Genomic DNA, 72,089 nt, shown 5'->3' with positions numbered 1-72,089 from the left:
GTACCAAACAGAGTGGTGATGGCAGTCTTGGGGATGTCATCTGGGTTCATAGGCACCTGATAATACCCCTTCAGGAGGTTGAACGTAGAAAAAACCTTCGCATTGTGCAAGTAGGAGGTCACGTCGGCGATGTTTGGGAGGGGGTAGTGATCCGGTTCTGTTTGCATGTTCAGGCGCCTGTAATCCCCGCACGGACGGAGGGAGCCGTCTTTCTTCAGAACGATGTGTAAGGGTAACGACCATGGGCTGGAGGCCTTTAGCAAAGGCCCATTTCCTCCATTTCGGCGAACGTCTGTTTGGCGGCTGCCAATCGTTCCGGTGCCAGACGTCTGAATTTTGCGAAGACTGGGGGTCCCGTCGTCTTGATATGGTGATAAATACCGTGCTTGGAAGGAAGCATGGGCGTTTGGTGAAGTTCTGGACAGAAAACTTCCGGGTACGACGTGAGGAGGTGGGCGTAGGCATCCGTGGGTGCGCTAATGTGGAGAGCGAGGTTAGAGGGGGCGGGTTGAAGTGGCGTCGACAAGTACGAATCTGCGTTGACCAATCGTCAGTGGCGACATCGACCAGAAGGTGGAAATGAGAGAGGAAATCCGCACCAAGGATTGGCAATGTGACGTCAGCAACGAGAAACTTCCAATTGAATTTACCGTTTCCGAACGATAATGTGAGGTTCTCGTAACCGTAGGTGGGTATCGCAGATCTGTTGGCAGCTACCAAGCGGACGTCGGCAGACGTAGACAGACTACGTCGTGTCTTGAAGAGTTTCCTTGGCAAAAGAGAACGACAAGCACCCGTGTCTACCAAAAATCGCACGCCCGTTCCTGCATCATGTAAAAAGAAAAGATTAGAAACATGGGAGGCCACCGCCATGAGCGATGGCCTACTTACACATTTTTTGGCCACTGACAATCCTCGGTACATTTCTTCGTGGTTGCCCCGAATCTGAAGTGGTAGTAGCAAAACTGCGGCGGATAGGAGGTAGTAAGTGGCTGTAGAAGTCGTTTGTTGGGGGCGAGCGATTAGTGGGTGGTGGGCGGTTTTGTCGCTGCTTCGGCACGTCACGGGGTAGGCGTGTATGTCCTACGGCATTCATGTCAGCTTCGGTTGATGTTGAATAGGCATCCTCTTCGTCAGGAGTGGAGGCGTTGATGGAGGTCTGGAAGTGGCTGTCCATAAGGGCGTTGGCTTTGGTCATCAAGTCCTTTATGGATAAACTATCGACATCGGGTATGGCAGCGCGTATAGGTCCGGGTTAACGGCGTATCCAAAGGGCACGAAGTAGGTTCACCTCACGAGGAGAGCCGTCTGCAGCAGGTTGAAGGCGAGCGATACTGGTCATTCCCCTGAGGGCAAGCGAAGCCCTTTGGTCCCCCAACGGTTGTTGCGAGAGCGGAAAAAGCTTTGCTATACGGGCGGCTGGCGACGGCGAGTACTGCTGCAGAATGTATGTTTTGAGGGCGTCATACGCTATTGGGGTGTCTCCTTGTTCACAAAGCCAGTCGGATATTTCCGGGAAGGTGTCCTCGGCTATCGCCCCGAGAACATAATCTGCTTTGATGGTTGAGCGAGTCACGCCCTTGATGCGAAACTGGACTTCTGCGCGCTGAAACCAAGCAAACGCCTCTCCGCTGGCGAACGATGAAAGTTTCAATGGAGCAGCCGCAGCGCCAACTTCTGTTGAGTCCGTCATAGTACCAACGATGGAGGGGTGAGGGGGGTGGGTGTGGAAGGTGGTGGGAGCCAGCTGACTTCTGGGGTCACCAATGTGACGTGGTGAGAGAAGGTTGTGAACTCAAAGGCAAGTTGGAAACAACTGTGTTAGTTTATTAAAGAACACTCCTTTAAATACAAAATCTCAAAGCAACAAGAATTTTCATGTTCAAATATTGACACTGTTACAGAGGAGAAAAGCAGACATGATTTTTCAGGTTCTTTTTAGTGCGAGGCGAGAGGAAGATACAAGCATATATATACAAAATGAATTATGTACGATCGTGTGACACACGGTTGGTACATGGCTCCCCCCCTAAAAATAACATATTGTACATGTTAAATAGGGCGCCCTGATCTAGAGAGGCGAACTGTAGGCGGGTTATCTGGCAGAAGATAAGCAGGTTTTAGATAATCAATGGAGACCCAGTCTTCTTTGCCACGAATGTTTAGTAGGAATGCTTTCGGACTGCGGCGGATCATAAGGAAAAGGCCCGTGTAAGGGGGCGTTAGCGGTGGCTTGCTAGTGTCGTTGCGCAGGAAGACGTGCGTTGCAGAGTGCAAATCTGTTGGTATGTGATGCTTTGCTGGGGGCTTGTAAGTCTGGCGGCATGGAGTAAATTTTCCCACGACGTAACGTATGCGCTGGAGATCGTCGGAGGATGTTGTAGAAGGAAAAAATTCGGCAGGGACGACCAACGGGTCGGCATACACCATTTCAGCTGCCGAGACGTCGAGGGCATCTTTAGGAGTGGTCCTTAGTCCCAGGAGGACCCAGGGAAGCTGAGTAAACCAGTTGGAATCCTTGCAGCGGGACATCAAAGCTGCTTTGAAGGTGCGATGAAAACGTTCAACCATTCCATTGGCAGCGGGGTTGTAGGCCGTTGTCTGATGTAGGGTGATGCCCAGGAGATTCACTATTGATGTCCACAATTGAGAGGTGAAAGTGGTTCCCCTGTCGGAAGTAATATGCTCAGGGATACCAAATCTTGCAATCCATCCAGAGAGTAAGGCAGATGTACATGAGGCGGACATTGCAGTTTCCATGGGAATGGCTTCAGGCCAACGAGTGGAGCGGTCGATGACGTAAACAGGTAACGATGTCCTTGTGATGTGAGTAGGGGGCCTACAACGTCGACGTGAATGTGTGCGAAACGACGCTGAGGTTGAGGAAAGGTGCACTCCTGAATCCGTGTGTCGATGTACAGTTGGCTTCAAATAATCTGGTACACAGTACTACAGACTATCTATGGTGATGTGTATCGGAATTCTTGGAGGCAACTGTACTTTGGAAGTTTGGCAAGAAGTGAAGGCGCGGACCCAATCCTTAGCATCCTTAGAAATGCCGTGCCAAATGAACTTTGCCTTCAGCAGCTGTGCAGTAGAACGGCACGAGGGATGTGAAAGGCCGTGAATGAAATCAAACACCTGTCGGCGCATGGGAGCAGGAATCCAAGGTCGCGGTCTACCAGTACTGATGTCACAGAGGAGGGTGGTGTTGGAGTCTTCGAGGGGGAAGTCTTCCCAACGGAGGGACGTGCAGGATGTCCTACATGCTTGATACTCTGGATCCTGTCGTTGGGCTTCAGCTAGGGCGTTGTAATCCAATCCCAGTTTAACGGCAGCCAACGTGTTTCTTGACAGGGCATCGGCAACGGGATTAATTTTCCCAGGGACGTATTGGAGGGTGCAATTGTATTCAGCCATGGCGGAGAGATGTCGGCGTTGCCGGGCTGACCAGGCATCAGACTGTCGAGTAAGGGCGTGCACCAGAGGCATGTGGTCTGTGCGAATGACGAAGGGCGTACCTTCTAAGAAATGGCGAAAGTGACGGACAGCCAAGTACACCGCCACCAATTCTCGATCGAAGGTAGAATAAATCGATTCTGCCTTGGACAGTTTTCTGCTGAAGAAGGCCAATGGGCGGGGCGAGCCGTTGACCACCTGCTCGAGTATTGCACCAATAGCGACGTCGCTGGTATCGGTGGAGAAAAGGAGAGGGGCATGTGGGATAGGAAAAGGGAGAGCCGCAGCAGTTGATAGGGCCTTCTTTGCATTGCAGAAGGCTGCTTCTTGAAGGGGACCCCACTTCAGGTCCTTTGGCTTGCCCTTGAGGGAGGCGTAGAGGGGAGCAAGAGTGGCGGCAATGGCTGGCAGAAAACGGTGATAATAGTGGATCATGCCCAAGAACTCCTGCAGAGCTTTGACGGTCGAGGGCGCGGGGAAGTTCTGAACGGCTGCTACCTTCTCAGGGAGGGGATGGACTCCTTCAGGAGTGATGCGGTGCCCTAAGAACGACACTTCGTTGGCGCCAAAGGTACACTTGTCGTACCGGACTACAAGGCCGTTTTGTTGCAGGCGGTCGAGCACGATGCGCAGGTGACGGAGGTGTTCCTCTTTTGAGGAAGAGAACACAAGTATGTCGTCCACATAACATACACAGAAAGGGAGGTCCCCTAAGATGCCCTCCATGAGACGTTGAAACATGGCCCCAGCATTACGAAGACCAAAACAGGAGTAATTGAAGGTGTATGTACCAAACGGAGTGGTGATGGCAATCTTGGGGATGTCATCTGGGTTCATAGGCACCTGATAATACCCCTTCAGGAGATCGAGCGTAGAGAAAACCTTCGCATTGTGCAGGTAGGAGGTCACGTCGGCGATGTTTGGGAGGGGGTAGTGATCCGGTTCTGTTTGCATGTTCAGGCGCCTGTAATCCCCGCACGAACGGAGGGAGCCGTCTTTCTCCAGAATGATGTGTAAGGGTAACGACAATGGGCTGGAGGCCTTTTGGCAAAGGCCCATTTCCTCCATTTCGGCAAACATCTGTTTGGCGGCTGCCAATCGTTCCGGTGCCAGACGTCTGAATTTTGCGAAGACTGGGGGTCCCGTCGTCTTGATATGGTGATAAATTCCGTGCTTGGCAGGAAGCGTGGGCGTTTGGCAAAGTTCTGGACGGAAGACTTCGGGTACGACGTGAGGAGGTGGGCGTAGGCATCCGTGGGTGCGCTAATGTGGAGAGCGAGGTTAGAGGGGGCGGGTTGAAGAGGCGTCGACAAGTACGAGTCTGCATTGACCAATCGTTGGTGGGCGACTTCAACCAGAAGGTGAAAATGAGAGAGGAAATCCGCACCAAGGATTGGCAATGTGACGTCAGCAACGAGAAACTTCCAATTGAATTTACCGTTTCCGATCGATAATATGAGGTTCTCGTAACCGTAGGTGGGTATCGCAGATCTGTTGGCAGCTACCAAGCGGACATCGGCAGATGTAGACAGACTACGTCGTGTCTTGAAGAGTTTCCTTGGCAAAAGAGAACGACAAGCACCCGTGTCTACCAAAAATCGCACGCCCGTTCCTGCATCATGTAAAAAGAAAAGATTAGAAACATGGGAGGCCACCGCCACGAGCGATGGCCTACTTACACGTTTTTTGGCCACTGACAATCCTCGGCACATTTCTTCGTGGTTGCCCCGAATCTGAAGTGGTAGTAGCAAAACTGCGGTGGATAGGAGGTAGTAAGTGGCTGTAGAAGTCGTTTGTTGGGGCGCGAGCGATTGGTGGGTGGTGGGCGGTTTTGTCGCTGCTTCGGCACGTCACGGGGTAGGCGTGTATGTCCTACGGCATTCATGTCAGCTTCGGTTGATGTTGAATAGGCATCCTCTTCGTCAGGAGTGGAGGCGTTGATGGAGGTCTGGAAGTGGCTGTCCATAAGGGCGTTGGCTTTGGTCATCAAGTCCTTTATGGATAAACTATCGACATCGGGTATGGCAGCGCGTATAGGTCCGGGTAAACGGCGTATCCAAAGGGCACAAAGTAGGTTCACCTCACGAGGAGAGCCGTCTGCAGCAGGTTGAAGGCCAGCGATACTGGTCATTCCCCTGAGGGCAAGCGAAGCCCTTTGGTCCCCCAACGGTTGTTGCGAGAGCTGAAAAAGCTTTGTAATACGGGTGGCTGGCGACGGCGAGTACTGCTGCAGAAGGTATGTTTTGAGGGCGTCATACGCTATTGTGGTGTCTCCTTGTTCACAAAGCCAGTCGGATATTTCCGGGAAGGTGTCCTCGGCTATCACTCTGAGAACATAATCTGCTTTGGTGGTTGAGCGAGTCACGCCCTTGATGCGAAACTGGACTTCTGTGCGCTGAAACCAAGCAAACGCCTCTCCGCTGGCGAACGATGAAAGTTTCAATGGAGCAGCCGCAGCGATGGAGGGGTGAGGGGGGTGGGTGTGGAAGGTGGTGGGAGCCAGCTGACTTCTGGGGTCACCAATGTGACGTGGTGAGAGAAGGTTGTGAACTCAAAGGCAAGTTGGAAACAACTGAGTTAGTTTATTAAAGAACACTCCTTTAAATACAAAATCTCAAAGCAACAAGAATTTTCATGTTCAAATATTGACACTGTTACAGAGGAGAAAGGCAGACATGATTTTTCAGGTTCCTTTTAATGGGAGGGGAGAGGAAGATACAAGCATAATATATACAAAATGAATTATGTACGATCGTGTGACACACGGTTGGTACATTCTACTGATTCAACTACAAGATTAGGGAGATCATTCCTAAACTTGGTCACAGCTGGGATAAAACTTCTAGACTACTGTGTAGTATTGAGCCTCATGATGGGGAAGGCCTAACTATCAGAATTAAATACATGCCTAGTATTACGAATAGAATGGAACTGTCAGGAAAGATGTGAATACAAGGATGGTCAGAATTATGAAAACTCTTATGCAACATGCATAATGAACTAATTGAACGACGGTGCCAAAGATTAATATCTAGATCGGGAATAAGAAATTTAATAGACCGTGAGTTCCTGTCCAACAAATTAAGAGGAGAATCAGCAGCTGAAGACCAGACAGGAGAATAATACTCGAAACAAGGTAGAATGAAAGAATTAAAACACTTCTTCAGAATAGATTGATCGCTGTAAATCTTAAGACTTTCTCAATAAGCCAATTTTTTGTGCAATTGATGAAGACACAGACGCAATGTAATTCTCAAAAGTAAATTTACTGTCGAGAATCACACCTAAAATTTTAAAAGTCGTACAAAGTTAAAGAAAGATTATCAATGCTGAGATCCGGATGTTGAGGAGCCACTGTCCTTGATCTACTTACAATCATACTTTGAGTTCTGTTAGAATTCAACTTCATACCCCATAATTTGCACCATTCACTAATTTTAGCTAGATCTCTATTAAGGGATTCAGCAACCCCAGATCTACATTCAGGAGATGGAATTGATGCAAAGAAAATAACATCATCTGCAAATGCAACAAGCTTGTTTTCTAGGCCAAACCACATGTCATGTGGATATACTGTAGTATGAAAAGTAATGGGCCAAGAACACTACCCTGTGAAACACTAGATATCGCATTCCTATACTCACTATGGTGCCCATCAACAACTCCTCTTTGAGATCTATTACCTAAAAATTCAACGATAATGCTAAGAAACGACCCACCCATTCCCAACTTTTTGAGTTTGAAAACAAGGGCCTCATGATTAACACGGTCAAAGGCAGGACTAAAATAAAGGCCAATCGTACGAACTTCCTGACCACAATCGAGGGATTTCTGTACAGCATTGCAGATTGTAAGAAGGGCATCACATGCTCCAAGGCCTTTACGAAAACCAAATTGCAAACTATGGAATAGATGATTACCTTCACAAACCTATTAAGACGTTTTGCCAAAAGACGTTCAAAAACTTTAGATAATATGTGAGTAATGGAAATTGGACAATAATCAATTGGACTTGAGCTACCACAAACACATTTACATATGAAGTAACATTACCAATTCCCAAACAAGTGCTGGAAGCTCCTCTTCTTGCTAATTTGCGCAAAATAACAGAACTTTGAAGCTAAGAAACCTGCTCTCTTTATTAAAAACAAAGGAAAAATACCATTTGAGTCTACACCTCCATAAGCATCAAGGCTCATCAAAAGAGCTTTAATTTCACGAGATTGAAAAGCTAAACTAGTCAGTTTAGCCTCAGGAAAACAGGAATGAGAAAGTTCGAGTTTCTCATTACTCTGTTTACTGCCAAACACATCAGCCAAAAGGGTTGCCTTTTCCTTTGGACAGTGAGTGACTGAGCCACCTGGTTTAAGTAAAGGAGGAACTGTTGCATCTACAACAAATAGTGCAGATTTAAGGGTAGACCACCATTTATGTTCCTGAGTTGTACCAGAAAGGGTTTCTTTTATGGTTAGATTGTATTCCGTTTCAGTTGAAGCATAAATTCTGAGCAAAAGCTCTAAGCTGAGTGTAGTTATTCCAGGTCAAATTTGATCTGTTACCCTCCCAAAGATGATAGGCCGCTGCTTCTCAAGATAAGCACGTCTATAATCGTCATTGAACCATGGTTTATCCTTCACTCGTTACCTTAGCACACGAGAAGAGATACGCCTATCAATTACATTAACCAGATTCTCATTCAAAGGAACAACAGGATCAATACTACTCTACAGTTGTGCTTAATTCAAGCCCAAAAGATCATGCAAAATCCCATTACTATTATCCCATTATATTATTATTATTATTATTATTATTATTATTATTATTATTATTATTATTATTATTATTATTATTATTATTATTATTATTATTATTATTATTATTAAAACTCTATACAACTACTTTAAAATTTTATGTGGGATTCTTCATCGTAGATTTAATTTTTCAGATACACATTTGGTCTGTTTTTTCTTGAATTGTTAATAATAGCTAAGCTACAGCCCTAGTTGGAAAAGCAAGATGTTATAAGCCCAAGGACTCCAACAGGGAAAAATAGCCTGGTGAGGAAAGGAAATAAGGAAATAAATAAACAATATAAGTAATGAATAGTTAAATTAAAATATTTTAAAAACAATATCAACATTAAAACAGATATTTGATATACAAACTATAAAAGGCATTAACGTATTTAAGGATCAATAGAAGAATTAGATATCCAGTTGCCGTTAAATCAATCTTCCCGATTATATAAAAACATTTTCTTATCCTACCTCACCCTAAACAGCAGAAAATCGACAAGCATAGTTTTAATATCAATCCCTATTGAGATTACGGGTTTTAATTTGTTTGTAGAAAGTGACGTTTATGTAAGATATCTATTTAGAATTCGAGGAGAAATCTTACAGCTCCGTGGTATTATACTTAAGAATAAACCTAGCTGTCTAGCAAATGCAATCATTGAATATTTAAAAGAAAAACCAGCAAAGGTTGTGCGATGCAATGAATTTCTTAAGCTATCAAACCTAAATTGGGGACGTATAGATAAAAACGAAATAGGCTACATATAAAATAATAATACCTAAATTATATACAAAACTAGAGAAATTAATCTATCCCGAAATGCACCAGTAGCGTCGCTTAAGGAACTGGTGTAACGAATCGTTTACCGTAATTAGCCGATGACTATCGAAGTCTACCTAAACAATAATCTTGGTAGACAGAAAACGGAAAGGGTAACTTAAATAAATTCATGAGTGTAACTTTACGGGGAATGTTATGGGTGACTAAACTCCATTATGCATAAGCTAAATAAAACAAAATATGAATAATCGGAAATATTGAAGAAAATTCTCTACAGAGAGCAAGCTAAAGTAGAGGATATTCTGACAATATGTACGATAAAGAAATGGACCTGGATAAGATATAAAATGGACAATAAGAATACCAGACTGGGTCCCTAGAGATTGCAAAAGAAGCAGGGAAAGGAAGAGGAGGCGATGAATTGACGAACTAAGAACTTATGGCTGCTGATATATATATATATATATATATATATATATATATATATATATATATATATATATATATATATATATATATATATATATATGTGTGTGTGTGTGTATGTGTGTGTGTGTGTGTGTGTATCATCATCTCCTATTGACGCAAAGGGCCCCAATTACAATTCACCAGTCATCTTTATCTCGAACTTTTTAATCAATACTTCTCCACTCATCATCATGTATATATATATATATATATATATATATATATATATATATATATATATATATATATATATATATATATATATCATTATCATCATCTCCTATGCCTACTGACACAAAGGGCCTCGGTTAGATTTCGCTTGTCGTCTCTATCTTGAACTTTTAAATCAATGTTTTTCCACTCATCGTCTCCTACTTCACTCTTCAGAGTCCTCAGCCATGTAGACCTGGGTCTTCCAACTCTTCTAGTGTTTTGTGGAGCCCAGTTAAACATTTGGTGAACTAATCTCTTTTGGGGAGTGCGAAGACCATGCACAAACCATCTCCATCTACCCCTAACCATGATCTCGTCCACATATGGCACTCGAGTAATTTCTCTTATAGTTCCGTTTCTAATCCTGTCCCATCATTTACCTGCCAACATTCTTCTTGGGGCTTTGTTCTCAAATCTACAAGGTCTGTTGGATATTGCTTCATTGTCATACCACGACTCATATCCACACAGTAACACCGATCACACTAAACTGATATACAACCGGATTTTATATGTAATTTCAGGCGATTTGATTTCCAAATTTTACTTAACCTAGCCATTGTCTGGTTTGCTTTCTTAAAACTTTCATTAAACTTCAATATTAAAGATCCTTTATCAGAGATCATAATTCCTGAATATTTAAATGATTTTACCTCATTAATCCTTTCTCCTTCCAATGATATTTCATCTTCCATTGCATATTCCGTTCTCATCATCTCTGTCTTTCTTCTATTTATCCTAAGCCCAACCTCATGTTATACTTCATGCATTCTGATAAGCAAACTTTGCAAGTCCTGTGGTCTTCTGCTAATATATATATATATATATATATATATATATATATATATATATATATATATATATATATATATATATATGTGTGTGTGTGTGTGTGTGTGTGTGCATTTATATATAATATATCATCATCCATTATTGCTAGTCCACTGCATGCTGCAGTCTTTGGACATGGGTGCCCAGAAAGAAAGTCATTCCTCCTTTAGATAAGCTATCAAATTATGTTAGTTAGATTTTCCTGGTTTTACACTTACGGGCGACGTGCATGGAACTTTATGTAATTCTCTGAGTCTTTTCTTGATTTTATTCACATGGTATTTGAGTCTCTGGTCGCTGACCACATTTCTGACCTTAGGTTAGTGAAAGGACTTTTGCAATAGGCCTCCGGTCTATTGAGTATCAACTCTTAATCTTGTGTTTATGTGTATTTATCTGTTTGTCAATTTCACTAAGTAATATTTTTTTTTGGCAAATTATTTATTAACATTTCTCCATTTATTAATTTTGAATGTTGTGATTTGAACAAACCGGCAAATTTGTGTTGCTCTATATCATTGTTGTAAATTTGTAAAATAAAAGATCAGATTAGGTTATTCCAGCTGGTATGCTAGCTCCTTTAATTGGGTAATTATGTATTAACAAGGTCAAAAAGAAAATTGATTATTGGTTCGTGATAGGTCCCAGTTTGTAGATTTAAAGGTGTTGATTTTACCAGAGGTATCATTGAAGAAAGTTAAACAATGAGTAACATAGGTAAGTGATAGTAGCGATGGTACTCCTTCTTTTCTTATATGCTGCGAAGGTGAAGATCCTCATTTTTTAATGATAGCCTATAGGTAGAATTTAGAGTAAACCAAAGTCAATTGCTCCCTTTACTGTTTTCAGCGAAATTGTCCGTAAAGAAATTTCATTTCCAGCATCTCACTAGGGTCGCTAGAATGGATACGAAATAGAGCCTAAGAGTGAGGGGGCTTTAGTACTGACAAATCTAAAGAATTTGAGTGGAACTAAATTTCTCTGGACAGAACCACACGCATCGACTGACTAAAGGTTTGCAGACTACACTGCCATGTGTAGGCTATTTGTCCCTGATGGTGTGCTAGAATGTTATCCTCCAGGAGTAGATCTTTGTTGCATGCTGTGGGGAGGCATTCCCCTAACATCTTTCCCAATCATTAAAAATATCCCATATATATATATATATATATATATATATATATATATATATATATATATGTGTGTGTGTGTGTGTGTGTGTGTGTGTATGTATGTATGTATGTATGTATGTATATATCAACCACAAATGGGATTTAAAACCGAATTACAACTTTAGGAATATATATCCAACGAAAAAATTCATTTTATGGTAAATTTTTCTGACTGGATAAAGACTCGAACCTACGCTTCTGAGCTGAAGCAATCCCCAGCAGTAGACGTACCCTTTAACAGTCCTACTAAAAAGTGCCCTGGAGCGTCCGGGAATGTAAAAAGCGCCAGGGAGAAAATAAAAGGTGCCCGGGAGAAATTTGCCTTACAAAATAAGGCAACCGTTCTTACCCTATACAAATAGGATAAACACGTTAATAGAAGGGGAAAAAACGATTGAAAGGAAAGACTTAAAAGATATGTATATATAAAAAATATATGTGTTCTTAAATGCGAAAAGTTATTGGTATTTGACAGAGTTATTAATAAATAATAATTGAAAGGAAAGACAAAATATTTGTTTATATAAAAATGTGTGGTCTTAAATACGAAAAGTTATTGGTAGGCTTTTTATGTATGGAAACTTAAATCTATCTGCTTGTAAATCTAGAAATTGGATACTGTTATTATTTTCATTTTCTATAGTAAATTTTATGGATACCACACTGAAGGAATTAATACAGATAAAAATCTCCTTATATATATATATATATATATATATATATATATATATATATATATATATATATATATATTGTGAAATTATGAATTGTGTAGCCTAGAATATAAGATGCGTATGTCAATAGAATTAAAAGAAAATAAGCCACCTTTGATTACCACTATCATGAATGAATACCAATCTTAATATCCATTATGAGTATATTTTTCTTAAATTTCATGTAAGTAGAGTTTGTCCGATTTCACTGAATAAAATGGCTGAATTTGGCCGGGAAATGCAACGAATTTGGCCGGGAGAGACATACTGAACCTGGCAAACCTACTCCCGGGGCCATTCTATTTCTCCCGGGCACTGCAGTATTTATTTTCACCCCGGGCGCTTCTGGGCGCTTTTTAGTAGGACCCGACTTTACTAATTTATTCCTGTCGAATTCTGGAATCTGTACTTAAACTTGAAATTAACTGATCTCCATCATTTATTTATTTCCTTTCCTCACTGGGCTATTTTCCCCTATTGGAGCCCTTGGGCCTATAGCATCTTGCTTTTCCAACTAGGGTTGTAGCTTGGCTAGTAATAATAATAATAATAATAGCTCACTGGTGTGTTTGCAACACGTAGCTATTTATGATGATCATTTTTCACGCGTGTTAGTGATAAATGATCGTCATAAATGTATTGGAGAGAAATTTTGTGAGGGAAGAAATGTAATAATTTAATTTTCTCCCAAAGACTTTTAGTTTCCAGTTTGTAAATTGCGCCTAGAAAACTACACTCGGTGATTGTTTTGTTTTGTTAAAACAAAAATCATGGATATGATTATGAATAATTCAAGGATGCCACGGTCTACTTTTAGACCGTGGGAATGAGAAATAATAACGATTTTGTACACTACTACCGCTAGAGCGTTACTGGGTACTTTGGCCAGACAGTACTAAATTGGATTCCTCTCTCTGGTTACGGCTCATTTTTCCTTTCTCTACACATACACCGAATAGTCTGGCCTTTTCTTTCCACATTCTCCTCTATCCTCATACACCTGACAATACTGAGATTACCAAACAATTCTTCTTCGCTCAAGGGGTTAACTACTGCACTGTAATTGCTCAGTGGCTACTCTCCTATTGGTAAAGGTAGCTATGGTAAGCAGCTCTTCAATGAGAAAGACACTCCAAAATCAAATCGTTGTTTTCTAGTCTTTGGTAGTGCCACAGCCTCTGTACCATGGTCTTCCACTTTCTTGGGTTAGAGTTTTCTTACTTGAGGATACACTCGGGCACGCTTTTCTATCTTATTCATCTTCCTCGTGTTTTTTTAAGTTTTTTATAATTTATATGAAAAGATTAATTTTAATATTGTTATTGTTTTTACAAAACCTAATTTTAATTATTTATTACTTTTCTTGTTGTTCATTTATTTCATTATTTTCTCACTGGGCTATTTTTTTCTGTTGGAGCTCTTGAGCTTCTAGCAGCCTGCTTTTCCAACTAGGGTGTAGCTTAGGTAGTAATTGTGATAATAATACTATAGTTTATATGGACGTCATAGATGACTTTTCTATTAGGCCACTATGTATGTGGTCATAACCTATGTGACGAGCCGAGAGAAGGGTTGTGACTCAAAGGCAGGAAGCAATCAACTGAGTTGTATTATTAAAGAACACTCTCCTTTATATACAAAACCTCAAGGCAACAGGAAAATACACATTCAAGAAATGACAATGTTACATAGGCGACACATAGACGTTTGTTCTGGTTCTTTTTAGTGCGAGGGAAGAGCGCAGATACAAGCATAATATATACAAAATAATTTATGTACGATTGTGTGACACACGGTTGGTACATGGCTCCCCCCCCTAAAAATGACATACTGTACATGTTAAATAGGGCGCCCTGATCTAGAGAGGCGAACTATAGGCGGGTCATCTGGCAGTAGATAAGCAGGTTTTAGACGATCAATGGAGACCCAGTCTTCTTTGCCACGAATGTTTAGTAGGAATGCTTTCGGACTGCGTCGGATCACAAGGAAAGGACCCGTGTAAGGGGGCGTTAGCGGTGGCTTGCTAGTGTCGTTGCGCAGGAAGACGTGCGTTGCAGAATGCAAGTCTGTTGGTATGTGATGCTTCGCTGGGGGCTTGTAAGTCTGGCGGCATGGAGTAAATTTTCCCACGACGTGACGTATGCGCTGGATATCGTCGGAGGAGGTTGTAGAAGGAAAAAATTCGGCAGGGACGACCAACGGGTCGCCATACACCATTTCAGCTGCCGAGACGTCGAGGGCGTCTTTAGGAGTGGTCCTTAGTCCCAGGAGGACCCAGGGAAGCTGAGTAAACCAGTTGCAATCCTTGCAGCCCGACATCAAAGCTGCTTTGAGGGTGCGATGAAAACGTTCAACCATTCCATTGGCAACGGGGTTGTAGGCCGTTGTCTGATGTAGGGTGATGCCCAGGAGATTTGCTAATGATGTCCACAATTGAGAGGTGAAAGTGGTTCCCTTGTCAGAAGTAATATGCTCAGGGATACCAAATCTTGGAATCCATCCGGAGAGTAAGGCAGATGTACATGAGGCGGATGTTGCAGTTTCCATGGGAATGGCTTCAGGCCAACAAGTGGAGCGGTCAATGACGGTAAACAGGTAACGATGTCCTTGTGATGTGGGTAGGGGGCCTACAATGTCGACGTGAATGTGTGCGAAACGACGCTGAGGTTGAGGAAAGGTGCCCACTCCTGAATCCGTGTGTCGATGTACTTTGGAAGTTTGGCAAGAAGTACAGGCGCAGACCCAATCCTTAGCATCCTTAGAAATGCCGTGCCAAATGAACTTTGCCTTCAGCAGCTGTGCAGTAGAACGGCACGAGGGATGTGAAAGGCCGCGAATGAAATCAAACACCTGCCGTCGCATGGGAGCAGGAATCCAAGGTCGCGGTCTACCAGTACTGATGTCACAGAGGAGGGTGGTGTTGGAGTCTTTGAGGGGAAAGTCTTCCCAATGGAGGGACGTGCAGGATGTCCTACATGCTTGATACTCTGGATCCTGTCGTTGGGCTTCAGCCAGGGTGTTGTAATCAAATCCCAGTTGAACGGCAGCCAACATGTTTCTTGACAGGGCATCGGCAACGGGATTAATTTTCCCAAGGATGTATTGAAGGGTGCAATTGTATTCAGCCACGGCGGAGAGATGTCGGCGTTGATGGGCAGACCAGGCGTCAGACTGTCGAGTGAAGGCGTGCACCAGAGGCATGTGGTCTGTGCGAATGACGAAGGGCGTACCTTCTAAGAAATGACGAAAGTGACGGACAGCCAAGTGCACCGCCAGCAATTCTCGATCGAAGGTAGAATAACCCGATTCTGCCTTGGACAGTTTTCTGCTGAAGAAGGCCAATGGGCGGGGCGAGCCGTTGACCACCTGCTCGAGTACTGCACCAATAGCGACGTCGCTGGCATCGGTGGAGAGAAGGAGAGGGGCATGTGAGATAGGAAAAGTGAGACCCGTAGCAGTTGATAGGGCCTTCTTTGCATTGCAGAAGGCTGCTTCTTGAAGGGGACCCCACTTCAGGTCCTTTGGCTTGCCCTTGAGGGAGGCGTAGAGGGGAGCAAGAGTGGCTGCAATGGCCGGCAGAAAACGGTGATAATGGTTGATCATGCCCAAGAATTCCTGCAGAGCTTTGACGATCGAGGGCACAGGGAAGTCCTGAACGGCTGCTACCTTCTCAGGGAGGGGATGGACTCCTTCAGGAGTGATGCGGTGCCCTAAGAACAACACTTTGTTGGCGCCAAAGGTACACTTGTCGTACCGGACTACAAGGCCGTTTTGTTGCAGGCGGTTGAGCACGATGCGCAGGTGACGGAGGTTTTTCTCTTTTGAGGAGGAGAACACAAGTATGTCGTACACAACATACACAGAAAGGGAGGTCCCCTAAGATGCCATCCATGAGACGTTGAAACGTGGCCCCAGCATTACGAAGGCCAAAACAGGAGTAATTGGAGGTGTATGTACAAACGGAGTGGTGATGGCGGTCTTGGGGATGTCTTCTGGGTTCATAGGCACCTGATAATACCCCTTCAGGAGGTCGAGCGTAGAGAAAACCTTCGCATTGTGCAGGTAGGAGGTCACGTCGGCAATGTTTGGGAAGGGGTAGTGATCCGGTTCTGTTTGCATGTTCAGGCGCCTGTAATCCCTGCACGGACGGAGGGAGCTGTCTTTCTTCAGAACGATGTGTAAGGGTGACGACCATGGGCTGGAGGCCTTTTGGCAAAGGCCCATTTCCTCCATTTCGGCGAACGTCTGTTTGGCGGCTGCCAATCGTTCCGGTGCCAGACGTCTGAATTTTGCGAAGACTGGGGGTCACGTCGTCTTGATATGGTGATAAATACCGTGCTTGGCAGGAAGCGTGGGCGTTTGGAGAAGTTCTGGACGGAAAACTTCCGGGTACGACGTGAGGAGGTGGGCGTAGGCATCCGTGGGAGAGCGAGGTTAGAGGGGGCGGGTTCAAGAGGTGTCGACAAGTACGAGTCTGCGTTGACCAATCGTCGGTGGGCGACATCGATCAGAAGGTGGAAATGAGAGAGGAAATCCGCACCGAGGATTGGCATTGTGACGTCAGCAACGAGAAACTTCCAATTGAATTTACCGTTTCCGAACGATAATGTGAGGTTCTCGTAACCGTAGGTGGGTATCGCAGATCCGTTGGCAGCTACCAAGCGGACGTCGGCAGATGTAGACAGACTACGTAATGCCTTGAAGAGTTTCCTTGGCAAAAGAGAACGACAAGCACCCGTGTCTACCAAAAATCGCACGCCCGTTCCTGCATCCTGTAAAAAGAAAAGATTAGAAACACGGGAGGCCACCGCCACAAGCGATGGCCTACTTACACGTTTTTTGGCCACTGACAATCCTTGGCACATTTCTTCGCGGTTGCCCCGAATCTGAAGTGGTAGTAGCAAAACTGCGGCAGATGGTAGGTAGTAAGTGGCTGTAAAAGTCGTTCGTTGGGGCGCGAGCAATTGGTGGGTGGTGGGCGGCTTTGTCGCTGCTTCGGCTTTGGTCATCAAGTCCTTTATGGGTAAACTATCGACATCGGGTATGGCAGCGCGTATAGGTCCGGGTAAACGGCGTATCCAAAGGGCATGAAGTAGGTTCACCTCACGAGGAGAGCCGTCTGCGGCAGGTTGAAGGCGAGCGATACTGGTCATTTCCCTGAGGGCAAGCGAAGCCCTTTGGTCCCCCAACGGTTGTTGCGAGAGCTGAAAAAGCTTTGCTATACGGGCGGCTGGCGACGGCGAGTACTGCTGCAGAAGGTATGTTTTGAGGGTGTCATACACTATTGGGGTGTCTCCATGTTCACAAAGCCAGTCGGATATTTCTGGGAAGGTGTCCTCGGGTATCGCCGCGAGAACATAATCTGCTTTGGTGGTTGAGCGAGTCACGCCCCTGATGCAAAACTGGACTTCTGCGCGCTGAAACCAAGCAAACGCCTCTCCGCTGGCAAACGATGAAAGTTTGAATGGAGCGGCTGTAGCGCCAACTGCCGTAGAGTCCGTCATAGTACCAACGATGGAGGGGCGAGGGGGTGGGGGGGGGAAGGCGGTGGAAGCGAGTCGACTTCCGGGGTCACCAATGTGACGAGCCGAGAGAAGGGTTGTGACTCAAAGGCAGGAAGTAATCAACTGAGTTGTATTATTAAAGAACACTCTCCTTTATATACAAAACCTCAAGGCAACAGGAAAATACATGTTCGAGAAATGACGATGTTACATAGGCGACACATAGACATGTTTGTTCTGGTTCTTTTTAGTGCGAGGGAAGAGTGCAGATACAAGCATAATATATACAAAATAATTTATGTACGATCGTGTGACACACGGTTGGTACACCTACCTATGAATAACATTAACATTGAATTCTATCATTCTTCGCTTAAGCGATTTTATTTTAATTCTCTCTAATAATTATTATGTGGTTCGAAAGAAACCTTTCATTATCACTGAGAGAGAGAGAGAGAGAGAGAGAGAGAGAGAGAGAGAGAGAGAGTTCACTTTACTTTCACAAACTAAAAAGCACTGATTACTGAACATGTAATCAAAGGTGGGTTGGGGAGGGAACTTTGGCTATCGACACCACACCCCCAGATTAAATGTTTAACCATGAACATTTTACTAATCCTATCCCTAAAATTTTAATCTAGTTAATTTTTATTTAAGATTGTAATATATTTGGGAAATAAAAAAAAAAATTATGTCATTCTCGCCCTAAGGAAACTTGCTCCCACCAAATTTCAGGTTATTTTCTGACGTGGAATAGATTGCAGTAGAGCTTGGGTCTCCTGAAGATTACTTCAGCGGGAATTACTCAAATAGCTTGGAAATGCACAGTACTGTATATTGCGACAATTTGATTATCAACTTATATTCACAATGTCGGTTTCTATTTACATTATCTGGTTTGATACATATCGCCTGCGTCTTTTGATTTGAATATAGAGAAACACCTATTTTCATTTACATTCAAAACAAGGAAGCATCCAGATAATTCTCACCACTTCGATAATCTTCACTCTAAAATATCAGAGAGAGAGAGAGAGAGAGAGAGAGAGAGAGAGAGAGAGAGAGTTATCAGAAAAATCCTATTACTATTATTATTACAAGCTAAGCTATAGCCATTGTTGGAAAAGCAAGATGCTATAAGCCCAAGGACTCCAACAAGGAAACATAGCCCAGCGAGGAAAGGAAACAAGGAAATAGATAAATTGTAAGAAAAATAATTAACCATCAAAATGAAGTATTTCAAGAACAGTAACAACATTAAATTAGATCCATCAGATATAAACTATAAAAATACTTTAATTAAAAAACAAGAGGAAGAAATATAAGATCGAACAGAATGCCCGAGTGCACTCTCAGGGAAGAGAACTGTAATCCGTGAAAGGCCATGGTAAAGAGGCTATGGCACTACCCAAGACTACTATTACAGTTACTATTACTTGCTTAGCTACAACCCTAGTTGGAAAAGCAGGATGCTGTAAGCCTAGGAGCCCCAACTGAGAAAATAGCCCAGTGAGAAAAGGAAACAAGCAAAAATAGAATATTTTAAGAACAGTAACAACATTAAAATAAATCATTCCTATATAAACTATGAAAACTTCAACAAAACAAGAGGAAGAGAAATTAGATAGAATAGTGTGCCCGAATGTACACTCAAGCAAGAGAACTCTAACCCAAAACAGTGGAAGACCATGGTACAGAGGCTATGGCACTACCCAAGACTAGAGAACAATGGTTTGATTTTGGAGTGTTCTTCTCCTAGAAGAGCTGCTATCCATAGCTAAAGAGACTCTTCTACCCTTACTAAGAAGAAAGTACACCCTGAACAATTACAGTGAAGTAGTTAAACCCTTGAGCAAAGAATTGTTTGGTAATCTCAGTGTTGTCAGGGGTATGAGGACAGAGAGGAATGTGGAAAGAATAGGCCAGACTATTCGGTTTACGTGTAGGCAAGGACAAAATGGGCCGTAACCAGCGAGAGGGATCCAATCATTCCAATGTAGTACTGTATGAGCTGTTAAAGTACTCAATAACTCTCTAGCGGTAGTATCTTAACACAAAATTCACAATGAGACCCATATTGCGTCCGGCAAAGCATGGAAATTGATTTGTGAACTTCTAATTTGTATATAGCTTTTTTGAGACTGTTCTTTGAGGAATCACGTTCTATACTGTACAAATGAATACACTTTTTTAACGATAATTTACTTCAAAATAGGAAATGCTAGGATCCCAACGGCTTTGGTCATGACTATACTTTGGTAAAGGATTTAGCAACTGACAAATTGCCAGTTAATTATTCACGTGGTTTTGAAGGCGTTGTTGATAGTTGGTTTTAGTGCACATTTCAAACCATTTATAGAAAAATCCTCACTATTACATGGAAAGACAGAAGCGAGATTATTTTCCTCGGAAATTCGGAATTAAAAGACTATTATTCAAATATAGGTACCTACATTTTCCTAAAGCAGCGGCATTCAAGATATTCTACAACAACGTGACTTTCCATTTCAGATGGAAAAATGGAAAAGAGATGAGCGGGTGTGGATAAAATTCCAGTCAAACAGAAAGTTATCGTAGTTCAGAAAGACATAAGGACATAAACCCACGTGTAAATCAATGCCAGCACCAAGATTCGTGAACGTTTCTAGATCGTTCTGGAATATTCGGTCGCGCAACTCACGTCTTTTAGATCTTCCGGTAATAGTTCCAAGATAAAATTCGATAGATTAATTTGAATTAGAAACTAGGGCGTCTTTTAAGCATTATTTTGTATACAAAAGTAGTTAAGGGAGGATTTTACTATGATTATCATGAGATTAATGCATGTTGTTTAATCGATCAAATGCGTGTGTCGGTAGGTACGAGCCTGCGACAGCTGAGAGACTGCGAGTTGCTCAGCCTTACACTCCGCTGTGGGCCTGTGGCGCTGTTCGAACCTGTCATTCTACCCCCAGACTCTGTCGTAGCCGGAGCTGCTGAACTCTGTATCACGAAACGTCATAGTACTGTATAACGCTCTTCGTCCAACGTTCGTCGTTAGTGTTTGTCCTTCCTTTGTCGCAAGTGATTTCACAGTAAGTGAGATTATTTATTTGTGTTTGTTCGACCAGTAAGTTTTCGTTTAACATAATTTTGAATTTGTTCTCGCCCAATAAACAAGGTTATTTTAATGATTTTACGTGTTTAACACTCGGAAGCTGATGATAAATGCTATTTCCTTATTTTACTTCAATTTAGTGGTTTTATTCTTATTTACTGTTGAGTTGCATGGGTAATTGTCATTAAAAGTGTTGCCACCTTTCTATAATCTACTAGACCTATGTATAACTTTGCAGTGTACCCAATGTAACTTACTAGTCGCCAACATGTGAGAAACTTGAAAAGACTCGGTGTAAATCTTTACTGGGGCAAAGGAGTTTCACGATGAACTTCGTATATTTTCGTTGTTGTTTTCTTTGGTTAAATCTTGTGGCTTATTGGAAAATATGCACTTGGCAATATGTCACGCAATCCTTAACGTATTCTAGCCTTTTGTAGAATAAACCGAAGTTACTATTTAATATATATGTTAGCTTCACTTTAGTCATCCACTTTTTAAAGGCTTCTTTGTATATTGTATGTTTATCCTGCCAAACTATTCCAAATCAACTAGCCGCCGTAAATCGTTATTTAAAGGGTTGAAGATTCCAATCCCCTAAGTCGAAGACTGTAAGGACGGCTGCGGCAAGTCTTTACCATAACGTCCCTCAATATTGCATGTAGTGCAATAATTTGTAATCCAATTGATAGTCTCACAATGTTCAACACTTAGAAATATGGTTTCAAGTGTGACCGAGTATTGGATTAAACTTTCCAACCAAATAGTCTAGAACCTTTAAAAAATAATGTGCAAACTCTTGCTTTGTCTGGTAAGGTTTTTTTTTTTTTCCCGTGAATATATTCTGGTCCTTTAAAAAAGAACCTGCTCTGAGCTTGCTTTCCCCTATAGTTCGTGGACTTATAATATTTTTTTTCTTATTTATTCCTGAATACGTTAATGATAATACCTCAATCCAGTTTTCTTTCAATATTTTATCTTCCATTGCATATTTCATTCTCATCATCTCTGCATCCTATTTATCTTGAGCCCAACCTCATGTGACATTTCATGCATTTTGGTAAGCAAGCTTTGCAAGTATTGTGGTGTTCTGCTAATAAGGACAGCATCATTAGCATACTGTAGGTCGGCTAATATTCTTTTACTAATCTAGTCCAATCCTTCTCCACCATCCCCAGCTGTACAATGCATTGCAAGATCCATGAGGAGGATAAACAGCGTAGGTGATAATACATTCCCTTGCACTTGGTATTCTCATGAACAGACTATCAAATTTACATATTTAAGAGGAATTCCATAATAATGCAGGACTCCACAAAATTGGCTGGTGAACACTATAAAAGACTGTTTCATAGTCCACAAATGCCATGTAAAGTGGATTTCTGTATTCTACACATTGCTGTACAACATGACTGAAAATTTGGTCAGTACAAGTATTTTTTGGGGCTCAAACCATGACGTCCTGATGGAAGGTTCCTTCAGTAGCTTCCCGAGGGTATATATGACTACAGTAGATATTCCCAGAGAATTAAACTAAAGGTTTCACAGAATTCTAACTTCTGGCGCGAGTACCCTTAAGGTTACCCTTTAGGGTATCGTATAATAACGGGACGTATGCTTGACACTCCACATAGCTATCTGCACCCCACATAGCGTTTACACTTCGAGGGGGAAGTGTGGCAAGTATAGGAGGAGCCGTTACAAAACTCTCCACCTACGTTACTGTTACGGTACCTAGCGACGCAAACAAACGGCCGCCATCTTGATTGACGTCACATCCGCTCGCTTCATTTCTTGTTTTGTAGCGTACCTGATCAGAGTGTTTTTCCCAGTGTTCACTAATTATTTTCATTATGTCGCAATCTTCAGCCTCACCTTCTGGAAAGTTGAGTACCATATTCTTGTAGTGGATAAATAAGCTCCAGCCGTAAAGTAACGACTTTTTATCTTTAATTCTTGTGTTTTGTGGCGGAGCTGTGCCCCAACCGGAGGTGTCATGTTGCGACACTGCTGTTCGCCTCACATGCTTTATTTAGTTAGCCAGAACAGCCCTCCCAGTCTTATAACTAATTATCAATATTAGTTAGTCTTCATTGCTAGGAATTAGTTATATTATGCCGATAGTATTCGTTTTCGGCGACAAGTGTTAGCCGAACCCTATGCTAGATTGTTAGCCTAGCCCTTAGGCTCGATAGCCTACGTGTTCATGTTTACTTCTTGCATGATATAATAAGTGTTCCTAGTGTTATTTTAAGAATGAAGATATAGGCATTTATACAAACAAGATTCAGTGATTGCACAGATGTTAGTTCGCCTTCTAGGGAGTATACAAGGGGTTTTGGTGATCTTGGTAGTCTTCTCCCTTGCCCCTAACCTAACGCAAGGGCTCTTGTATACAGTGATGCCTCAGGATACGAAAGTAATCCGTTCAGGATACGAAAGTAATCCGTTCAGGATACGAAAGTAATCCGTTCAGGATACGAAAGTAATCCGTTCAGGATACGAAAGTAATCCGTTCAGGATACGAAAGTAATCCGTTCAGGATACGAAAGTAATCCGTTCAGGATACGAAAGTAATCCGTTCAGGATACGGTTTCGTATCCTGAATCGCGTTTTACATGTAAATAGCCTAATCCGTTCCAAGCCTTACGAGAAGACACCTTTTCTTCCATAAACACGCTAAACTGTAGTAATAAACATGCAATGCAGCCATTTCTATCATTCAATAATTAACCCAACCGTTAAAAACAGCATAATCCATTCCAGAAACCACTATGAGATTATTCAATAATGTAGTTATATCCTAGTTATCCCCCCCAAGCCCTAAGAAAACTGTCCGTTTTCTTTACTACTGTATAAAAGTTACGGTACTGTATGTAAAGCATTTGGATCAGTGAAGGTGTAATGTTACCTGTACGTACACCTAAATTAAGGATTGATACTCTTGAAAAAAAGGTTACAGTTAATTAGTGTAACAAAAAAGTTGAAACTTACCTTTTGATTGAGACGATGTCCGATAGCGAAGTCACGGCAGAGGAGGATGGCATAAGGCAGAAAACGTAACAAGTGACAGACTACGTACAGTAATTTTAAATATTAAACTTAGCCGGTGAATATATAATAGCTGACGTCTCCGACGGCTCGACAGAATTCAAAAACTCGCGAGCGATCGCCATGAAGGTAGCGGGTGTGCCCACCAGCGCCGACTATCGGCCAGATACCGCATATACATGTAAACAGCTCCAGTTCTTCTCTGTCGGTTTCATCGACAAGTCGATTCCACTCGCTATTATGATCTCGAGTTTTCTACCGAATTGGTGAAGTACTTGGTTTTGGTTTTATTGCTTTCGCCGTGTTGGATTATTCAATACTATCCTCAAAAGAAATGCTTTTGAAAGGAGAGTAAAAGTGTTTTGCCCTTGCTCTTTTATCTCTGGTTTTTTCCATAGAGTAAAGATGGCCGACCCTTCCCTTAGTGTACGGAAGTGTGTTTTAGGCTTTTAGCAATTATCTTATCACGTTATAAATTGTTGTTGTTAATTAAAAATTTTCCTCTATATATTTTATATCTCACCCGCCTTTATTAGGCCTCTTCGATTAGCTTTCCATTTGTACTAAACATCAAGATAAATTTTATGTTTTGTTTGTATGCGGCCTTATCTATTCCTCCCCTAGTCCGAGAGTAGGCGGTCCTAACTTGGAAACCGAAGTTAAACAACGTTGAGCCATTCAACTTTTATTTTCGTTAAGTTTAAATCATTTGCTCTGTAAGAGTTACGAAATGAATATTTTTTAGTAGATATTTTATGAAAGATTTTCTTTGAATAGTCTTCGTGCTGTTTCAAAGATGAACTAACGTTTGGTTTATTTATGCTACGCAGTTTGCGCTCTATCGTTACGATAGAGAAAGAGAGAATCACGGTTTCACTTTGCAGAAAGAGTAAATCGATTTTGACGTTTTGTTCATTCTTCTTTCAAACTGAAGTGTTTTAAATACTAATTTAAAGGAACTTGTTAATTTTCAATTTCTTAGTCCTTTCAGTTTTTTCCTTTGGTCAAATAACCTGTTTATTGACGAAGGGTGAGTGGGCATTTCTCTTCTGTGTGAAATCAAGAGAGAGAGAGAGGAAGAGAGAACGTTCCGATCTTTATTCTCGTCCCAAGCGAGTAACGTTGTTCTCGAGTCAGTTTTTTTACTCTCGTCCCAAGTCTCTGTACGGGGAGAAAGGATAAAACGTTTTTAGTTTTTATTCTCGTCCCAAGGCACTGTACGGTGAGAGATTGAAAACGAAGTTTTTAATGAACTAGTGTTTAGTCTCCTCCCCAGTCACTGATCCTTTTAACTTTATATATTTCCGTTTTATTCGATATATATGTTTACTGATTTTTGCTTGTATTAATGTGCTTACATTATATTGAAAAATACGATTTCAGTGAAGTAAGTGCAAAAACAGAAAATCGTAGTGATAAGTGATAATTGCGCAAAGTGTTTTTTAGTGTTGCGACCGAGGGTTCGTCTGTTCGTGCTTGTCGTTCACCTAGTCCGAGACCTCTTTCAGGCTCCCATGCTACCAGGGAGAAGTAATGTCGTAGGACTTATGGGGACGAGAGGCTTTAACCAACGAACAAACGTTCCCTCTATGGTATCGGGCGTGTCTAGCAAGATCGCCCCTACCATAAGACGAGCGAGGCTGTTTTTTCTCCTCGTCATCCGAAGGCTTCTCGCAAAAGAAACCTTGGAGCAAAGTTTCTAGACCCTTAAAGCGGAAGTCAGTCCATTCAGGACAGGTCCAGCGTCCTGGCTGTAGCCATGGGGACAGCTCTGACCCTTTGCAGTCGTCGGAAGACGGTTCGCCTATTAAACGCAAGCGTAACACGGGATCCGAGGGTCGCGGTAAAGGCAATGTTTGGCCAACACAGACGTTACTGTCGTCTCGGCCCGTTCCGACTCCTGTTGATCCTAAATGGGTTGTCCTGCAGGACATGCAGACTAAGCTTGCCTCCCTTATGGAGAAGTATGACGTTGAGCAGGTTCACGATGAACCTTCGCTTTCGAGTCGCCGTTACACTAAACGAGACTCTGGCCGTCAGCCGCCCAAATGAGCATTTCTCGTCCTTTTGACGTTATGAAACGTGATGTCGGTAGTTTGTCACGTCAGTCACGTGACTTGGATCCTCACTCGCTGCAGTCCCGTGTTGACTTTCAGCCGCTGCCGCAGCCTCGTGTTGACGTTCAGCCGCTGCCGCAGTCTCGTGTTGACGTTCAGGACGTTCGCCAACCAGCTCAGTTGCCTTGTTTTGACGTTGAACGTCAAGCACCGCAGTCAAGAGTTGTTTTAACTGCTCTATCTAGGCAGTCTCGACTTGACGTCGAGCGTCCTCCCGCACCTGTTGTTGTTGCTGGTCAGTCCTTTAAGCAGTTACATGACGTAGCGTCCTTGACTGCTACTGATGCTCCTTTGCGTGTGGACTCTGCTTGTCAAGCATTGCCACCACGGCAGGTCTCTCCCTTGCTTGAGACTCGGCAATTGTCGGACGAGGTTCCTTCAGAGGAGGAAGTTGCTGATATTCCCTTGGGGACTTTGTCAGACGGAGAGGAGCCTAAAGCTGCTCAGCCCTCTATGGACTTTAAATAAATCATGCTGATTTTTAAGGATCTTTGTCCGGACCATTTTGTAACTGCTGCTCCTCGTTCGCCTAAACGTCAGAGTTTACACTAGGCCTAGCTACTTCGAAGCCGTTGTTTTCTAAGCTAGTGCTCTCTCGCTCTTCTAAGAGAGCTTTACGTTTGCTAGGCGACTGGTTGATCACCAGGAGGAGTTTGGGGGAGACAGCCTTTGCTTTCCCTCCTTTTAAACTGGCTTATAGAGCGAGCGTCTGGTATGACACGGGAGAAGTTCTCGGCTTGGGAGTTCCTGCCTCTGCCCAGAGAGACTTCTCAAGCCTCATAGACTCTCCCCGGCGCCTGGCCATGAGACGCTCCAAGATTTTATGGTCGGCTTCAGAGCTAGACCATCTCCTGTTAGGAGTTTTCCGAGCGTTTGAAGTTTTGCTGTACAGTTATGTCATGCATGAACAAGGCTATCAGGGATGGCTCCAATGATCTGACAGCCACGTTCTCTGCAGGAACAAGACTATCAGGGATGGCTCCAATGATCTGGCAGCCACGTTCACTGCAGGAGTACTTAAGATGTAAGTGCGCTCAATGTGTTCATTGTCAAGACAAACTTCACGATGAAGACTACCAAGCTGTCTTGTCAGCATTATGGGAAGGCGACTGGATGGTCTCTCTCGACCTTCAGGATGCATACTTCCACATCCCGATTCATCCAAACTTTCAACTACATCTGAGGTTTGTGGACGGGAAAGTAATGTACCACTGTCGAGCACTGTACTCCGACCTCATTCCTGCTCCTCTTGTTTTTACAAGGCCCTTGCAAAATGTAGCAAGCTTTCTACATTTTTTGAGGATTCAGAGCCTCCCTTTATTTTGACGACTGGCTAATCAGGGCGTCGTCATTATATCGCTGTCTGGAGTGCCTCTAATGGACATTAGACCTAACCAAGGAGCTAGGTCTCATAGTGAACGTAGAGAAGTCGTAACTTACAGTATCCCATCCCAGACTATTCTTTTTTTGGGAATGGAGATACAGTGTCTGATTTTTCGGCCCTTTTCGTCTCCCGCAAGAATGGAACAAGCTCTGTTAAAAGTCCTTCACTTGCAAGAGAAAAACAGTTGCTCTGTAAGAGTTTGGACTAGCCTCGTGGGAACTCTTTCATCGCTGGAGTAGTTTATCTCTCTGGGGAGACTCAACCTATGCCCTTTCCTATTTCACCTAAAACATTGGAACAAGGAGAAGGGCTTAGTGAGTATCTCTTTCCCAATCTCCAACTCAGTCTAGACATGTCTGACTTGGTGGGACAGCAACATCAGACTTCGAGAAGGTCTCTCTTGCGATCAAGAACCCAAACCATGTGTTGTTTTCAGATGCAGCGGATTTGGGTTAGGGAGCTCCACTGGACAGTCTGGAAGGCTCGGTTCTTTGATCCACGGATCAGAAGGAACTCCATTTAAGGCAGTAACATCTCTCCTTTGGCAAGATTTGTGCAGAAATGAATGTCTTGGCGGACGGCTTCAGCAGAGAGGACAAGTCATCTCCATGGAGTGGACGTTGCATAAGACTGTGTGCGAGAAGCTATGGATGACATGGGGTCTACCCACCATAGATCTTTTTGCTACTCTCTCTGACAAAGAGGCTCTCGACTTACTGCTTTCCAGTTCCAGATCCAGAGGCAGCTCACATAGACGCTTTCCTGCTGGACTGGTCTCACCTGGACGTTTATGCCTTTCCACCTTTCAAGATCCTAGACAAGGTGCTGCAGAAGTTCACCTCTCACGAAGGGACCAGGTTGGCATTGGTTGCTCCACTCTGGCCCGCGAGAGAGTGGGTCACAGAGGTACTTTAATGGCTGGTAGACGTTCCAAAGAGTCTACCTTTAAGGATGGATCTCTTACGGCAGCCCCACGTAAGGAGTCTGCATCAAAGCCTCCCCGCGCTTCGTCTGACTGCCTTCAGACTATCGAAAGACTCTCAAGAGCTCGAGGATTTTCGAAGGAGGCAGCCAGAGCGATTGCGAGAGCTAGGAGAGCATCTACCATCAAGGTCTATCAGTCGAAGTGGGAAGTCTTTAGAGACTGGTGCAAGTCATCATCCATTTCCTCTTCCAGTACTTCTGTAGCCCAAATTGCAGACTTTCTCCTACATCTGAGAAATGTTCGCTCCCTCTCAGTGCCCACTATTAAGGGCTACAGGAGCATGTTGGCGTCTGTGTTCAGACATAGAGGCTTAGATCTGTCCAATAATAAAGATCTCCAAGATCTCCTTAAGTCCTTCGAGACCTCTAAGGAGCGTCGTATGGCAACTCCTGGATGGAACTTAGACGTGGTCCTAAGGTTCCTAATGTCCGACAGGTTTGAGCCATTACATTCAGCCTCCCTGAAGGATCTCACCCTCAAGACGCTTTTCTTAGTGTGCTTGGCTTCGGCTAAAAGGGTCAGTGAGATCCATGCCTTCAGTAGGAACATTGGCTTTTCTACAGATAAAGCCACATGTTCACTTCAGTTTGGTTTTCTTGGCCAAAAATGAACTGCCTTCTCATCCTTGGCCTAAGTCATTTGATATACCTTGCCTGTCAGAGATCGTAGGCAACGAGCTTGAAAGAGTGCTGTGTCCAGTTAGAGCTCTAAAGTTTTATTTAGCTCGGACTAAATCCTTACGAGGTGGATCTGAGGCCTTGTGGTGCTCAGTTAAGAAGCCTTCATTGCCTATGTCAAAGAATGCTTTGTCATGTTTTATTAGATTTTTAATCCGAGAGGCTCATTCTCACTTGAGTGAAAAAGATCATTGCTTGCTTAAGGTTAAGACACACGAAGTAAGAGCTATAGCAACTTCCGTGGCCTTTAAGCAAAACAGATCTCTGCGAAGTATTATGGACGCGACCGTTTGGAGAAGCAAGTCGGTATTCGCGTCATTTTACTTAAAAGATGTCCAGACTCTTTATGAGGACTGCTACACACTGGGTCCATTCGTTGCAGCGAGTGCAGTAGTGGGTAAGGGTTCTACCACTACATTCCCTTAATTCCAATATCCTTTTAATCTTCTCTTGAAATGTTTTTAATTGGGTTGTACGGAAGGCTAAGAAGCCTTTCGCATCCTTTTTGATTTGGCGGGTGGTTAAATGTCATTTCTTGAGAGCGCCCAGATTAAGGGTTTTGATGAGGTCCTGTTGTATGGGTTGTCGCCCTGGATACTTCAGCTCCTGGGAGTCTTTCAGCATCCTAAGAGGATGGCTGGGCTTCGTGAGGAAAGCGGACTAACAAGGCAGAGTAATCGTTAGAGTCAGCTTCCTTACCAGGTACCTATATTTATTTGGGTTTTGTTATGATATAACTGTCAAAAACTCTAAGCATATACGCCGTAAACTGTATTAATACTGGTCTCTACCCACCACCATGGGTGTGAATCAGCTATTATATATTCACCGGCTAAGTTTAATATTTAAAAATGGTATTTTGATTATAAAATAAATTTTTGAATATACTTACCCGGTGAATATATAAATTAAAGGCCCCCCCCTTCCTCCCCGATAGAGACCCAGCGGGATGAGAAGAACTGGAGCTGTTTACATGTATATGCGGTATCTGGCCGATAGTCGGCGCTGGTGGGCACACCCGCTACCTTCATGGCGATCGCTCGCGAGTTTTTGAATTCTGTCGAGCCGTCGGAGACGTCATCTATTATATATTCACCGGGTAAGTATATTCAAAAATTTATTTTATAATCAAAATATTTTACACACTTAACACATTAACACTTAAACTTTACGAAATAAAAAAATGGCAGAAATAATTAACACTTAACATTACTTATGGAAAACTATAAAATGAAAGAAAAAATTACTTTAACACTTAACGGTAACATAAAACTTAAAATTGAATTTTTTTTTTTGCTTTTTTATAACTTTACGTTTTTCATATTTTCTAAATCTCTTCTACTTCTTCATCACTTTCTTTTTTCTGTTTCTTTTCTTTACTTTCACCTTCTAATTCTTCATCCCTTCCTCTTTTCTTCACTTTCACCTTCGTCTTGGCCTACTAATACCGCTGGCCTCTTTAATAAGAAACTATCCATTGAAGCTTGTTTCTGCCTACTTTTCAACACATTTCTAAAATGCGTTAGGCAAACGTCATTGCAGTATTGAAGCGCACGGTTGGTATAAACTTTTTCTGGATGTTCCTTTTCGACGTAGTCTGCCATTTTATGGAAACATGCGAGAATTTCCTTAATGTGTGCCGTTTTCAAAGGTGTAAAATCCTCCTCATCACCGTTAGAGAACTGCTCTTGAACATCACTCACTTGCATCGTCTCCAACTCCTTCAGGTCGTCCGTCGTCAACTCCTCGTGGTGCTCCTCGATAAGTTCATCTATATCCTCCACGCTAACTTCCAGCCCCATGGACGTACCAAGATGTACGATGTCAGCCACCTCAGACTGCTGAATTGGTTCAGGATCGTCAACGATCTCGGCTTCGCCTCCAGGCTTCCCGAACCCCTCGAAGTCTCGTGCAGAGACAGCATCAGACCACAGCTTCCTCCAAGATGAGTTCAGGGTACGCCTCGAAACTTCCTGCCAAGCGAGATCGATGAGTTTGAGGCATATCACGATGTTCAAGTGATCTTTCCAAAATTCACGCAGAGTGAGGTTTGTACTCTCTGTGACTTGGAAACATCTCTGGAAGAGATGCTTCGTGTACAATTTTTTAAAATTTGAAATAACTTGCTGGTCCATGGGCTGGAGGAGAGGGGTGGTGTTAGGTGGTAGATACAGGACCTTTATGAAGGAATACTCGGCCAGAAGATATTCCTCGAGGCCAGGAGGGTGAGCTGGAGCATTGTCCAACACCAGCAGACATTTCATAGGGAGGCGCTTTTCTTCCAAATATTTTCGGACAGTCGGACCGAAGCAGACATTCACCCAATCAATGAAAAGTTGCCTCGTTACCCAGGCTTTAGCATTTGCCCTCCACATCACGGGAAGGTTCTCCTTGATGACTTTGTGGGCTTTGAAGGCTCGGGGATTTTCTGAATGGTACACCAGCAGGGGCTTTATCTTGCAGTCCCCACTGGCGTTTGCACAAAAAGCAAGGGTAAGCCTGTCCTTCATAGGCTTATGTCCGGGTAGCCTCTTCTCCTCCGCCGTGATGAACGTCCGACGAGGCATTTTCTTCCAAAAAAGTCCAGTTTCGTCGCAATTGAAAACTTGCTGCGAACTGTAGCCTTCCTGCAGAGTCAACTCGTCGAACGTTTTAACAAAGGCTTCGGCGGCCTTCGTGTCCGAGCTGGCTGCCTCCCCATGCTGTACCACTGAATGAATGCCAGTCCTTTTCTTGAATTTCTCGAACCACCCACGAGAAGCCTTGAACTCTGGGGGTTCCTGCTGGGATGTTCCTTCTCCTGCCCCTTCTTCGGCCTGAGAACGCACGAGATCACCGAAAATGGCGGAGGCCTTCTGGCAAGTTGTAGTCTCGGTGATGGTGTCTCCTGAGATCTCTTTGTTCTTGATCCACACAAGAAGCAGCCTCTCCATCTCGTCATGCACGTGGGTTCTCTTGTTAGAGAAAATAGTGACGCCCTTAGAAGGTGTCGCTGCTTTGATGGCCGCCTTCTGCTTCAGGATGGTGCCTATCGTAGATGGATTCCGGCCATACTCCTTGGCGATCGCACTTAAACGCATGCCAGACTCGTACTTTTTTACGATTTCAAGTTTCGTCTCCATCGAGAGCATCGTCGTCTTCTTCTTTCCTTCGGCAACATTCTTGGGACCCATGGCTACAGTAATACGTAATATACAGTACTTCCATTCAAGGTATCATCAACGCCTCCATGGAAGTTACCAGAGATATCTTTTTGTAAATATTTTATTGGAGATAAGAAGAATATGTCAGACCTAGAAGCCAGGTCTCTCTTTAATGAACATGTTAAAGAACATAGAGGATCAACTTTTATCTATACTGATGGCTCCAAATCTGATGCTGGCGTTGGATTTGGAGTACATAGTAATGGTTTTAATTGTAGAGGTGCACTTCCTCTGACTGCTTCCATATTTACTGCCGAACTGTATGGCATATTAACCGCTATTGAGAAAAAAGCGTTGGAGGAGGGTAATTTTACAATTTTTAGTGAGGCAAGGAGTGTCCTTTAAGCTATGGAAGTTTTTAATTCTAATAACCCTCTAGTTTTAAAGATTTTAGAATGGCTTTTCATTATTGGACGGAGAGGTATAACAGTTCAATTTTGTTGGGTTCCAGCACATGTAGGTGTGTCTGGGAATGAGAAGGCAGATTCACTGGCTAAGGAGGCTGCATCCGAGTTGCTGCCAAGAAGGTATCCCATTCCCTGTAATGATTTCTTACCTGACATCAAGAAATTGGTTTGCAATAAATGGCAACAGCAATGGGATAGTCAAGATGGCAATAAAATGCGAGAGATAACAAATGACATATCTCCTTGGAGGTATAATATGATGCCCCGAAAATGGGAGACGTCTCTTTGTCGTCTCCGTATTGGTCACACTCGGTTGACACACGAGTTTCTGCTGAAGGGCCAACACCAACCGTATTGTGACGACTGTTTAGTACCTCTAACAGTAAGGCATTTGTTGACCGAATGCCCCAATTATAACAACTTGCGGAATAGATATTTGTTTGAGGCTCGAGGTGAGGGTGGCAGGTTCATCCTTGCCAAGATTCTTGGAAATGATGTGTCCTACCATGCAAGTGGCATTTTTAGATTTATTTCAGAAGCAGGTCTTCTGAAAAATATTTAACTTTTATGATTTTAATGGAATACTCTTATTTTTTATTTTATTTTTTATTTTTGTATACATAAATTAAATGTTACCGGCGTCAATGACCTCAGATGTCAGGATGCCTGAAAACTTTAAATCAATCAATCAATCTCGAGGTCCATCCAGAGGGAGAGGAGGAAGGGGAGCAGGCGGCCGAGGTGGTAGACCCTCGGGAAACCAGAAGCAATGAAGTGCTTCTGGTGGGAGGAAGACTCCGTCTCTTCCAGTATCGTTGGACCTTCGATCCTTGGGCCCACAGCATCGTCAAGAAGGGACTAGGGTGGAGCTGGATAAAAGCACCTCCAATCTTCCACCAATTCTTCCAACCCTCAACCCCCATCCTGGAAGAATATGTCCTAGAACGTACAAGAAGGTGATCAAGAGGGTAAAGTCCACCAGGTTCCAGGGAAGACTGTTCTGTGTTCCCAAGAAAGACTCGGACAAACTCAGAGTCATTCTGGACTTGTCCCCTCTCAACAAGTTCATTGGGAACAACAAATTCAAGATGCTGACTCTTCAACAGATAAGAGCCCTACTGCCTCACAAGGCTTACACGGTCTCAATAGACCTGGCGGACGCCTACTGGCACATTCCAGTGAATCACCAGGCTTCCTCCTACCTAGGATTCAGGCTTCAAAGAAGACGATACGCCTTCAGGGCTATGCCCTTCGGACTCAACGTGGCCCCAAGAATCTTCACGAAGCTCGCAGACACGATCGTCCAACAGCTACGCCTTCAAGGCGTCCAGGTGATGGCTTACCTAGACGATTGGTTGGCCTGGGCGACATCGTCAGAAGAATGCTCGCGTGCCTGCAGAAAGGTGACCTAGTTCCTGGAACATCTGGGTTTCAAAATCAACACCAAAAAGTCTTGACTGTCTCCAGCTCAGAAGTTTCAATGGCTGGGAATCCATTGGAACCTTCAGTCACGCCGTCTTTCCATCCCTCTGAAGAAAAGGAAGGAAATAGTCGAATCTGTCAAGAGACTTCTAAAATCCAAACGTATTTCAAGATGACAACAGGAACGAGTGCTCGGCTCCCTCCAGTTCGCCTCAGTGACAGAGTGCTACGAGCACAGCTGAAAGATGCATCGGGAGTCTGGAGACAAAACTCGTCCATCGCTCGAAGAGATCTCAAGAGACCTCTGCCAACTAGGCTTCGCTCATTCCTCAAGCTGTGGTCGGAGGCAAAGAACCTGAAAAGATCAGTTGCTCTTCAACCACCACCTCCGTCGGTCATCATCCACACGGATGCCTCGCTAGAAGGATGGGGAGGTCACTCCCACCAGCAAAAAGTTCAAGGAACATGGTCTCCCCTATTCAAGACATTTCACATCAACATCTTGGAGGCCATGGCGGTTCTTCTGACTCTGAAGAAACTGTCCCCTCGTCCTTCGATCCACATCCGTCTCACTCTGGACAGCGCCGTTGTGGTCAGATGTCTCAACCGTCAGGGCTCACGATCGCCCCAACTCAACCAGGTGCTGTTACCCATCTTCCGCCTAGCAGACAGGAAGAGATGGCACTTCTCAGCAGTTCACCTACAAGGATTCCGCAATGTGACGGCAGACGCTCTATCGAGGACAAGCCCCATAGAGTCGGAATGGTCCCTAGACACAAACTCATTCTCCTTCATCTCCCGTCAAGTCCCGGAACTGCAGGTCGACCTCTTCGCGACGAGTGACAACAACCAACTTCCTCTGTATGTGGCCCCATACGAGGACCCCAAAGCGGAAGCGGTGGACGCCATGTCCCTGGACTGGAACAGATGGTCCAAGATTTACCTGTTCCCTCCACCCAACCTTCTGCTGAAAGTCCTCTCCAAACTGAGAACCTTCAAGGGAACAGCAGCCCTAGTGGCTCCCAAGTGGCCCCGGAGCAACTGGTTCCCTCTAGTCCTGGATCTACAGCCTAAGCTGATCCCTCTGCCGGACCCAGTTCTCTCCCAGCAGGTTCAGAAGTCGACTGTCTTCGCTTCATCAAAGAAAACCCGAGACCTTCATCTCATGATTTTCTCTCCCTAGCTGTGAAGAAAAGGTTCGGAATCTCTAAGAAATGTTTAGACTTCCTAGAGGAATACAAAACAAAGTCTACCAGAAGGCAATATGAGTCATCCTGGAAGAAGTGGGTGTCCTCCGTCAAGGCAAGGAATCCTACGGAAATCTCCATAGATTTCTGTATGTCCCTCTTCGTTCACCTTCACGGACAAGGCTTAGCAGCCAATACGATTTCCACTTGTAAATCGGCCTTGACAAGACCACTACTGTACACCTTCCAGATAGACCTGTCCAACGAAATCTTTAACAAACTTCCGAAGGCATGTGCTAGACTCCGTCCTGCACCCCCACCGATACCCATCTCCTGGTCTCTGGATAAGGTGCTCCATTTTGCCCCTAGCCTGGACAATGAATCTTGCCCTCTGAAAGACTTGACTCAAAAAGTGATTTTCCTTTTTGCTCTCGCCTGGGGAGCCCGAGTCAGTGAAATAGTGGCTTTATCCAGAGAAGAGGGCCAGATACAGTTCGCCGAAACAGGGGAACTTACCTTCTTCCCTGACCCAACGTTTCTCTCTAAGAATGAACTCCCTACTAAGAGGTGGGGCCCATGGAGAATCTGCCCTCTGAAGGAAGATGTCTCTCTATGCCCAGTGGAGAGTCTAAAGGTCTATCTCTGAAGAACTTCAGACTTTGGCGGTGGACAATTCTTTAAAGGAGAAACGTCGGGCAGCGATTTGTCACTTATACAACTACTGTAAGGGCGAAGATCACCTACTTTATTCGCAGAGCGGATCCTGACAGTACACCCGCAGGTCATGATCCCAGGAAAGTCGCTCTCTTCCTTAAATTTCTTTCAAGGAATGTATTTCGAAAGCCTTCGATCTTTCACAGGCTGGAAATCCTCAAGAGTGTTTTTCAAACACTACGCGAAGCAGGTGCACGAAGTCAAGAGATTCGTGGCAGCCGCAGGTAGTGTATTGAAACCTGCTGCGTAGGACTGAGTTATTTCGGGGGACTAACTCAACGGGTGCCTGTGTTGACCCTAGTGCGATACATAGTGATTTTAAGTGGAGTGCCACTTAGTGTCACGAGAGACTGTCCTTCTAAAAGGTGAAGTAACATAGACTTGAACACGTGTGCCACATGTTTATTTGGACATGAAGTGTATTGTGACTTTGAAAGACTTTTAGTTCCCCTGGAACTCATGTGTGTAATGGCAAGTTCTTCCTTTTCAGATTCCACACCCTTGTCTTATGTAGTCCTTAGTCTATGTCTGTTAATCAACAATTTTACTGTAGATTATTTACCTTATTTCATATTATCGCGAATATTTTCTTGAATAAAATAGAAATTTCGCTACCATATGCGTCTTATTTCTCCCTACTATATGAAATACACTACTGTTACAGAGTTTTATCTCCCCTATTTTTACCTTTATTATAATTCATGTTATAATATGGCTCCTGTCTGAGATATGCTCACCTAAGAAAAGTGAAATATTTGTTCCAACACAAGTACTTAACTTTCCTGATCTGTCTGCGAGACCGACAAGATCCTCGTCTACAGGTGAGTTTTTCTTCATCAGGATACTTCAAGATGTTTCTTTCATCCAAACAGGACTTCCCTGCCAGGGGGGCAGGAAGCCATGTCATAGTTTATGCCATTGGTAGTGACATGTCACGGTCTCTAAGGTCATTAGACCAAAGGAATATTGTTTGAAGTCGAAGGGAAACGGGGAAAATCCACGATAGACTAATTCTCTGGTACACTTCCATCAGGACGTCATGGCTTGAGCCCAAAAAACGGATTTTGAGCAAAGCGAAAAATCTAGTTGTTCCGTAACCGAAATACAAACCACGCTATTTACATTGGGTTTACCTTTAAGCGCAGCTGAAATGACGAGCCAATAGTTTTAACGAGGGTTAATTACCCCCGCGCTAGTTAGCTACCCTTCCCCCCCACACCGGTGACTTGCATCACTTCACTTTTGGCTCGGCGGTGAACAGACATCGTCCTCGTTGACAGCCTTTAATCTTTTTTCTGCTTTTTCTTTTCTACAGCTTGTGTGTTGGTTTGAAGTTGACTTTCGTTATTATTATATTACAATGCGTACGTGCCCTGGTGTTGCCGGCCGCCCTTGTGGGACCTTTATGTCGGCCTTAGATACGGACCCTCACACCCTTTGCCCTCAGTGTCGGGACCGACGGTGTGACCAGGAAAGCATGTGTTGTGAGTGTAGGGAGTGGTCTGCCTACCAGTGGGAGAGGTTTGGCCGCCGGCGTAAGAAGTCCAAGAGAGACCGTTCTCCTTCGGGGGTTGCCTTGAAGGAGGTAGGTTCTCGGGATTCTTCTTTCGCCGCCCAAACCTCCTCCGAAGCTCCCCCTCGACTGACTCCTAAGGAGAGTCGGCCGAGTGGTAGCGCAGGCCCTAGTTCTGTTTCCCGACCTTGGGCGGGGGGAGAGGGCGTCGCCTCCCAAAGCGGGGCGGTTCCCCCTCCTCCTCCGGGGGAGGCCATTGATAACTCCTTGTCTAATGATGATCTCTTACAGATTTGGGCTTCCCTGGTGCTTAAGGGCTTGCCCTCCAGGGTCGCCTTGATTGACCTTGTCTCGTTGGGGGCCGCCGTTAAGCAGTCGCCGGCGGTAGCAGAGGTAGACCCTCTTGTCTATCGTCGACGTTGTGGTGGCAGAGGCCTCTGACGTGGCTGGGCAATCCTCTGCAGGTGCAGTTGAGGATGATGGTGCTGATGGCTCTCCTCCCCCTTCCGTACATCCTTCGAAGGGGGAAGTGAGTCCTACTGTTCAGCTTCCTTCTAAGGGAAGTGCTTTGACTGAGACTCCCCTTCGGAAGACTGATGGTCCTGATGATCTTCCCCGTGGCCGCCTCCGCCGTAAGGCTCACCGTCCGCTGCGTCGCAAGGGCCTCCCTTCCCCTTATATGGGGGTTAAGAGGCGCCTTTTTGGATCATCTTCCTCCGAAGGGGACTCTCCTCGTCGTACTCAGCCTACAGCTCCTGCTCCTTTGGACACCTCTGCAGACCGTTCTCCAACTCCTGCTAGATCTTCACCTTCTGGGGAACTAGTCACCCGACGGGCAACGGTCCCTTCGGGGCAAAGGGATTCTTCCCTTCCACGTGCAGTGCTAGCGCACAGGCGCTCTCCTGCTCGTCAGCGCTCTCCGACGAGCACACTCCTGATCGTCGGCGCTCTCCTGCTCGTCAATGCTCTCCTACTCGTCAGCGCTCACCTGTTCGCCGGCGCGCTCCTGATGTTCGCCCTCTTCGTCAGCGCTCTTTTGAGGATCATCGCCCTGTGGTCTCTGACCATCCTGCAGTTCCTGTTGAACTCCCTGCGCGCCATTAGTCTCCTGAGCTCTCTCATCCTGTGTCTACGCAACAACGTTCGCGTTCTCCAGCGCGTGTGTCAAAAGCACATGTTCGCCCACGCGCCTACGATCTTCCTGTTCCTGTTCGTGAACGCGTCACGCCACCTGTTCCTTCACAGGATCTCACGCGTTGCCCTCCTGCTAGCCAGCGATCACCTGCTCGCCAGCGTTCACCTGCTCGCCAGCGTGCACAGGCGATTTTAGTATCGCCTATTCATCAGCGTTCTACACGTCAACGATCACCTACGCGCCAGCGATCACCTGCTCGCCAGCGTTCACCTGCTCACCAGCGTGCACAGGCGATTTTAGTATCGCCTATTCATCAGCGATCACCTGTTTATCGGCGATCTCCGGACCGCCCGCGTGATTTACAACCTGCGCGCACGCGTTCTCCAACGCTTCGTCGACCAGAGGTTCTGAAGGGACATGGTTCGCCATCGCGCGATCAATCACCTGCGCGTGCTGCGCGCTATCGCTCGCCAACGCGTCACCATGCGACAACGCGCCATCGCCCACCTGCGCGTCAGCGCTCGCCAGCTCACCACTGATCGCTTGTTGATCTACATCGCCAGCAATCTTCCTCACCCACGCGGCAGCACGTTTCCTCGCCAACGCTTTCGTTCGCCGACTCGGATATGCGCTCATTCACCTGTACACTCGCTCCCGTGACCGCTCGCCCTCGCGCGACCATCGTTCGCAGCGAATTTCGCAGCCAGTGGTAGCAGCAGGAACGCGTGTTCCTAGACAACGCTCGGGATCGCCTCCACCCAAACACAGGATTGTAGTGCAGGACAAGGATAATACTGAGGAGAGGTTAGTGCATCATTCTTCCCCACCTCCTTTTCAGGCAGGTACTGTGGTGTCCACTACAAAGGATCGCCCGATCGCTTTCCCTTTAGCGAGGATTTCGGACTCTGTGTCCTTGGAGCAACAGACTTGGTTTGGTCCTCTGGCACGGGCGTTATTGAGGGTTATGAAGCCAGCACTCGCCGACCAGGGTAACAAACCAACGGCTGTCTCTCCTACGCTGAAGAGAAAGAGAGGAGTGGACTTCGTGGTGACTTCCCCCAGGGCGAATTTGGTTCCCAAGAGGTCTGTCGCAAAGCCCCCTTCTGCTTGAGTGCTTTCTCCTTCTCCCGTGGACGAGGCCTTTCCGTCCTCGGGTGAGTCCAGTGAAGCGGTAGTCTTCCCCTCGGCACCAAGGGAGGAGACTTTGCTTCATGGAGGAGAATCGTCTCGTGAGGAAGGGGCTTCTCGAACCAATTTTTTGGGATCCTGTATCCCTCCCAGGAGGGAATCCAAGGACTCCAAGACCGTCCCGAAATCATCTTCGAGGATTCGCCAGGAACCCACGGCTCCCCGGGGGAACGTCCACGCTTCACCCCAGGAAGAGATCCCTGGGACAGGAGACTTAGCTGCCAGCCCGCAGGGAGGAGATCAGCAGGAATCCGAACATGCCTTCTGGCAGGTCCTAAGCCTGATAAGGCAACTTAACGGGCTTATGGATCCAGTCATCGCCCCCCGTGAAGGCAAAGACACTATCTTAGATGAAGTGTTTGACGTTTGGAAGGCCATTAAGTCCAGTGCGGCTCTGCCCTGGTCTCGGGGTCTGAAGAGTGCCAGAGCTAGGGCCAACGCTCAGCTTGCGATTCTTGCCTCCTCCAGTCGTTCCTCTGCCGGGAACAAGCTCATCCCTCCTCCTCCTCTTCAGCAGAGGAGGTATTTCGAGATTCTGGGCGAGTCCAGTCTCGCTCTTCCTCTCTATCACTCTGTGGAGGAGCTGGCGAAGGGAGTTCCCCTTGAGAAGCTCTCTGCCCGGCAGGTGTCATTCTCGGCGGCAGAGATCCTTAGCCACGAGAAGGTCGCTAAGTGTGCCATGCAGGCCACTTCGTGGCTGGACTTTTGGCTAGGATCTCTGGGCATCCTATTGCGCTCGGAGGACTTGTCCAAGGAGACCAATGGGAAGGCCCTGGAGACCTTCTTGCTCTCGGACGCCCGCTCCATCGAGTTTTTGGCGCACCAGGTTACCACCCTGTGGGCCAACTCGGTGTTGAAGCGTCGCGATGCTGTGTCCGAGAGATTCCATCCGAAGGTCCCCGCCGTGGATGTGTGTAGGCTCCGACATGCTTCCCTTCTGGGGGAAAACCTGTTTGAGCCTCAAGACATGGAGCGAACGGCTGAGAGGTGGAGGAAATCCAGCACGGACTCCCTCCTCCATAGGGCCCTTACAGCTCGGCCCTATAAGCCTCCAGCTCCGCCGCAACAGCAGCAGCAGCCTCGTAAGGCTCCAAAGCAGGCACCGACAGTTAAGAAGGTGGTGTCTAAGCCCCAGCGCTTTCCAGCCAAGGTCAAGAGGGGCGGTAAGTCCTCCAGGGGAGGCAAGACTCCTTGGGGTGGCAGCCGCAAGCCCTAGGGGTGGCAGTCCCCCTGCGTGTCCACCTGTGGGGGGATGCCTTCAGCGTTGCGTCCGCAGGTGGCAGCAACACGGGGCCGATGCTTGGACGGTCTCAGTGATCGGCCAAGGCTATCGCGTCCCGTTCACAACATCTCGACCCCTGACAGCGAATCCAGTGTCGTTGAGCTCCTATGCCACGGGATTGGCAAAGGGGCTGGCCCTTCAGGCCGAAGTCGAGACCATGCTCGAGAAGGGTGCTCTCCAGGAGGTCGTCGACGGCTCCCCAGGCTTCTTCAGTCGACTCTTTCTTGTAAAGAAGGCTACTGGAGGCTGGAGACCTGTCATCGACCTCTCGGCTCTGAACGGGTTTGCAGCATGGAGACAGCAGACACGGTCAGACTTGCTGTGAGACCACAAGACTTCATGTGCACACTGGATCTAAAGGACGCGTACTTCCAGATCCCAATCCATCCGTCTTCCAGGAAGTCCCTGAGATTTTGCCTAGACGACAAGATCTACCAGTTCATGGTGCTGTGTTTCGGTCTCTCCACAGCTCCTCAGGTGTTCACCCTGATTTCATCTTGGGCGCACAGGAACGGCATTCGTCTCCTTCGTTATGTGGACGATTGGCTGATCCTAGCATACTGGGAGTCGACCCTTCTTCGACACCGAGACAGGCTTCTGGATCTTTGCCAGGATCTGGGGATCGTGGTAAACCTTGAGAAGTCCTCTCTGCAGCTGTCCCAACGACTGGTTTATCTAGGCATGCTAATAGACACCAATCTCCACAAAGCCTTTCCATCAGACGACCGGATAGCAAGGCTGAGGAGGGTGGCGGAACCCTTCCTAAGGCGAGAGGAACTCCCCGCCCAATCGTGGTTGCGTCTCTTAGGTCACCTATCCTCCCTGGCTCGTCTGGTCCAAACAGCCGCCTCAGGATGAGATCCCTTCAATGGCGGCTCAAGTCCCGGTGGAATCAAGGAGGACATTCTGATCCCAATGGGTTCTCTGGAACAGACGGACTTGTGATGGTGGCTGGTCGACGAGAACCTGCGGAAGGGAGCGAGTCTTCTCGTCCTCCCCCCCGGAATTGACGCTGTTTTCGGACGCGTCAAAAGAAGGGTGGGGGGCGCACGTTCTGAACCAGAGGGCCTCAGGCATTTGGTCAGAATCAGAAAAGTGCCTATACATCAACCTGCTAGAATTGATGGCCGTCTTTCTGGCTCTTCAGCAGTTCCAACGGTCCCTGGCGGGTCACTCCGTGGTGATGATGAGCGACAACACCACGGTAGTGGCTTATATCAACAAGCAGGGAGGCACTTTCGCAGCAGCTATCCCATCTTGCAGTAGAGACACTGAGGTGGACCGAAATCCACTCGATAACACTATCAGCTCGCTTCATTCCTGGCAAGAGGAATGTGCTCGCCGACAGTCTGAGCAGGGCCTCGCAGATAGTGAGTACTGAGTGGTCTTTGGATCCTCAGATAGCCAACAAAGTCCTGACTTTGTGGGGTTCCCCGACTGTGGACTTGTTCCCGACAGCTTTGAACTTCAAGCTGTCCCTGTACTGCTCCCCAGTCCAGGACCCCAAGGCGCTCTGGCAAGATGCTTTCCAGCAACGGTGGGACAACATCGACGTGTACGCCTTCCCACCGTTCTGTCTGATGAGAAGGGTGCTCAACAGGACCAGACTATCGGTCAACTGTTCGATGACTCTGGTAGCCCCGCTATGGCATCACGCGGAATGGTTTCCGGACCTTCTGCAGCTCCTGACGGAGCTCCCGAGGGAGCTTCCTCCACGACACGAGCTTCTCAGACAACCCCACTCCGGCGTCCCTCACAGGGCCGTAGCCTCGCTTCGGCTTCACGCCTGGAAACTATCCAGCGTCTCCTTGCGGAGAGAGGCTTTTCGCAACAGGTTGCGGAGAGAATGTCTCGGCACCTGCGAAGGTCCTCTGAGGGAGTCTACCAAGCAAAGTGGAGAGTCTTTTGTGGCTGGTGTCGTGGAAGGGGTATCTCTCCACTCGATGCCACTATTCCAGCAATAGCGGACTTCCTCGTTTATCTGCGGGAAGAAATGCGCCTTTCTGTCTCGGCAGTGAAAGGCTATCGCTCAGCCTTAGGCTTGGCCTTCAGACTGAAGGGCGTGGATATTTCTTCATCGCTAGAACTCTCTCTACTCATACGTAGCTATGAGCTTACCTGCCCCCAGTCGGAAGCGAGACCTCTTTGGAACGTGGTTCGAGTCCTCAGGTCTCTTATGAGACCTCCCTTCGAACCATTACGCCAGGCCTCTGATCGCCACCTGTCTTGGAAGACGGCTTTCCTACTCGCTTTGGCTTCGGCCAAGTGGGTTAGTGAACTTTATGGTCTCTCGTACTACATCGCCCATTCAAGGGGATGGGGGGAGGTAACGTTCAGGTTCGTCCCTGAGTTTGTTGCCAAGACTCAGAATCCTGGAGTGCCGGATCCTCGCTTCGACTCTTTCAGGATCGCGAGTCTCCGTTCTGTAACAAGCGACCCAGACCAACTGCTACTATGTCCAGTGAGGTGTCTGAGGCACTACTTGAAGAGAACGGCTGTAGTCCGTCCTCAAGTGCGAGCTTTGTTTGTGAGCACAGGCAGGACTAAGAGGAGGGTTACCAGAAACACCCTCTCAGCTTGGATTCGAAGGGTTATCCATCATGCCTTGAATCCTGACCCTCCTCCGTCACGTCGCCCTCGGGCCCATGATGTCAGGGGTATTGCTACATCCCTACAAATGACAAATTCGAAGATAATTTGTATTTTTCCTAACCATACAAACCTTAGCTATATACACATATGTGCCCACCATCCCTGACCCCCAAGTTAAGTCCTACCTCTAAGTGAAGTGAAGCAAGTCACCGTTGTGTGTGTGTGTGGGTGTGGGGGGGGGGTGGGGGGGAGGAAGCTACCCTTCCCCTACCCCCTGCTAACTAGCGCGGGGGTAATTAACCCTCGTTAAAACTATTGGCTCGTCATTTCAGCTGCGCTAAAAGGTAAACCCAATGTAAATAGCTAAGGTTTGTATGGTTAGAAAAAATACAAATTATCTTCGAATTTGTCATTTTTGGGTGAGATAGCCAGGACGTCCTGATGGACCCGCCCTCGTTCTCTACTCGGCCTGTCAGGCCCCTCCCTTTCTTATTGTATCATGGAGGCTGACAGATACGCCGGAAGGAATGAAGCGTGTGGATGTGACGTCAATCAAGATGGCGGCCATTTGTTTACGTCGCTAGGTACCGTAACAGTAACGCAGGAGGAGAGTTTTGTAACGGCTCCTCCTATACTTGCCACACTTCCCCCTCGAAGCGTAAACGCTATGTGGGGTGCAGATAGCTATGTGGTGTGTCAAGCATACGTCCCCTGTTATTATGCGATATCCTAAAGGGTAACCTTATGGGTACTCGCGCTAGAAGTTAGAATTCTGTGAAACCTTTAGTTTAATTTTCTGGGAATATCTACTGTAGTCCTATATACCCTCAGGAAGCTACTGAAGGAACCTTTCATCAGGACGTCATGGCTATCTCACCCAAAAATAGATTTTTCGCTTCGCTCAAAATCCGTTAAGTATCTCCAATAGAGGGTCATTAGAATTGGAGTATAGTGAAAGATTGAAAAATGTAAATCAGGCAATGGCTGGCTTAGGTAAAATTAGGTAATCAAATTGCCTGAAATTGCAAATAAAAATCAAAGCCCTCAGAAGAATATTGCGAGTTAGATGATAGGACAGGATTAGAAATTAAACTATAAGAGAGATTATTCGATTACCATATGTGGATGAGATCATGGCGAGTGGTAGATGGAGATGTGTTGGGCATACTCTTCGCACTCCCCAAGAGAGATTAGTTCACTAAACTTTTAACTGGGCTCCACAAGGCATTAGAAAAGTTGAAAGAATCAGGCCAACATGGCTGAGACCTGTGAAGTGGGAGGGAATGAGTGGAGAAGTATTGAATTGAAAGCTCAAGATAGAGAAGATTGGCGAAATCTAACCGAGGTGTAGGAAATGATGATGATGATTGTAGGGTTGCAATTTTATTTTATTTTTTTTATTGAGCTTTGTAGTTTGTTGGGACAGACCTGGTTTAAAATATAAGTTATCTGAAAGACGATACTTTAAAAACTGTTCCTCGCCCAACCTAAAGTAGGAGCTATCCTTACCTACCAGTGGTCTACCCACCCCTCCTTAAACTCAAATATTTTGCCTACCCTAAGACTTGAGTCTTAACCCTAAGTTGGTTTTCTATCCAGCTACACTCCTGTCAAGGTAACACTAAGTCATGTATTATAAATCTTGAAACTAGCTTGTATCGTATTTCAGACCAAAATAGAGAACAACTTCCCTATAAACTAATTCGATTTGACAAGTACCGTAATTGGAAACTTTACGCAGTTCCAACGAACTACTTTTGCCCAATTGACTATTTCATCTTTTGTTTGGAAGACTATTGTTTTTTTATTAAAATATACAAATTGTTTGTCATTATATTTTCGATGCAAATTTCCACTGAAGTGTTTTTTGCGAAGAAAGTATACTACTATCCACTAATAATGGGACCTTTCTCCCAGTAAGGAAAGTTTTTTGGTATTTGTGTTTACTCTGGGTTAGTTAGCACAGGAGTCAGTATCTACTTGCTTCTCGACAGGCTTTGATAAACCTGTTGTACCATTTTATGACTACTGTAAAGTGTTGGGTCTGTGGGATAAGGACTTGAGTTTTTTGCATGCCACACATTATTGTTTCTGTTTCTTCAGCCTGTACATTATAGGTATACTAAACTTAATTTTTTCCAGATGCCTGAAGAACCAATAACTGAGGAGGTCGAGACCTTCGCCTTCCAGGCGGAAATTGCTCAGTTGATGTCCCTGATCATCAACACTTTCTACAGCAACAAGGAAATCTTCCTCAGAGAATTGATCTCCAACTCCTCTGATGCCTTGGATAAGGTCCGCTACGAGTCCCTCACGGATCCTTCTAAACTCGATTCTGGGAAAGATCTGTACATCAAGATCATCCCAGATAAGGACGACAGGACCCTCACCATTATTGACAGGTAAGCCATGAGTCATGATGTAATAAAGGTTTAAAGGTTTCTCATGAATGGTAGGGGACAGTGACATTGCCTTACCAAGCAGGAAAATGCCCTAGAGACTGACCTTATACTGTATAGATATGATCAGTGCCAAAGTCCCCTCTCCACCCAAGCTATGACCAAGGAGGGCCAGGCAATGGCTGCTGATGACTCGGCAGATGGACTTAAAGGCTTCCCAAAAACTAATAAGGAACTAGATTGAGTGGTACTCGAACCCCAGGCTGGGGATCACCAGTTATTGATATCTGTCTGTTTATACTTATATATCTGATTTATGACCACTGGTATTTTCTGCATATTATTTGGAGCCCTTGTATTTTGTTGGGATAGACCTGGACTGCAAGAAAATTTGTAGAAAGAATGAGGACCTCTCCCTTTATTGGTGTTTTTTAACGAAATGGAAGTTACAAGATCACTCTTTCTGATGAGTAATATCTCTTCATACTATGACCACTCAGCTCATGAAAAGTGGCAACGGACCTGAATAACAGAAAACTTAAAAAAAGAAAGATAAAATTCCACTCTTGTGCAGGTCCTTTTATATGTCCAAAATATTAACTGTCAATTGTTCTGTTAATGATTGTCCCAACATTCTACATGGTACCACCTCTGGGTGCATGAACGGAAGATCCTCTTATCCGTATAAATTGTTTAATACTGTGTTGGCAGAGTACCATGTATATTGTTGTCGAGATGGGCATGTTCTATACACTATTAGTACTTTTCGTATAAAAGTAACATGCACTAAGCCTTTTTTTTTTTCAAGTAACTTTTTAAAACGTGAACAAATTTGATTTTTAATGTTTGATGGACCCCATTTCTTATAAACATGCATGTGATGTTAATTTACATATTATATGGGTTAATCCCCATTTATTGTACGAAAGTGATGGGCACAAGTTGAAAATATATATAAGTTACTTACAATAAAACCATAATCACTGTCCATTCTTACTTTGAATTGCTAAATCTGAAAAGTCCTTAGTCCTCTTTTTGTGAAGTGTGGTTGTGGTGTATTTATTGGTACTCTGAACTATACTGCTACAAGTAATTGGGAGAAATCCGTATATGTTAACTGCAATTTAAGAAGGAAATTAACACGAGTACAAACCCAACCTAGGAGCAGTATTCTTTCCTACCAGAGGAGTGTCCCCTTAGACTGCTGTATCTTTTGCCTAAGACTAAGTCTCAGCCCTTTCTTTTCTAACTAGTTTCACTCCTAAAATGGGTTTTACAGACATATCTCCTAGTTTAATCTGTCCATAAAACTTGGAAAAACTTGTACTTCCTGACAATTAACAATATACTAAAACCAATCAAAATACCTGTAAACATTTTATATCTTCCATAAGTGAAATTGCCACCAGTTTTAGATGCTAATAATACAAACATCTTTCTTTAATACTAATCAAATGTTACATAGTTGTAGGAGGAGCTAGTATTAAAAAGATGAAAATTATAGAACACGGGACAACGTTTCTAGGAAAAATAACTTTTCCTACAGTGAGAAGTGTGCTTTCACCGAATTTGACCTTAACAGTATTTCCTCTGCACTTAGGCCGTTCTTGATATGGACTCCTCCCTTCCCAACGTACACAAGTGGGAATCTGGGACTTTGAGTGTGCGTAAACAGGACAAAACGGTATTTAACACTATTGAGAGTTGTAAACGGCTACAGAATTTGACAAACTCACCTAACCTAACAGTTCCCAGGTCACAGACTTGGGGGCGGGGCCAAGTACTCGGGCCCTCCTTCCCAGGTCACAGACCTAGCAGTCAGGGCAAGTCCCATAAATGGGGGTCATGGGGCTTGCCCAGGTCACAAACTAAAAGTAAATCACAAATAAATCCTTACCAGAATTCCACTTGGGACACTTAACCTTTGAGGGATATCACAATGAGCTTTTAATAAATTATTCAATACACCATGCCTACCGTGAAACTTGCCTATTTTTTCGTGGATTTATTATGTGTCCCAGAGAATAATGTATAGATAAGAAAAGGCTAGTTTTACACTTTATTGATTTACCAATATGATTTTCCCCACCCAAAACCCCCAGTTCCCAGGCCCCCATTACCATAGGATATATTAGGGTATCTTATTAACTAATTATTTGCGATGAAAATAAAGGTCAATTTTTGAAAAAAGGACTTTTTCTATATATAACCCAATTTCTCTATTAGTAAAGCTTTTCCTATGTTCTTCTATAATAGTACTGTACCTTTAAAAGGGGGTGGAGAGTATTTAGAAGCAGTGGAGGTAAGAGATTTGCCAATAGGAAGTCACAGGACCAAAAAAAAAAAAAAAAAAAATAAATAGATATGGTTGGAGGTTGCAAATAAGTACTAGAATTATTACAGGAAATGGGATATCAAAATTTGGATAGTAGAACCACCTGTTGGGAATTTAATTAACTTCTTTAATACTTTTGTCATGTTGATGAAAATAAAGCAGTATAAATGGAATTTTTATGAAAATAGATATCTTAAGTTATTCTAAACTGTTGAGTTAAGTAATTGGATTCATCTAGTCTTAGTACAGTTATGTTCAATTATGTCGGCGAAAATTTTTCTACCAATATTGTGATATAGTAAACTAAAATGTTTTTTTTTTACAGTGGTATTGGCATGACCAAGGCTGACCTGGTCAACAACCTCGGTACCATCGCCAAGTCAGGCACAAAGGCCTTCATGGAAGCTCTACAGGCTGGTGCTGACATTTGCATGATTGGTCAGTTTGGTGTAGGTTTCTACTCTGCGTATCTTATTGCCGACAAAGTCACCGTAATTTCCAAGAATAATGATGATGAACAGTACATTTGGGAGTCCTCAGCAGGAGGCTCCTTCACTGTGGGAGCTGACCATGGGGAACCCATCGGCCGTGGTACAAAGATCACACTCCACCTGAAGGAAGATCAGACAGAGTACTTAGAGGAGAGTCGCATTAAGGAAATTGTGAAGAAACATTCACAATTTATTGGCTATCCCATCAAACTTGTGGTTGAGAAGGAAAGGGATAAGGTATGTTATCCTCTCCTATTTATTTACTATTAAAATTTTTCAAACTTATTTTAATCTCTACAGTAGTATACTAACTGTGAAAAAATCACTCATCTTTGATATAGTTACCAATTATTTTGGTAATTAACTCATCTTTTAATGTAGTTAACATTTATTTTGGTAATTAACTCATCTTTTGATGTAATTAAACTTATTTTGGTAATTCACTCATCTTTTGATATACATACCACTTTGGTAATTCACTCATCTTTGATATATTTACCCATTTCATAGGTTCCTTACATTATTTGGGTTAAATGCTCGAGGATGTTACTACAGTTACATTTTTTATTTAATGTTTTCAGGAAGTATCTGATGATGAAGAAGAGAAGGAGCCAGAAGAAAAGAAGGAGCCAGAAGAAAAGAAGGAGCCAGAAGAAAAGAAGGAAGAGGATGAGGAAAAGCCCAAGATTGAGGATGTAGGAGAAGACGAAGATGCTGACAAGAAGGAAGAAGGCAAAAAGAAGAAGACTGTCAAGGAGAAGTACACAGAGGATGAAGAACTTAACAAGACCAAGCCTCTGTGGACCAGAAATCCAGATGACATTTCTCAAGAAGAATATGGAGAGTTCTACAAATCCCTAACAAATGACTGGGAAGATCATCTGGCTGTCAGGCACTTCAGTGTTGAAGGCCAGCTTGAGTTCCGTGCCCTGTTGTTCCTTCCCCGTCGGGCTCCTTTCGATCTGTTTGAAAACCGTAAGCAGAAGAATAAGATAAAGCTTTACGTACGAAGAGTTTTCATCATGGAAAATTGCGAGGATCTCATTCCCGAATACTTGAACTTCTTTAATGGTGTCGTTGATTCGGAAGATCTGCCCCTCAACATCTCTCGTGAAATGCTGCAACAAAACAAGATCTTGAAGGTTATCCGCAAAAACTTGGTCAAAAAGTCCATGGAACTGTTTGATGAACTCACTGAGGATAAGGACAACTACAAGAAGTTCTATGAGAATTTCTCTAAGAATCTGAAATTGGGTATCCACGAAGATTCCACAAACAGAAAGAAATTGGCAGATTTCTTACGCTACCACACTTCTTCCTCAGGAGATGAGATGTGTTCCTTGAAGGACTATGTCTCCCGAATGAAGGAGAATCAAAAGCACATCTATTACATCACTGGTGAATCTCGTGAACAGGTACACAACTCTGCCTTTGTTGAGAGGGTCAGGAAACGTGGATTCGAGGTCATCTACATGACTGAACCCATTGATGAATATTGTGTGCAACAGCTGAAGGAGTACGATGGTAAGCAGTTGGTGTCCGTTACAAAGGAAGGTTTGGAACTCCCAGAAGATGAGGAAGAGAAAAAGAAGTTTGAAGAACAGAAGACCAAGTTTGAAAACCTTTGCAAGGTGAGTGTTGCCCAAAGATAGTATACCCTTTCAATTCAAGTTTTATTTTTTAATATTTGCATTAGATTTTGTATTTGTCAGAATTAGAGCTATCATGAAGTTGATAGCTTCTGTTTTAGCAATCTTCATTCTCTTAAGTTTTCACTGCAGATTTTCTATTCTAAATTCAATTCACTTTACAGGTCTTCATTCTCTGGAAAATTTTATGAACCTTGATAGTATTCTCCATTCTAATAGAATATATATCACTACAGGTTATGAAGGACATCTTGGATAAGCGTGTAGAGAAGGTGGTTGTCAGCAACAGGCTCGTCACTTCCCCCTGCTGTATCGTCACATCCCAGTATGGCTGGACTGCCAACATGGAAAGGATCATGAAAGCCCAAGCTCTGAGGGACACCTCCACCATGGGATACATGTCTGCCAAAAAGCACCTGGAAATCAACCCAGACCACTGCATCATAGACTCCCTTCGCCAAAAGGCAGATGCTGACAAAAATGACAAATCAGTCAAGGATCTTGTCATGTTGCTGTTCGAGAGCTCCCTGCTTTCCTCAGGGTTCACCCTTGAAGATCCTGGTGTCTTTGCCAGTAGGATCTACAGGTAACTAATCTAAATGCATTAGATGAAAATCCCTTTGTCCTGTGGCCAGTTACAATGTTTTCGTTTGCCTTGTACATAACTCGTTTGCCTTGTACATAACTTGTTGCATCCTTTAACAAAGTTTGTTTTTTGAATACATTTCCTCTGTGGAAGCTTTAACTTTCAAGTCAGCATATAGTGAATGTCAATTTTATGTATTGGTTTGAATAGTATAATAGAACTAGTTATGGTTTTTCTAAATCATGTTATTTTTATTTGCAGAATGATCAAGCTTGGTCTAGGAATCGACGAGGATGACATGACCGTTGAAGAAACTGCTGAAGGTGCCACTGAGAAGGAGATGCCACCACTGGAAGGAGATGATGAAGATGCCTCTCGAATGGAGGAAGTAGACTAATCCCTACATTTTTCACTAGTCAACCTAATTGAAATATCATTTCATATCTCATCTCATTACATCCTAATAGTGTTAATCTCCAATCATCACCAATGCACTCCTCTCTCATGTGACATCTTTATCACTATTTGCCTTCTTTATAGAAACCAAGTTCAGTAACAAGTATTGAGTTTCAAAACCTTCATCAAGGTTGATGTCATATTTGCTTTAATTGAAGTTTTTTCTGTGATTCATATTGGACTAAACGTTCCTTGAACATTCCTATTTGTGTACAATGTTGTTCAACGTGATTTTTTTTTTTGTATTAACTTCCCCTGAACATTCCTTTTTGTGTACAATACTATTCAATCTTTTCCTTTTTGTTAATAAAACTTTCATATTTATATTTCTATTATTTATTTGTCCAGAAGGTTTTTGTGGAAAGTAAAGTAACTTTGTGTTAAAATGTTGATAAAGGTAATTGACAAATCTATATTAATCATGCAGTGCGAGTCCTCCAAAGTAAAGCAGTGTTGAAGCCAGTAATGGGTTGAGAAAGTCATTTAGCAAGTTTTATGAGTAAGGTTATTTACTTACACATACTGCAAATGGTATTCATCATAAGTAACATTGTATGTGGACTCTTGGCATAATTTGTTTATTCCTACCTGGATACAAACTACAGAGTCATTTATATGGGTTACTCAGTCTTTTTCTCTACTACCAGAAAATCAAAGAAAATTGGTTTGATTACATCATACCCGGTTGCTAAGCAACCACTGTGCATGCGACGTAAAACGCCTGCACTTAATGCTTCCCCACAACACACTTGGCCGCAAAGTTGAGAGAACGTACCCCACTAACTCTACAATCCGCAGACATCCGCACCCGCCCTTGTAGCGATTAGTGCTTATCTTTAATATTCACTGTCACTTGCATAACTCATTATTTGTGAATTACGAGTGGGTGAGCTATGACTGTAAGCCGAATTCTATCTTCATGCCCCAGCTGTGATAGGTGTCCCTGTAGTACTTATATGAGCTGGGTAGATGTTGATCCGTACTTGGTTTGTCCTAGTTGCGGTAAAAGATGTTCAGTGGATTCACCATGTGAATACTGTAAGGAGTGGCAGGCCTCCCAGTGGAAGAGGTATTGTTCTTGTCGCAAGAAATTATTTGATAGAGATCGTTTCATAGTTTTGTAATCAGTGGCAAGAAATGAAAAGTCCGTTCTGCAGTGAACCTTATTCCCTAACCAGGTTCTTAGTGTTAGGAATCCACTGATGCACCAGTCACGAATGATAAAGTCCAATTGTAATTTTGCAAATATTTTATCATCCAGTGTTGATGATGTAAAATATGAACTTAACCAGTAATTGTAGCGGATCCTCTGGCTACGGCTGCTGTGCTCCCAGAACCGGATCTAATCGGTACCATCAGTCCCTGATTACCCTGTTATGCTTGGATCTCCCTCACCCTCAACAAGTGTGTTGAATGGAGAACCTTACATGTCAGATTACACAGATAAGATCTTTCCATTCTTGTAAGTATATCTCTAATCAGACACTTGAAAGTATCTTTGCTTCTTTCAGAACCTTAGAGTAGAACCTGCTGTTTCTCCCCATGCCGTAGCAGCCTTATTCAAAGACCCTTATCATTCTCCAGCTCGTATAAACGAGTAAGGCTTTCTTTGTACCCCCAGGGGACCTTTGCAATGATCTCTTTAAAGCGTTCTTAGGGCACGTCGCAAGACATGTCAACCCTTTTACGAGGGTAGTTGGGCCTGTTATGCCGTGTGCGCGCCCCATGACTTTGCAAAGCCAGGCTGTTATAAACATCTATCTCCTTCCAAGGCTAACAGTACTTTACTGTCAAGTAGAGTGTAACAAAACCTGCTCTAATTCCCAGAATCTTATCTATCAACAATTCCGCCAGCAGAACGTTAAGAGTAACGAGTCTGTACGTGCCGCTGTCTAAGCATGATATCGCTACTTTACTCGTCGCCATCCCTACGCGTTAGGCAATTCCTCCACTGATGGGGCAGGTCAACAATTCCAAAGGAGTTGTCAGTCAACAAGTCTAAAGGAGTTGTCACTCCTAAACATCTTGATGTCACAGAACTTACCACCATCTTAATGCGTGCGAATATTCCTCTGCAACATAATGCTAACGCGCATGTTCTTACCCAATCCTCACAGCCTTGTTTACGATCAATACACCTTTTTATTAAGATCGAGCCTCATCCATTGCTTAGATGGACTGGATGAGCCCCCTTGCACAAATCGCTAACAGACTGTGCACTACTGACTCAATCTTCCCACAATTTCAAAGCTCCAGTCACAGGTTTGGTGTCTTACTTTCTGACCAGAATTAGTATACTTTGGACCTAATGTGCAGGTCTCGGTGTCAGAAAATTCATTTAAGGCCAGTAGGTCCTCAAAGCTACTGCCATAGATGTTTTTACGTACACTGGAGCATTTCATGGCCGCCTCCCTGCTGATGCTGATGTTGCTAATCCGGATCCATAGGTACCAGTCGATAAATTGTCCAACCTCCCCTCCATTGTGTCTGGTCCGGAAATGGCAAACATGGAGGTAACAGTTGTGTCTCTAATTCAAGCCTGCTCGCGGCTAAACCACTGGTCTGATCAGTTTACCACTTTGTGGTGACGGAAAACTTAGGGAAAAACATGCCCTTGAGCAATTTGAGGATTTATCTTAATCTGGGGCAAAAGCCAGGGATGTGTTATCCCTCCGAAACTCGTACTTAGTGATTTCCCGCTCTGTTACCTTCCTCAGATGTAGCTACGACTATAGAGAAGGTAGAGAGGATAGGAAAAGCTCCTATGATAAGGGCAGTGACATCAAGGTTGCTTATCCCCCACCAGCAGCTAGGGTGTTATCCCTCCGAAACTCGTACTTAGTGATTTCCCGCTCTGTTACCTTCCTCAGATGTAGCTACGACTATAGAGAAGGTAGAGAGGATAGGAAAAGCTCCTATGATAAGGGCAGTGACATCAAGGTTGCTTATCCCCCACCAGCAGCTAGGGAGCTCGCCTTTGAAGCCAGTACCTCAGCAAAGATGACTTCTGTCTCCAACAAATTCATAGCAGTCTGGGAGGCAAGCCCCCAGACCTACAGTACTTTTTGTCGGAGAGAACATCCCTCCAGATGAAGAGGATGTGGTCACAGAGGTTCACGCTAGGGAGCGCATGTCCTCCAGCTTCAGCTTGCCACCATTTGGGGATGCCTACAACGCTTTTGGCTGGGGTGGAAGGACATTGGGGCCGACCCTTGGACAGTAGAAGTCCTCCGTTCAGGTTAGAGTCCCTTTCATAGCCTGTTACCCACTTCTGACCAGGAATCTGACAGTCCAACAATTTTATACGTAAGGCTCAGTAAAGCACCTCTTCTATTAGAGGAAGTATCCAAATTGTTGGTCAAAGGAGCCATGGAAGAAGTCTTAAGCAACTCCAGTGAGGCAGAGGAAAGACAACTCCTTCGTAACACTATGTTTTCCAAATAAGAAGGCACAGCCTCGCTCTTGCCATGCCACCTGCCAGTATAGATACACGAGTAAGCTCAGACCAAAACGTCCTCCCTCTCGATAAAGTTATTTGTTCCTACACTAAATACAAACCCTCATTCTTTACTATAGGAGATATTCTAGCGCGAGCTGGAAAATACGGCAGAAAAACCTTAACAAGGTCGTTAACGACCGGACAGGTAATTACCCACCTGTCAGTGGTGGGGGACCGCCGGTCGGTAGCTGCTGTTTACCTTCAATCGAATTCTAGCCGTCGCAGTGGTGATACCTTTGTTCCTGCTTTATTTGCTGGCAGACTAGCCTTTTTTTTTTTTTTTTTTTTTTTTTTTTTTTTTTTTTTTTTTTTTTTGTAGATGATGTCCTCTTTTTGAGGAAGTGTTCACAACGCCTTTATGTCACCGCTGGATGTGGATCCTCTTTCCCTATGCCCCGTTACGGAGGTCATGGGTGTTCTGCTACCCTGCGGAGGATGGGTTCCCCTGCCAAGTATGTAGAAGAGGTCTTCGCATTACTTTCTCCTCCTCCTCCTCCACTTCATTGTCCTCCCCTCTTCGGAGGCTAGGAGGGAGAGATAGAGAAGAGGAAAAGGAGAGATCGCACTCTATTGCCGAGATTATATACACTCGTGCCACAAACCTGAGAAGAACGATCCCTCTCGTCATCGTTCTGCCTCGCTGTCGTTGTCGTGCGAGGGATCATCTAAGAAAACAGGAGAGAGGCCAAAGGCAAAGCACGTCCTAACCTCGAACCCTCTTCTTCGCATATTAGTTTGAGGGTCTCCGTCCGCTCTAGAAAAAGTCAGATACAGTGAACCCTCGTTTATCGCGGTAGATAGGTTCCAGTCGTGGCTGCGATAGGTGAAAATCCGTGAAGTAGTGACACCATATTTACCTATTTATTCAACATGTATATTCAGACTTTTAAAACCTTCCCTTGTACGTAGTACTATTAACAAACTACCCTTTAATGTACAGAACACTTAATGCATGTACTACAGTACCCTAAACTAAAACAGGCACAAATATTAAAGGTGATTTTATATCATGCATTTCCTAAACACGCTAAAAAGCACGATAAAAAATGGCAACCAATGTTTTGTTTACATTTATCTCTGATCATAATGAAGAAACAAACTGGAGGTAGAGCTTTGCTTATTACCCAGACATATTTCCCATACTTTTCCCTTAGAACTACATCACATCTTCCTACTTTAGATATATATATATATATATATATATATATATATATATATATATATATATATATATATATATATGTGTGTGTGTGTGTATATATATACCGTATTTCCCGAGTGATAAGACGCACCTTTTTTCACGAAAAATGCCCCCCAAAATCACCCTGCGTCTTAACACTAAGAAAAAGTTGTATAGGGAAGTTTGACACACCTGAAACACCGAACTATTGGCTTACAAGCACTCAAACTCACGAGAGATAGAATATAAACCTACAGTTATCATTCATATAATATAAATTCATTCATTTTTAATTTGCACTTCATTTAATGAAGTACAGTAGCAAATTATTTCTTTATTTTGGTAATCAGCTGATGACTCGTTAACCCCCTTCCACAAGTAAACATGCCAACTAGTGGTCTCGTAGCAGATGACACTATGACATAGTTGTTTATTCAGTAAATATCTTATTTTCAATATTAAACTTACCCGATAATCATGTAGCTGTCAACTCCGTTGCCCGACAGAATTCTATGGAGGGATACGCCAGCTATCACAATACTAGAAGGGGGTGTACTTACCAGCGCCACCTGTGGCCAGGTACTCAAGTACTTCTTGTTGACACCTCCTCAATTATTCCTCTGTCGTGCTTCCGGCAAGACGTTCTGGGATACGCTTATGATCTTCGAGTATTTTCACGGCTAATTGGTGAAGTATTCTCTCAGATTTCGGCTGTCGCTTTACTGGAAACCTTCTTATATTAGCTAGATAGCTTTTATATAGTCCTGATTAACGGTTAACGATCTTTTGCTTGATTTTGGAACCCCCTTTGGCTAACTCTTTGGATTCAAGATGTCTGACATTTCGCAAGCCCCCTCCCATAGACGATGTAGGTCTTGCAATAGGCGTATTCCGAAGGCCTCGGTAGATCCTCACACCGCTTGTTCTGACTGTAGGGACAGGCCCTGTCAGTTAGAAAATCGATGTGAGGAATGCGCCGGACTTTCGGAACTGGAATTTGTCCGTCTTTTGAAATATTCAACTAAGTTAGAGAGAGGTAGAGTTAGGAGGAGTTCTTCTCACTCTTCACTTTTTTCCTCACCTCATGATCCCCTACCTTTTCCTACCCCTGTAGTGGCTACCCCCGAACCTACTGTTTGCCCTCCGCCTGATATGTCTGTTGTTTTGCGTGCTATTCAGGCCTTAGGCGATAAAGTAGAGTCAGTGGTAAGTGATCATAAGTCTCTGATGGCCGAAGTCAAGGAACTTAAGGTCAAGAGTGCAGTGGGTGGAATTAGTGCCAGTGCTGTGACGAGTGCTAGTGTCAGTGCAGTGCCAAGTGCTAGTGTCAGTGCCAGTGTGGTGCGTGAGGATACTTCTGTGCGAGCCAGTCGTCCTCCCAGTCCGGGACCTCTTGCAAGCTCCCAAGCCCAGGGGAGAAGCAATGTCGAAGGGCATAAGGGTTCGGCAGGCCTTGTTAGGCGCACAGAAGTATCCTCGGTGGTTGCGGGCGTGTCTTCCAAAGACCGTCACTCCCACCTGCAGACGATTGAGCCCGTCTTTTTCTCGTCCGCTGATCAACTGTCAGGGAAGAAACGTTGGTCTCAGGTCTCGAGACCACTTAAACGCAGAGTCCAGTCCGCGAGTGCTCAGCCAGGTTGCAGTCATTGGCTCAGCTCTGACTCGCCGCAGTCATCTGTCGACTGCACTCCGCCCAAGAGGAGTAAGGTTCTGCCACAACAGAGCTCGACTGTTAAGGCTTTACCTCAGCCTACTGTAGTTTCTGCCGACCCCAAGTGGACTCTTCTACAGTCCATGCAAGCACAGCTTTCGGACTTGATGCGTGAGTGTCGGGCTGAGAGTGTTGCGCCTCCGCCTCCGCCTACACTCCCTCCGCCTGCGCTCGCTCCGCCTGCGCTCGCTCCGCCTGATCGCAGTACCACCTGCCAGGCGTACGATGTTGAGCCTCGTTCTGAGTTTGCTGTTCCCAGTGGTGTTCAGCCTCCGCCTTCTTTAAGGCAACCTTTACAATGGGATCAGGAGGATTATACCTCTCTTCCTCCGCCTCCACTTGCTGCTCCACTAGTGGTGCAACACTCGGTTGAGGTACAACAACCTCTCCCGTCCATGAGTCAGTCTCCTCAGCTCTCGCTGCAGCGAGCTCATCCCTCCACAAGGCAAGCACCACTACTCCTTAGCCTTGCGCCTCAGGAGCCTCAGCTTGCGAGACATTTACCTTGTTCTGCGCAGCCTCTACCTCATCGCGCTCCGCTCACACCACAGGAACAGGAACTTGCTACTCCGCTTCCGCCAACAGCTCAGCAAGCGCAACCCTTGGGTTCAACCACTCATGCTAGGAGTCAGCCTCCTCCACCCATGCGCCTTCCTTCTGCTTCGTCTTTTATTCAGCCTTTGCAGTCTGAGCCTCAGGTTTTCCCTCAACAGTTACTTGAAGAGGAAACCACTAATATTGTTCCTACTCGTTCTGACTCTGCTGTTCAGCATTCTTGTCCGATCTCTTCGCTACACTCTGGTGATGAGGCGTCTGATGATGAGGCGGCACACCTGGATCCCTCGTCAGACGTGGATGAATCCAAGCCTTCTCCACAGTCTATTGACTTTCGTAAGGTCTTGGCTCTGCTTAGGGAGGTTTACCCAGACCACTTTGTCTCTGCTATTCCCCGCTCTCCGCCATCTGAGTTTTCGCTGGGCATACAACAAGCTAAGTCCACCTATACTAAGCTAGTCCTAGCAAGGTCCTCTAAGAGAGCGTTAAGGATCTTAGGGGAGTGGCTGCAGACTAAGCAACACCTTGGCAAAACTTCTTTCATGTTCCCTCCGACTAAGCTCACTTCGAAAGCGAGCGTTTGGTATGCCACAGGAGAAGCACCAGGCTTGGGAGTACCTGCCTCTGCCCAGGCTGACTTCTCAAGTCTGGTAGACTCGCCTCGGAGAACTGCAATGAGGCGCTCTAAGGTTTGCTGGACCTTCTCAGACCTTGATCACTTACTGAAGGGAGTATTTAGAGCATTTGAGATGTTCAACTTTCTAGACTGGTGCCTGGGGGCCCTCAGCAAGAAGACCTCTCCTGCGGACAAGGATTCTGCCATGCTATTAATGTCCTGCATGGATAAGGCCATTAGGGATGGATCTGGTGAGCTTGCGTCGATGTTTGTATCAGGGGTTTTGAAGAAAAGGGAACAGCTGTGTACCTTCCTTTCCTCCAGCATTACACCTTGTCAAAGGTCACAACTCCTTTTTGCTCCGCTCTCGAAGTTCCTCTTCCCCGAAGAGCTGGTTAAGGACTTGTCTGCTGCCCTGATACAAAAGGACACACACGATCTTGTAGCCTCATCGGCTCGTAAGTCTAAGGTTGCTACCTCAGTCCCCAAGACTTATCGCTCCCCAGTGGCTGATACCCCTGCTACGAGGTTCATACCGCCCTTTCGTGGTAGAGCCCCCAGCCGAGGAAGCTCCCGTCCAGACTCTTACAGGAGCAAGTCTAGGAAAGGCTCCAAGACATCTAAAGGAAAAAACTGACTCTCCGCATCTCCAGACAGCAGTAGGAGCCAGACTCAAGATCTTCTGGCGAGCCTGGGAGAAAAGAGGTGCAGACGCCCAGTCTGTCAGTTGGCTGAGGGACGGTTACAGGATTCCATTCTGCCTCAAACCACCTCTGACCACATCTCCCATCAACCTCTCTCCCAACTACAAAGAAGAGGACAAGAGGCTAGCATTGCACCAGGAGGTGTCGCTACTTGTGCAGAAGAAGGCAGTGGTTATAGTCCGGGACCATCAATCCCCGGGCTTCTACAACCGTCTCTTTCTTGTGGCCAAGAAGACAGGAGGTTGGAGACCGGTGCTGGACGTCAGCGCGCTCAACGCGTATGTCACCAAGCAGCGGTCAGACAGGAGGACTGGATGGTCTCGTTGGACTTGAAAGATGCCTACTTTCACGTTCCTATTCATCCAGACTCCCAACCTTTCCTGAGATTCGTTTTTGGAAAGGTTGTCTACCAATTCCAAGCCCTGTGTTTTGGCCTAAGCACAGCTCCTATGGTGTTCACTCATCTGATGAGGAATATAGCAAATTTCCTACACTTATCGGATATCAGAGCCTCCCTCTACTTAGACGACTGGCTGTTGAGAGCCTCCACGAGTCGTCGCTGTCTGGAGAATCTCAACTGGACTTTGGACTTAATCAGACAACTGGGTCTGTTAGTCAACATAGAAAAGTCTCAGCTCATTCCCTCCCAATCCATTGTGTACCTGGGAATGGAGATTCGGAGTCAGGATTTTCGGGCTTTTCCATCGGCCCCCAGGATAAGCCAAGCCCTAGAGTGCATCATGAGCATGCTGAAGAGGAGCAGTTGCTCGGTGAGACAGTGGATGAGTCTCACAGGGACCCTTTCATCACTGGCCCTGTTCGTCGAGCTAGGGAGACTCCACCTCCGCCCTCTTCAATTCCATCTTGCAGCTCATTGGGACAAGGGTTCGACTCTCGAAGCAGTCTCTATCCCAATCACCCAAGAGATGAAGACCACTCTCCTGTGGTGGAAGAACAATCTCCTTCTCAGGGAGGGCCTATCGTTGGCTATTCAGACCCCCAATCTTCATCTCTTCTCAGATGCATCGGACTCGGGCTGGGGTGCGACCTTGAACGGACGGGAATGCTCGGGAACGTGGAACGAGGAACAGGGATTGCTCCACATCAACTGCAAGGAGCTACTAGCAGTTCATTTAGCCCTGCTGAACTTCAAGTCCCTCCTGCTAGGCAAAGTGGTGGAGGTGAACTCAGACAACACCACAGCCTTGGCTTACATCTCCAAGCAAGGAGGGACCCATTCGAGGAGCCTATTCGAGATCGCAAGGGACCTCCTCATTTGGTCAAGAGGTCTAAACCTCACTCTGGTCACGAGGTTCATTCAGGGCAATATGAACGTCTCAGCAGATCGCCTAAGCAGAAGGAATCAGGTCATTCCCACGGAATGGACCCTCCACAAGAGTGTGTGCAACAGACTTTGGACCTTGTGGGGTCAACCTACCATAGATCTGTTTGCCACCTCCATAACCAAGAGACTTCCGCTGTACTGTTACCCTGTTCCAGACCCTGCAGCAGTTCATGTGGATGCTTTTCTACTGAACTGGTCCCATCTCGACCTTTACGCATTCCCACCGTTCAAGATAATAAACAAAGTTCTGCAGAAATTCATCTCGCACGAAGGGACACGGCTGACGCTGGTTGCTCCCCTTTGGCCTGCAAGAGAATGGTTCACAGAGGTACTTCAATGGCTAGTCGACATCCCCAGGACTCTACCTCTAAGAGTGGACCTTCTACGTCAACCTCACGTAGACAGGTTGCACCCAAACCTCCACGCTCTTCGGCTGACTGCCTTCAGACTGTCGAAAGATTCGCTAGAGCTAGAGGCTTTTCGAAGGAGGCAGCCAGTGCGATTGCCAGAGCAAGAAGGGTTTCCACTCGTAGAGTCTACCAATCTAAGTGGGAAGTCTTCCGAAGCTGGTGTAGAGCCAATTCAATATCCTCTACCAATACCTCTGTGACCCAAATAGCTGACTTCCTTCTACATCTTAGGAATGAGAGATCCCTTTCAGCCCCTACGATTAAAGGGTATAGGAGTATGTTGGCTTCAGTTCTCCGCCACAGAGGTTTGGACCTTTCTTCCAACAAGGACCTTCAAGACATTCTTAAGTCTTTTGAGACGTCTAAAGAGCGTCGTCTATCCACTCCAGGCTGGAACCTAGACGTAGTCTTAAGGTTCCTTATGTCATCTAGGTTCGAACCTCTCCAGTCAGCTTCCTTCAAGGACCTTACCCTCAAGACTCTTTTTCTCGTCTGCCTTGCAACAGCTAAGAGAGTCAGTGAGGTTCATGCCTTCAGCAAGAACATTGGTTTCACGACCGAATCTGCAACATGTTCTTTTCAGCTCGGATTCCTAGCAAAGAACGAACTTCCTTCACGTCCTTGGCCTAGATCGTTTGAAATACCTAGCCTCTCCAACATGGTAGGTAACGAACTAGAGAGAGTTCTTTGCCCTGTCAGAGCTCTCAAATATTATCTTAAGAGGTCTAAACCTATTCGAGGACAGTCAGAAGCCTTATGGTGTGCCATCAAGAAACCTTCGAGGCCCATGTCCAAGAACGGGGTTTCGTATTATATAAGGCTTCTGATTAGAGAAGCCCATTCTCACTTAAAGGAGGAAGACCTTGCATTGCTGAAGGTAAGGACCCACGAAGTAAGAGCCGTAGCTACTTCGATGGCCTTTAATAAAAACCGTTCTCTGCAGAGCATAATGGATGCAACCTATTGGAGGAGCAAGTCAGTGTTTGCATCATTTTATCTTAAAGATGTCCAGTCTCTTTACGAGAACTGCTACACCCTGGGACCATTCGTAGCAGCGAGTGCAGTAGTAGGTGAGGGCTCAGCCACTACATTCCCTTAATCCCATAACCTTTTTTAACCTTTCTCTTGAATGCTTTTATTGTTGTTTTTATGGTTGTTACGGTAGGCTAAGAAGCCTTCCGCATCCTTTTGATTTGGCGGGTGGTCTATTCATTCTTGAGAAGCGCCTGGGTTAGAGGTTTTGTAGAGGTCCTTTAGTAGGGGTTGCAACCCTATATACTTTAGCACCTTTGGGTTGATTCAGCCTCCAAGAGGAACGCTGCGCTCAGTAAGGAAGACGAACTTAAAAAAGAGGCAGAGTAACGGTTCAATTCGACTTCCTTACCAGGTACTTATTATTTCATTGTTATTTGAGATAACTGTTATATGAAATATGGGATACTTAACTATCCTTTAATCTTGTACACTGGTTTTCACCCACCCCCCTGGGTGTGAATCAGCTACATGATTATCGGGTAAGTTTAATATTGAAAAATGTTATTTTTATTAGTAAAATACATTTTTGAATATACTTACCCGATAATCATGATTTAATTGACCCTCCCTTCCTCCCCATAGAGAACCAGTGGACCGAGGAATAATTGAGGAGGTGTCAACAAGAAGTACTTGAGTACCTGGCCACAGGTGGCGCTGGTAAGTACACCCCCTTCTAGTATTGTGATAGCTGGCGTATCCCTCCATAGAATTCTGTCGGGCAACGGAGTTGACAGCTACATGATTATCGGGTAAGTATATTCAAAAATTTATTTTACTAATAAAAATAACATTTTTCTCATATTTTGTTGATATTTTGTAATAAAGCAATATATTGATAATGACTTTGTTGCCTGAGTTCCGAAATAATACAAACAGACAGTTGCTGAATACGTCCTTGGAAAAAACTTGTTAGTTGATTGCAGTATTACCAAGTTAGCAGAAAAGTAACTAGACCCAGAATCACATAAACAGTAGTGAAAGTTTTCCACCTAAAAGAATTTATAGATTTCTATAATCAATAACTACATTTTGTGTGAATATTTACAGGGTATATGAGGGATTTTGGAACTATTACTAGAATTTTACATCTTTGCCAAAATTTTATAAAGAACCTTTGGCAACGCTGCTTTCATGTAAACAATATTTGAAAAACCAAGCAACTATGAGTAAACGTGTAACTGTGGTGGAAACTACAACTGGTTTAGTTGTTTTTTATAAGAGTATGTAATAGAATTGGGATAATCGGCATATAGCTAATAAATATTAACTTTAACATTTCATTATACACCCAAAATAAGAACAGTTACTGTGCCAGACAATAATCACGCTAGAGTCGCTGACCATGGATTTCTGCTAAGAAGTTTTTAAAATCCTCATTTTCTTTTTTTTCTAAAACTGCCTTGCTAATTTAAGGGTGCGTCTTACCACTTGTAGCGTCTTATCACACGGGAAATACGGTATATATATATTTATATGTATACACATATACATACCTACATATATACATAAATACATGCATACATATATATATATATATATATATATATATATATATATATATATATATATATATATATATATATATATTACTGTATATATATATGGGTTATGGAAAAAATCCGGGAAGTGGTGAATCCGCGATGGTCGAACCGCGAAGTAGCGAGGGTTCACTGTAGAGCGCTTCTCCTTGCTTTTCTCTCTATCTTCAGAGAGATCGCTCTCGCCTATGAATTAGCGATCTCTGACCCTTTCGGGTCTCGTGACAAGGAAACCTCGGTTTCCCGGTGCGCTATCCCTTCGTTTGCTCACAGCTAGTTGCTGAAACCTTGGGTTTTCGTGCATTTAGTCTCGCTGGCACTTCGGTGTCTCGCGACAAGGGAGACTTCCGTTTTCCCGTTGTTCTAGCCCTTCAGGTTCTCACAACACAAACTCTAGGGGCACGTATGTTCACGCTGAACCTTTGGGTTCTCGCAACACAACCTCTAGGGGCACGCACGATCACGCTGAACCTAAGGGTTCTTGTGACACAAGTCATCAAGAGCATTACTCTTATGTCAGAGAGTCTTCGGACTCTTGTCACGCGGAATGTTCGCGTACGCCCATCCAACACTATGCCCATAACGATCAGGAGTTTTTAATCTTCAGACCCCAGTCACGCAGGTGTTCGCGCGCAATTAGCGCTACACACGCAAATCTCCGATCATCCACTCGTGGGGTCAATCCCTCGCTCCCGTGTTTCAGACAGGACAACCTCCCTAATTCCTTTGCTCCCTTTTGAGTTAAAGATTTCGAGTCTCTCGGAAACCTCGAAAGAAGATGCAGGGGTTCGCCCCCTTCTTCTCTTCGGTTGAGAGCAGTAGGGAAAAGTCATGTGGCAGCTCATGAGCTGCCCATGTTACGAGGTAACACTCGTTGTCAGCCTGCAACTTGATCAACTTATTGGGAAACTCAGATTGCTGACAGGAGGTTCGCCTCCAGGGATTAGAGATCCTTCCCTTACGAGGGAGTGATAACCTTCCTCGGAATTAGACTGCGTGGAAGATCCATTCCCCTTCCGAGGGAAAGCTTCCCCACTTCAGACAGTCAGCAACCTTCCCCCCTTCGTAAGGAGTTGCGAACAGCTCAATGAGTTTTACCCCTGCTATCTCGTCCCCAAAGACTCTGCTTTCTCCCCTGGAGCTGGGGAAAAGCAAGTCTACGGCTTATGCCTCCTTTGGGCGGAACTTCTCCCTGGTAGTATGCTGGGCTCAGGCGATGTCCTTCTTCGGGAGGACTTCATTCTCGTTCACGAGAGGAGATTTTTTCGCCTACGTTTTTTCCGTAAAATTGGCAGAAAACTTGCCTTAGGCGATGCCCTCCTTCAGAAGATCTTCTCTCTCGTTCGCGAGAGAGAGATTGTTACGCCTTCGCTTTTTTCCCATAGAACTGGGGGAAAGCTTGTCTTAGGCAATGTTCTCCTTCGGGAGAACTTCTCTCTCGTTTGCGAGAGAGAGATTATTACACCTTCGCTTTTTTCTCATAGAACTGGGAGAAAGCTTGTCTTAGGCCAAGTCCCCATTCGGGAGGACTCCTATCTCGATCACGAGAGGGAGTTTTTTTTTTACTCGAGAGGGAGATTTTTACGCCTACGTTTTTTCCCTAGAACTAGGAGAAAACTTGTCTTAAGCGACGTCCTCCTTCGGGAGAACTTCTCTCTCGTCCGCGAGAAAGAGATTATTATGCCTATGTTTTTTTCCCATAGATCTGGGAGAAAGTTTGCCTTAGGCGATGTCCTCCTTCGGGAGGACTTCTCCCTCGTTCGCGTGAGAGAAATTATTAAATCTACGCTTTTCCCCATAGAGAGGGGAGTAATCTTGCCTTTGGCAATCCTTCCTTCGGGAAAACTTTTCCCTCGTTGAGAGAGAAAAGTTAATACACTTACGCTTTTCCCCATAGGGCAGGGAGAAAGCTTGTTTTAGGCGATCTCCTTAGGGAGAACCTTCCTACCTTCACGAGAGAAACTTGTAGGAGTATACTGATCTATGCTCCTCCTTCTTACGCCTTTTGGTTCTCCTCCAGGGGCGGAGCGAGAGCCTTGTATTAAGCGACATTCTCCTTCGGGAGAACAAATCTACCCTGCGGAGGAGTTATTTTCATCCCTGACGTTCTCCCCCTCGTGCTGGTAGGAGACGTCTTTTTGATCCTACTGGTTCCCCTCACGTTGACCCCTCGGGGTCTCGTGACGATCACCCTTTCGCCGGGCGTGATCGGGAGCCTTTAAACTTTCGTCATGTTTATCCTACGGGTTCTCATGACCTTAGGAGTCCTTCGGGCCTCTGTCGCGTTGGACTTTCGAGTTCACACGACTTGGAACCTTAGAGTTTCAGTTATGCGAGTAGTCGGGCTCTGGTAACAATTAGCACAGAGTGTCCGTGCACGCGCGCAATTAGCGCTATGCACGCGATCATCGTCGTTAGGAGTTTACTCTTATGACAGAGCCTTCCGACTCTCGTCAGCGGTCTTCGCCATTACCTCCAGACTCTCCGACTTCTACCATTCTTCCCCTTTCGATAAGAAAGATACGAGGGGTAAGATATAAGGTTTGTCTGCTACTCGCGTCTCCACTTTTTCCTGTAATAACATGCGAGGAATTATCGCAGCCTGAGGATTCCTCGTGAGTGCTGCCGTCGAGGGACTTAGAATCCTCCTATTTTAGGACTCTAAGAACTGTGTGTTATATCTCGTGCCTCGGCGATTTGCATCTGTCTCCTCGACCCGTTGACTCTCCAGCCTTAGACAGGCTATGTATTGTCAGTCTGGGGTTCGAGTCCCGCCCAGACTAGTTAGAGCCTTCAGTGCCCACAACCTTACCATCCTTGTAGCTAAGGTTGGGGGGAGCCTATAGTTCTATCTGCTGAGTCTTCAGCAGCCACTGCCTGGCCTTCCCTGGTCCTAGCTGGGTTGGAGAGGAGGCTTGGTCGTAGACCATATATGGTCAGTCTCTAGGACATAGTCCTAACGGCTAGTGCAATGTCACTGTCCCTCACCTATGCCTTTCTTGAGCGACCTTTAAACCTGGTCTGCTCTCCGAGTTCAGAGACGTCAACCTTCTCCTCTGATCTTAGATCCCTTCACGGCGAGGCTCACACCAGGCTAATCCTCGAAGAGACACTCAACTCTTCCAGACTCTTCTCAGTCACAGAAGCCTCGGCAAGGGAAGTGACTTCAATGTCCCTTCTGGCTTGCACGTGGTCTGATACAGTCGGCTACCTTGCGAGCCACGAGGACTTGTCAAACCAAACTCTAGGCAGACCCTACAAGAAGTCCTAACTGCTGGGGCTAAGACAATGGACTTCTTAACAGCTACAACAGCGACAATGTGAAGCAATTTGATCCTCAAAAGGAAGGGTCAGTAGTTCCCAGACTTCCTTTTGTTCCTCAGTGAGGAAAGCTTCTCTCAGTCTCGGCGATTAAGGGCTATTGCGCAGCCTTGAGCCTCATCTGTAGACGGAGAAGGGGTTGACCTCTCCGCTTCAGAAGACATCACCTTGGTTGTTTCGGTGTTGGAGTGATCTTGCACCCCACTTGAGATTAGACCATCTCCTTGAGACGTGTCTTACGTTCGCTGAACGGTCTGCCCTATGTGCCCTTAAGGGCCTCAGACCCTCTCTGAGCCTTAAGACCGTCTTCCTCGTACCTCTGTCCTCCGCTAAAAGGTTCAGTGAGCTACATGGTCTCTTTCGCCACCCATTCTAAGAGATGGGGGGGGGGGGGGGGCGAGTGTCTCGCAACTTCGTACCGGGCTTGGTGGCTAGACTCACAATCCTTCATCTACCGATGGGAGATTTCGAGAATATCCACTCTCAATAGGTAACACAGGATGCAGTCCAGTCGTTACTATGCCCAGTCAGGGCGTCAAAGAAACATCTGAGGCGCACCAGACTTTTCAGACCACGTCTCCGTCATCTCTTCCTTGTTCCAACAGGGTAAAGAAGAGAATCTTGCGCAACACCATCTCTTTCTGACTTAAGAAAGTTATTGCTAGGTCTTTTCACGGAGACCCAGAGGCAGTACAACCCAGAGCCCATCAAGTTAAGGGAGTGGCTGCCTCTCTGGCGTTTAAGAGATTCTTTCTCAGTCTCCCAAGTCTTAAGTGTTGGGGTCTGGAAACGCCAATCTACATTCACTGCTCACTATTTGAGCGACGTGACACATAGGTCTCTAGACATCCTTTTTATAGGGCCTATTGTGACAGGTCAACAGATGCTGTTACTACCTTATGCCTTTCAGGGGACAGTAACCATTGGTTGAGGATTCTGGGTTACACTAGGTTTTAAGAAGGACATCCTTTGATCTTCTTCGTCTCCTTCTCCCCCACATCTGGGGATCCTAGCCTGTATCCAGTTTCAGCTGGACTCGCCAATGGAAATAAGGTACGATACTCATCTGATTCCTCTCACAGAGTATAAGTTACTGTATACTCGTGGTCACGAGGTTTCCCCTTGGCAAGGTCGGGGGAATCCTAAGTTTGAAGGGGTCCGAGTCGAATGTTCCTGACCCACTTCATCCTGAAACATTTGTTTCCATGAAGTTGCAAACCTTCAGTCTTACTGAGATTCTGGGGATCTACAAAGAAAGAAGATAACGGAAGATTGTTGCTTCAAAAGAGTCTAGTCTGAGGACTATCTTCCCTAAAGATAGGGAACTCCTTGGCCACCCTGGCCTCAAGACTAAGTCTCCTATAGTAAAGAATGAGGGTTTGTATTTAGTGTAGGAACAAATGACAAACTTATAACAGAGTTTGTATTTTTCCTAACATACAAACCCGAATTCTTTACACAAATCTTCCCTCCATCACCGCCCCCTAGGATAGTCCTAACTAGAATCCGATTGAAGGTAAACAGTAGCTACCGACCAGCGGTCCCCCACCACTGACAGGTGGGTAATTACCTGTCCGGTCGTTAACGACCTTGTTAAGGTTTTTCTGCCGTATTTTCCAGCTCGCGCTAGAATATCTCCTATAGTAAAGAATTTGGGTTTGTATGTTAGGAAAAATGCAAACTCTGTTATAAGTTTGTCATTTCTCGAGTGAAGAGTGGTCGTTGCTAAATTAATTAGGGACAGTAATGGGGGCAGAAGTGGTTTTTCTCCTCCTTGTTGCAATGAGACTTGACTGTGTAAAGTTCCAAATCTTGTGGCATGATTACCTCTCACTGGAGGTTTACTAACTCCCGCTGTATTGCTAATCAGTCCTAGATAAAAAAAATACAGTAATAAGTGATACTTCCTCAGTATCCATGAGTCAGTCTTGACTATTACGGTCTTACACTGCTTCATCTGATTCGTCAAACTGAACAAAATCCAATCATCTAATAGTGTCAGAAAAATGCTAGTAGCTTCAAAGATGACAACCAAGGAGTGGTACCCAGACCTAATGGAACTTCTCACGGAAGCCTCTAGATAACCTCCAGAATGACTAAGGCATAATAGGTTAACCACGCTCAGGAAAAGTTATAAGTCACATTACATTGCCTGACATGTCACAACAGGAGATTAGTTGGCTGTGCTTCCAGAAGAAGGGAGTTCGAGCCTATCAGGCCAAATGGGACCTTTATTGATTGGGGTTATACAAGGGATATTGTCTCTCTCAAGGCCACTTTCCCCTGAATATGGGCTATTTGATGATCCTCAGGAAGGGATTCCTTTTTAGTCATAGCAGTATAAGACTACTGCTAGGCCTTGAACCAAGTTCTCAAACTGAAAGAGCTTGACCTCCCCTCTAGGGGAGAATTCTGCTCTTATTTGAGTTATTACTTGGCAGGTTTGTCCCCCATTGAGAACAACCTCTACCCTCATTTTTGAAAGTAGAAAAGGGTGCTCAAGTCCTTGGAGAGTCCCCCCACGATCCCATGCATAAAACCTAAGGCAAGGATCTTACCTTAAACACTACCTTCAACCAAGGAGAATAAGCTGACTCCATGTATATTATCTGGTGCCCCATTCCAGAGGGTAAATATGTTTCCTTAGCTCAAGAGTTTGTGACCAGAACCCAGATTTTTGGGAAATATCAATTAGAATTCTTTACAATCTTGACTCTCAAGGAGGCCACTAATGATGCGGGTGTTATTTTATTCTGTCCAGTGAGATCAATTCGAAAATTTCTGAAATGTACGACAGATTGTAGGCCAAAACATTTTTCAATCTGGCCATGAACACTGGTTGCACCAAAGGAAGTTTTTAAAAATTTAATTGTTCCCATATTAACAAACCTTACATTATTTATGTGGATTATCTTTCAGCGAAGCTGGAAGGTAGCCATGAGACTAAAAGTGCGATCTGGCAACCGTGTCTAACCACTTGAGCGGGTAATCCGGGTGCGGCTGGTGATTAGCCAGCCGACTCTATACTGTATATACTCTCATGGCTGTGAGATACGTCAGTTTTTTCTTTTGGCTTGTACAGAGCGGATGTATCCTCTCTCTCTTCCAAAGTCTGCCATTAACTTTGTAATCTTTCTTTCTCTTTTCAGGTGTGCTTATGCTTCTTCTGATCGCCTTCGTGCGAACCTCTCCTGTGCCCGAGGGTGCTGCGTGCGGTACCTTTATGTCATCGCTGGATACTGACCCACACTCACTGTGTCCTTCATGTAGAGGGTATCGCTGCAGGGTTCGCCTTGTTAAGAGTGTAGTGAATGGCCTTACTCCCAATGGGAGAAGTTTGGATGGCACAGAAAGAAAAAGGTTAAGGGCAATCTTTCTCCCTCAGGGGCTAGGAAAGAGCCGTCTTCTTGCACCCCCAAACATTTTTCTAAAGCTCCTTCTCGTTCGCGCTCTTCCGAGGGGCGATCGAGCAGGAGCGCAGACAGCTTAACTCCTTGGTAACCCCTGGATACTGGGGAGGTAGTTGCTTCCCCTAGGGGAGCAACTTCACCTCCAGCTCCCGTGGAGGGAGCCATTTTTCCTTGTAGATGTGTTGCAGGTGTGGCCGTCCCCAGGGGTTTCTACACCCCCTACGAAGGAAGAGCTTCTTCGACTCCTTCAGCGTGGTGCCAGGAAGGATCCTACTCCAGAGCCCTCAACATTCGATGTGTTGGAGGTTTGCGAGGTACACCTGTACCCTCTCCTGGACCTTCCACACGTGGTGAGGCTATCTCTCATCCAACGGCCTCCTACTGACAACTATCCTACTTACCATCCTTGGACATCGTCGTCCGTTAACCCTAAGCCTTCTGTTTCTCTCCACAGGAGTACAGTACTTCGGCTGTAGGTGATGATCTTCAAGAGACCAGTGCTCCTTCCACCAGCGGCTCCCCGGGACAAGTTTCTCCATCTTCTTGTCCTTCAGGACGCTCTTCTCCTGATCGTTGTTCGCAACAATCTGAAGATCATACAGATCGTAGGTCATCATGATCTCAACGCTATTCATACAGAAGGCGTTCTTGCTCTAGGGCTTCAAGCTCACGAGATCGACGGTCTCAACGCTTTCCTTGGAGGCGTTCCTCTTATCGAGGTAAAGTCTCTCAATCTCATTCTTCACAATCACAAGCATCTGAGTTTAGACCTTGTTCTGGACGCTCGAGTTCTAGATCGCGCCAATCTAGATCACAAAGACGACGCTCACGTTCGTGAGGACGAAGCTCCTGTTCACGCTCACGAGGGGCCGTTCGCAATGACGATATTCACGATAAAGGTCTGGTTCACGATGAAGGTTTAGATGTTTCTCTTCTAGAGGTAAGAGTACGCGCAGTC

General features: G+C 45.0%; 1 protein-coding gene across 2 annotated transcripts; it reads left to right on the top strand.

The window, feature by feature from the left end:
* Positions 1–20,834: 20,834 nt before the first annotated feature.
* LOC137640085 (heat shock protein 83-like) lies at positions 20,835–52,131 on the top strand. Of its 2 annotated transcripts, none has more exons than XM_068372540.1 (6): positions 20,835–21,011; positions 46,034–46,293; positions 48,951–49,353; positions 49,698–50,747; positions 51,002–51,351; positions 51,613–52,131. In XM_068372540.1, the coding sequence occupies exons 2-6, from the start codon at positions 46,034–46,036 to the stop codon at positions 51,746–51,748; spliced, it is 2,199 nt and encodes a 732-aa protein (XP_068228641.1). In that variant the 5' UTR covers positions 20,835–21,011; the 3' UTR covers positions 51,749–52,131. The 2 variants fall into 2 exon arrangements, with proteins under 2 accessions (XP_068228641.1, XP_068228640.1); XM_068372539.1 differs by lacking the exon at positions 20,835–21,011 and adding an exon at positions 21,807–21,845.
* Positions 52,132–72,089: the final 19,958 nt, after the last annotated feature.

Source organism: Palaemon carinicauda, chromosome 4 (assembly GCF_036898095.1).
Source record: "Palaemon carinicauda isolate YSFRI2023 chromosome 4, ASM3689809v2, whole genome shotgun sequence".
In the NCBI taxonomy this organism is placed as follows: domain Eukaryota; kingdom Metazoa; phylum Arthropoda; class Malacostraca; order Decapoda; family Palaemonidae; genus Palaemon; species Palaemon carinicauda.
Note: the sequence above shows the minus strand (reverse complement) of the source record. Positions and strands in the feature narration are given on the sequence as shown.

Coding starts and splice junctions, on each gene's coding strand:
- LOC137640085 (XM_068372539.1), top strand. CDS start 21,822: ATGTGCAAACTCTTGCTTTGTCTG. Junction 46,294..48,950: donor ACCCTCACCATTATTGACAG/GTAAGCCATGAG, acceptor TTTTTTTTACAG/TGGTATTGGCATGACCAAGG. Junction 50,748..51,001: donor AGTTTGAAAACCTTTGCAAG/GTGAGTGTTGCC, acceptor ATATCACTACAG/GTTATGAAGGACATCTTGGA.